Source organism: Papilio machaon, chromosome W, assembly GCF_912999745.1.
Source record: "Papilio machaon chromosome W, ilPapMach1.1, whole genome shotgun sequence".
Lineage (NCBI taxonomy): Eukaryota > Metazoa > Arthropoda > Insecta > Lepidoptera > Papilionidae > Papilio > Papilio machaon.
Window position 1 is genome coordinate 8,144,380 of NC_060015.1, and position 72,089 is coordinate 8,216,468.

At 37.2% G+C, this 72,089-nt stretch overlaps 1 protein-coding gene across 1 annotated transcript; it reads left to right on the top strand.

Moving 5' to 3' along the window:
• The first annotated feature begins 41,465 nt into the window (after positions 1 to 41,465).
• Positions 41,466 to 42,110, top strand: LOC123723066. The gene has a single exon (XM_045685609.1). The coding sequence runs from the start codon at positions 41,466 to 41,468 to the stop codon at positions 42,108 to 42,110; it is 645 nt and encodes a 214-aa protein (XP_045541565.1).
• Positions 42,111 to 72,089: the final 29,979 nt, after the last annotated feature.

Genomic DNA, 72,089 nt, shown 5'->3' on the forward strand with positions numbered 1-72,089 from the left:
CGGTGAGCATCTGGGTGAGGTGGTAGTTGGGGGCCCTGTGGCGGCATTCCACCCACTCCCGCAGGACGGGCCGGATCGCCGCCACCAACTGCCGGCTCGGTCCCGGGGCCTCATGCCCCTCCGCCCACCTCCGGAAGAGGTCGTCGCGAGCCTCCTCCTTCCACTGCTTGACTTCCAACGGATGCGGGCGGAGGTCACTCTCCTTCAGTCGCCGATTAGGTTAGCTTCATCTTCCTCGTTGTTGAGCTTTTTTATTTTATTTTTTATATTATTTACTGATTTTATAAGTTTTTTTCTTTATTTGCATATCCATCATAAATTGGAATGTACAAACGACTGATATGTGCAAAGTCTTGAACTTTAATGAATTGTTTTTATGAAATAGTGGTATTATAACTAAGGTTTAAAAATATATGAATGTGTCAAAACCTTGTCTATATCTTCCATTATTTAATTCATCAATCTTTATTAATACTAACAAAGCTTGCTTAACACTGCGCGTGTTTTCTTGACAGCTCCTCGAAATTTGTGAACTACTAGAAGGGTCAATAATTAAATAAAACCACAACTGTATTCTGATCTGAGCGTGTCTTTATTTTTAACTCGCGGTCCGTATACAATACCACGCTAACCAAACCATAGTGCGTTCTAATAAGAACATTACGCCATCTAACGACCTAAGTGATTACAATATGTGAGTTGCATCTTGAACATAGCGCCCACCAAGGACATTTAGTGGAAGAATGTCCTTGATAATATGCCAATGATTATAAACATGCCGTTGATTTAGATTCGTGACATATTATTTTGTATAAAGTTTATTGACAATATTACGCATAATAGACAATTGAACAGGTTAAATTAACCAAAACTATATATAATGATTAACAAACTAATAAGAAAAATAAGATGCAAATAAAAATAATAAAAAGAAAAACTCTTCGTGGCTCAGAGGTAGTGATGCAACGGATGTCTGTTTCCGTTTCCGCAAGTGCAACGAAACTTCACGACGGCTGAGAGATCCAAATGCGCGGCGCGAGACGGGCAGTCCGTGCGCGGCCTTTCGGCACTTGTCGCATTTGTTTGTTTATGTACTATTTTGTGAATTTAAGCGCGTAATATTTTCTGCAGCTGTTTGAAACAATCAGTTTCTCTTGCTGGAGTAAAATGTCTAGTTGTTGTCCATATAAAATTTGACAACTGGCAAAATGTGACTATTTCATACTTACGAGTTATTAAATGTACTTTTGAATAACTGATAAACATGTAATATATCATCATCATTATATAGTTAGAAATATATTTGTCGTTTGTCAACACGAGTTATTTGGCGAACTTTAATTTGTAAATAGTGTAATTTTGTTTCCTGAAAATAAATTTAAAAAAACGCGTATTTTAACTTATTGCAGCGCAGTAAAAATACATACATTGAAGGGTAAAGGACACCGATATCCAATGCCTTAATAAATTAAAAACGAATACAAACTGTTTTTACCGAAAAAAATATTTTTGTAAATATGTTTTTATTATTATTTACACTTCTGTTTCCGCATCCGTTTCCGTTTCTGCTAAAATTTATTTTTGACATCTGTTTCCGTTTCTGGTTCCGGTAAGACACTTCCGTTGCATCACTACTCAGAGGGACTGTTATTAAGAGACTCGGGAAGGTATTATATGTAATACAAGACAATACCTCTTTCTGTAAAGTTAAAAAACATAAAAATCAGTTGATGTGTTTCAACGGGTATAATTCGTACACCTGGGATTGCGACGATATAGCCATCGGTAGTCCTGTAGTACAGACTTCCTCGCAACAGCCAGGTGTGGCACAGGACATTACAGTAGGGGCTCAGCTTCAGGGGGAGGTTGAAGAGGCATGTTCGCCTCCGGCCACGCCGCCACTGAACCACCCCAATGTCACACTGACCAGAGGGGTTAGGCGCCCTGTGTTGTTGGATTAGGAAAGTTTTAGTTAATAATGTTTTGTCAAGTTATTGTTATTCCAACCATTTTTAATATTGTGATTTCTTATTTTATGTGTATGTATTGTTTTGTATATGTGTTAAATATTGTATATTACATCCATCTAGGGGGGAGGGATGTTGTATATGTAAGCGCATAATCTATGCGCATTGACGTACGGCTGCTGCGTCTGCCGTCAGTTTGACAAGTACGCGAATAAACCAGTCTGCACTAAGCTAGCGGTCGTGTCATTACTCCCTATATCTAACAGTAACATCAAAACATATTAAACAAAACATTCACCAAAACCTTATATATTGCCTAACAAAATTTCATCCCCTATTGTTATTTAGCACACTTGAGGGTAACAGTTTTTCAAACGTTGAATTTAATATTTATTTATATCAAATTAGCAGCCATAAAAATAAGTTTTAAACTTGTAACTGTAAAAATGACGATATTTCCATACAAATTTCCACCCCCACTTTTAACCCCTTATAACCCCTATTTCGCGTTAAAAAGTAGCCTTTGTCCTTCCTCAGGCTCTAGAATAAATATTGATAAGGGTAATAGCAAAACATATTAAACAAAACATTCACCAAAACCTCACATATTGCCAAACAAAATTTCATCTCCTATTGTTATTTAGCACCCTTGGGGGTAAAATATTTACAAAAAATTAATTTCATAATTATTTATATCAAATTAGCAGCCTTAAAAATAAGTTTCAAGCTTCTTACTGTTAAAATGACGATAATTCCATATAAACTTTCACCCCCACTTTCAACCCCTTACAAACCCTTTATCGCGTTAAAATGTGCCCTATGTCTTTCCTCAGGCTCTAGACTAAATATTGGTAAGGGTAACAGCAAAACAAAACATTCACCAAAACCTCATATATCGCTAAACAAAATTTCATCCCCTATTGTTATTTAGCACCCTTGGGGGTACAATTTTTACAAAAATTTAATTTCACATTTATTTTTATCAAATTAGCAGCCTTAAACATAAGTTTCAAGCTTCTAACTGTAAAAATGACGATAATTCCATACAAACTTTCAACCCCACTTTCAACCCCTTACAACCCTTTTTTCGTGTTAAAATGTAGCCTATGTCCTTACTCAGGCTCTAGACTAAATATTGGTAAGAGTTACAGCAAAGCATATCAAAACAAAACATTCACCAAAACCGAATATATTGCCAAACAAAATTTCATCCCCTATTATTATTTTGCACCCTTAGGGGTAAAATTATTACAAAAATTTTATTTCGTATTTATCTATATCAAATTCGCAGCCTTGAAAAAAAGTTTTAAGGTTCTATCTGTAAAAATAACGATAATTCCATACAAAATTTCACCCCCACTTTGAACCCCTTACAACCCCTTTTTCGCGTTAAAAAGTAGCCTTTGTCCTTTCTCAGGCTCTAGACTAAATATTGGTAAGGGTAACAGCAAAACATATTAAATGTGTTATGACATTCACCAAAACCTCACATATTGATAAACAAAATTTCATCCCCTATTGTTATTTAGTACCCTTGGGGGTTAAATTTTTAAAAAATTTAATATTTGTTATGTTTTAACATTAGATTCTTGAATAAAAGTCTCGATCTTGTAATTAATTTATTTGTAACACGTTTTTACAATGTTGTCTGTTGTAACAGAAGTCGGAAAGGGAAGAGAAAGGCACGCGACAAAAAGCATCGACAAAGAGTATAAAGTGTCAAAGATTAACGAAGCAATTCGTAACATTCTCGCCCTTTTTACAAATAGTGAGATTATATAACTCTAAAATAACACAATAAAATCTAGTAGTTACATAATTTAAGTAATAGTATTAATAATTAACAAGGTAATTATGATGTACACACAAGGTAATTATCCTTTACACTTTTGTAGCAAATCAATTATAATAATAGAAGTAGTAATCATAACACTAGTTGTTCGGTACAGACTTACTTGACTCGACTGACACCGACAGAGTGACCAGGCACCTGCAGGCGGTGAACGGGGCATCGAGTAGGTGAGTGCCACTTCATATAATTACAATATTTACGCCAGGCCTTGTGATACGTAGTTTAAGGCAGGTTGTGCCGCGGGACCCGAACCCGTCGTGTACGGCACACTAGTAACTAAGTAACAAAAAAATTAAAGTAGCTTCTAAGTAGATTTAAATTTAAGTCCTAGTAGGTAACAAAATTAACTTATGAATAGGTCTAGCATAGTCTCCTTTAGAAGTACGGATAACAACTGACCTGATAAGGCCATCCGTTTTATTCATTTTGGTAGAAATTACCCTGCCTAGAGGCCAAAATGTGGGGGGAGTAACTTCATCTTTTATTATCACTAAATCTCCAATATTTAAATTATTATGAATCTTTAACCACTTGTTTCTAGTTTGTAACTCTGATAAATAACTGAAATAGAATTGTTTCCAAAATCTCTGTTTTAATTGTATCATTCTTTTGTAAATTTTAAGTCTAGACTCATTTATTTCTAGTAAATTAGGCTCAGGTAAGTCTGTTATAGCTGTACCTATGATAAAATGAGCCGGTGTTAGACAAGTTAAATCATTTGGCAAATCAGTGATAGGATACAAAGGTCTGGAATTTAATATTCCTTCTATCTGCACTAATACAGTGTAAAGTAATTCATATGTTAACTTAGTAGTAAACAAATATCTCTTAAGTAGTGACTTAACAGATTTTATACCTGCTTCGTAAATACCACCCATATGGCTAGCTAATGGTATAGTAAATTTGAACTCTATGTTATTAGAAGCACAAAAATCGGTTATTTCACTATAACATTTGTCATTTTTAAACATTTTATAGAGATCATGAAGTTCAGATTTTGCACCCTTGAAATTCGTTGCATTATCTGTATACAAACAAGTAGGCAATCCTCGTCTAAATATAAACCTCTTTAAAGCACATATAAAAGCTTGAGATGACAGGTCTGTCATTAATTCTAAATGAATTGCCCTAGTAGCCAAACACACAAATAAACAAATATATCCTTTGAAATATCTGCAGTTTCTAGCCATAGTGTTTCTGATGGATACAGCACCACTAAAATCTATTCCTACGTGCGTGAAAACACGAGTTAACGTAACCCTAGGAGTTGGTAGGTTTGACATTTGTTGTCCACAGACTGTTTCTCTGTACCTAGTACATCTTACACATGTGTGAATACATTTCTTAACTTCACGTCTACCATGTATGGGCCAGTAAGTGAGCCTTATGTTGTATAATGTGTTTTGAACTCCCGCATGAAGTAATTTGAGATGATAATGACGCACAATTAATGTAGTTATGTGGTTTTTAGCAGCTAATATAATAGGGTGCGCCTGACTATATGGTATGTCCGAGTGCTGAATGCGCCCTCCCACTCTTAACAAATTATTTTCATCTAAAAAAGGATTTAAGTTTCTTATAGGGCTAGAAGTAAATGTGTATAATTTATGTGTGCTTATGTGATCTGACTGTGTGTTATTATTCTGAGCATTTTGTAATTCGCTAATTTCTTTTGGGAATGACTGATGTTGTGATGTTTGAATGATAAAATTATGTGCATGTTTGAGTTCAGAGACTGATAAATAAGAAATGTGTTTGTTAGTTTTGTTTTTTAAATTATATATGAATCTAAATATATATGCTACTGACCTAGTTAAGCGAGTAAAATTAGAGATCTTACAAAAGTGATCATAAAAGAATGAGTAGTTTTTAGTTAATTTTGTACAAATATTTACCACTTTAGTTGTTGACAAATCAATTACTTTTTGACTATCATTTTCAGGTATATTTGCAGTGATAGGCCACAATGTTTGGTCTTGTGTTAACCAAGAAGGTCCATTCCACCATAAAGAGCATGATGGAAGTGCATTTGGCATGACACCTCGTGTAATTAAGTCAGCTGGATTTTGTTTAGTATTAATGTAATACCAGTTGTCACTCTGTGTAGTATTAATGAATAGCATGAGTCTATGGGTAACATATGTGTCATGTTTATGGTGATTTTATCCAACTTAATATAATTGAAGAATCTGAAAATAAATATATACATGAAATATTGATTTTATTTTTAGTTGTATCTAAAAATCTGTTAGTTAACTGAGCTAAAAGTAGTGCTCCAAACAATTCTAGTCTAGGGATTGACTGTTGCTTTTTAATAGGTGCAACTTTAGACTTAGCCTTTACTAAAGTACATGTAAACTCTTTGTTAGGATAAGTTGCTCTTAAATATAAACATGCTCCATAGGCTTTCTGTGAAGTATCACTGAACCCTAAAAAATGATATCTGTAGGAATATCAGAAAAGTAATATCTAGGAATCTGTATATCTTTTAAAGAATGTAATTGTAAAATGATAAAACCAAGAAGGTTATCAAAAAAGCCAAGAGAGAACACTTAGAAAACATTATGCGTGACATGGAAAATTTTATTAAGGATAATCAGAGTAGAAAATTCTATCAGGAGATAAGAGAAACGAAGAAAGGCTATCAACCCGCTTGGCAAGTATTGGAAGACGATAGGAAAAATTTGGTAACAGACCTGGCAGAATTAAAAAATATGTGGAAAAATTACTTTGAGCAGCTTCTCAACTGTACACCTCCGCAAGATAAAGTTGAAGAAGTTACAGATGAAGCAGAAAATGATGATGAAGTGTCTCCTTTAAGTTTTGAAGAAGTTATATTTGCCGTAAAAAGGCTTAAAAACAACAAATCTCCCGGAATTGATAACTTGCCCAGTGAAGTATGGAAGTATAGCGGAGAATCTGGGCAGTTGAAATTGTTTGAGCTTCTCATTAAGATCTGGAACAACGAGAAAATACCTAAGGAGTGGAATATTGGTATCATATGCCCCATACACAAAAAAGGACCACGCAGAAAGTGTACGAACTACAGAGGGATTACTTTACTGTCTACAGCTTATAAGGTGTTATCCTACCTGTTGCTGAGACGTTTGGAACCTTACGCTGAGGCCATAATAGGTGACTACCAGTGTGGTTTTAGACGCAACCGTAGCACAGTTGACCAAATCTTCCTCCTTAAACAAATCATGGAAAAGAGATGGGAATACGCGCAAAGCGTCCATTCACTTTTCGTTGACTTTGCGAAGGCATATGATAGCGTAGACCGAGGCTCCCTTTATAATGTCTTAAAAAAATTTGCTATACCAAATAAACTTATTAGGCTTATTAAAATGATGACAGGGGAAAGCCGAGCGGTGGTAAGAGTAGGGACAGAACTAACTGAAGAATTTAAAGTGATAACGGGATTAAAACAAGGTGATGCTCTGTCACCCATGCTTTTTAACTTGGCCCTCGAGTATGTCATAAGACATGTGGTAGCACTGGATGGAGGTATACCGTTAAACGGACTGCATAAGGTGATAGGCTACGCGGATGACCTTGCTTTACTAGGAGCGGCAAAAGAAGAGGTGGCGAGAGCAGCGGAAGTGTTGGATAGGGAAGCAAAGAGAGTTGGCTTAAGTATTAATCACGAGAAGACAGAATATATACACATGCGTCGATACAGAAGCTCAAGAATACCCAGAGAAGACCTCAAAGTTGCTAACCTTACCTACAAAGGAGTCGAAAAGTTTAAGTACCTGGGCTGCACTATAACGGATCAAAACACTCGTGAAGAAGAAATAGAAATTCGAGTGCAAAATTCCCTACGTTGTAGTGCAGCTCTACACAAGGTATTAGTGTCCAGGCTTCTCAGCCGGCGCACCAAGATCCGCATTTATAAAACGGTAATTAGACCGATCCTAATGTACGGCTGTGAGGCCTGGACACTCACTGCAAAGGAAGAAGCAAAACTCCTAGTCACCGAACGGAAAATTTTAAGAAAAATTTTAGGGCCAGTGCAAAAAGAGGATGGAACGTGGCGCATCAGAAAAAACACTGAGATTGAGAAACTGGTGGCCGAGCCCAACATCATTGGCGAGATAAAAGCGCAACGACTCCGCTGGCTCGGCCACTTAGAAAGAATGGATGATGTTCGTGGTGTCAAACGCGCATATACGGGACGACCGAGTGGTCGGCGTCCAGTTGGCCGTCCCAAATATCGCTGGATAGATGAAGTAAATAGAGATCTTCGGGACCTACAGGTCCGAGATTGGGTCGGGACGGCGCGGGATCGGAAAAAGTGGAGACTTTTGTTGTCGGAGGCCAAGGCCCACTTTGGGTCACTGCGTCACCCTAGTTAGTTTTAGTTAATTGTAAAATGAACATATTCCAAGTTTCTAACAATTCTTGAGGAATTAAAGAATCCCAATCTATGTTTTGTTTCCAAATATCTTGCATTAATATTTTTGCTAATATAATTGTAGGAGATAGTAAACCAATAGGATCATATATTTGTGCAATTTGAGATAAAACATTCCTTCTGGTACATTGAGAGTTCACACTTCAATTAGGAATGGAAAGTTGAAGTACATCTTTAGTAGGTATCCACTGTAAACCAAGAGTTTTGACTGGGGTGTGAGATAAAAAGTTGTAAGGATTGCTCTCAGTTTGTGTACAATCTAACTTTAAGAGATGTGATAATATACTACACATTGCTCCATAGACTGAGCACCACATAAATAATCATCCATATAAGAACTAGACTTTATACATTCTGCAGCTAGCTTATGAGTGTTTGTTACGCCATCTACATCCGCCCGCTGAGCCTGCACGTAGCAGAGCGGAGCTACAACGCCATCTACATCCGCCTACTCGCCAGCAAAACGGAAGTCGTCGCTGATCAATCTTTAATGCCAACGATGTCGTCACATCCCGTGAATCTACCCTATATAAGCCGTTGCACTGACACCGCAAGTTCAGTTTTTATTTTGTCGTCGGAAGGTCAACATAACTTCAACTTCAATTTACTTAACTTATGAACTCGAACCAACCACGCTGCCGGTTGCCTGCTTGTTGGATAAGTACTGATTACCGAGTCATTTCTGCCTTTTTGTCATTTTGTATTCGTGATGTTAGAATTACAAATCAATTTAAACTCTAGCCGTTGATAATTATTGTAATTTGAATTTGTGTTGAATTATTGATTTTGTGATAAAATGTAAAATCGCGTTGTGATAGACATCTTTCATTATTTCATCTAGGACTTTTAATAATCGCTTTAATAATTTCAGAAGTGGGATAGGATCCGCGTGATTCTATCCAGTTTGCTCACTCTGTCGTTGTTTATATTTTCGTGAAAATAATTGCAAAGTGAAAAATGTCTGATCGTTACCGTGATCATAATAATCGTTGTAGTCGCAGCAAGTTGAATCGAGATCAGAATCGTAGCAGTGTTCGCGAAGCATGGGTAGCGTGGACCAAGCCAGGGATTCTACATGGGAATATGTGGGTAGTGAGGTACACGCGCCGTCTGTGTATTTCACAGCAGACAGGATTGTGGACGCGATCTCTTCAATTTGTACTGCGGTAAGATCGGACCAATATTTTTATATTTCAAGTTTTGATGCCAAATAAGTCAACATCAAACTTTTCAATTAATTTAAAGATGTGTTCTTTACTAAAAACTGAAATTGAATACCTCGATCAGTTTATTAGTGAGGGTCAGGTAAGGCCGAGTCGTGACAAAATTTTAGCCATTACCTAAGTCAGACGCATGTCATTATGTCATAATAGTCATTGATGCCCTTTATGAGTTCAGTTTGCTTTGCTCCATGTATTGTCGAGATGCTGACTGTGAGACGTTCTGTGTCAGGATATGCCTCTAGGGTATCTTCAGGACTGACAAACTGCGGGTTTCTATTAATATCATGTAGAAGACATTGAGTGCAGGATTGATATCGTTTGTAGAGAGGATATAAAACTATTACCGAATCAGGCGGTCCTAGTGTCAGTAGAAAACATAGGCTCGTCTGGGGGAACTATTAGTACTCGACCAAGGTATTTTAATCTTGCAGGATGTGAATACATTTTACCCGCTACGATACTGAAGGGGCCTGGTGGCGTGGTAAAGGTTTACAACTTGGGCGTGAAGGACGTGGAATTCAAGGCGGGGCAGGTGCTTGTTCGCGGATAAAGCTGTGTGGAGGTATTGGGCAGAAAAGAAAACGAAATTGTAAGCCAAATTCTTTTTTTGTTTTGGTGTAATTTTGATGTATGTAAAGATGTGACTGGCTCCGTACCGTGCTGTTCGAATATTTATGTTGGCTCCGTACCGTGCTGTTCGAATAGTTCTGTTGGCTCCGTACCGTGCTATTCGAATATTTGTGTTGGCTCCGTACCGTGCTGTTTAAATAGTTCTGTTGGCTCCGTACCGTGCTGTTCAAATATTTATGTTGGCTCCGTACCGTGCTGTTTGAATAGTTCTGTTGGCTCCGTACCGTGCTGTTCGAATATTTGTGTTGGCTCCGTACCGTGCTGTTTAAATAGTTCTGTTGGCTTCGTACCGTGCTGTTCGAATATTTGTGTTGCCTCCGTACCGAGATATGAAAGTAGTTCTTCTGTCGATGTTAACGCTGTAGATTTGAATAGAGATGTCGACCGTTCACTTTCAAACCCGGTTGAGACTGACGTTCTTACTTTATCTACTGATGACTGGTTTTTGACTGTACAGCTACAAGACGATCGATTAAAGAATATTTTTGCACAGCTTCGTAACAATGACCCGAATCCCGATGTAATTAATAATTACAAAATTATAACGAATGACTGTACCGTATGACGCTAAAAGTTGACCGACTGGTAGTGTCAGATAAGGCTCGGTGGAATCTGTTAAAAAAATATCATGATGGAATGGGCCACATTGGTCTAAAACGGTGTGATAATCTCATTAAAGATAAATATTAGTTTCCCAAAATGACAAGGTTTGTTAAAAAGTATGTGCTTGTTTAGACTACGCCTTTCGTAAAGGCCACTATGGTAAGTTTGAGGGCGAACTTCATCCTATTCCCAAGCCAGACGTCCCAATGCATATGGTCCACATGGATCAATTGAGACCTTTATCTAAGTCGAACAAAAATAACCAGTACATATTAGTCATTACTGACGCTTTCTCTAAATTTGTTATTGCTCGCTGTGTTCGAACCTTAAGTTCTGCTGAAACTGTTCTGAATCTAAGAGAAGTTTTTAGTTTATTTGGCTACCCTTCCATCATAATATCTGACAGAGGTCTTGCTTTCTGTAGTAGACACTTTAAAGATTTTCTCGTAGAACGACAAATTAAGCAGGTACTGAACTCTGTAGCAACGCCTAGAGCAAATGGACAAGTGGAGAGGTTGAATCGCACAATTTTGAACGGATTGAAAGTAGCGAGTGAGGAGAACACTTGGGACTTGAAGCTGCCAGACGTTGTTTTTGGTATTAACAATTCTTTGCATGATACCACACGCCACGCCCCCTTTAATCTTATGTTTAAACATAAAAGTAGGGTGTTGTCAGATTTAGAAATTAGTGAAAATAATTTAAATTTAGATGAGTCCAGACTAACAGCTTCCAGAAATATTGTGAATAAGCAAAATAAGATGAAATCACGGTTTGATAAATCGAGGAAACGCAGTCATTCGTATAAAAAAGGGGATTTGGTGTTGTGGAGGAATCCAAAGAGTTGTGCTCAAGCAGGTATCAATAAAAAGTTAGATCCTTCTTATGCTGGACCCTATAAGGTGTTTAAGGTTCTTGGACATGATCGGTATATAATAAAAAGTGTGAAAGGTTTCAGAGGTTATAAACACTTTAATACCGTAGTTGCTGTAGACTCGATGAGACCTTATGTTGGTGCTATAGGGTCAGATACTGAGGCTGATAATGGTAGTGTGCTTGATATAGAAGACCTTATAGATCTTCTAGAAAGTTAACTGTGTACTAATATGTTTCGTGTGGTCACTCAATTACAGGATGGCCGAGCTGTTACGCCATCTACATCCGCCCGCTGAGCCTGCACGTAGCAGAGCGGAGCTACAACGCCATCTACATCCGCCTACTCGCCAGCAAAACGGAAGTCGTCGCTGATCAATCTTTAATGCCAACGATGTCGTCACATCCCGTGAATCTACCCTATATAAGCCGTTGCACTGACACCGCAAGTTCAGTTTTTATTTTGTCGTCGGAAGGTCAACATAACTTCAACTTCAATTTACTTAACTTATGAACTCGAACCAACCACGCTGCCGGTTGCCTGCTTGTTGGATAAGTACTGATTACCGAGTCATTTCTGCCTTTTTGTCATTTTGTATTCGTGATGTTAGAATTACAAATCAATTTAAACTCTAGCCGTTGATAATTATTGTAATTTGAATTTGTGTTGAATTATTGATTTTGTGATAAAATGTAAAATCGCGTTGTGATAGACATCTTTCATTATTTCATCTAGGACTTTTAATAATCGCTTTAATATGTTTATGTATTTATCAGCTAAATGTTGCATTGTGCGGCAAGCAAGGAAAGGAGCGCTCTTAGTACCATATGTAACTGTTTTTAGTTCTAAGCATTTCAATGGTTCTGTGTTTGAATTCCGCCATAAAATTCTCTGTAGGGCTGTAAATTTAGGATTAACCCAGATATTTCTATACATTTTAACAATATCACAAATGAAAGCATATTTATAAAGTCGAAAGCAAAGTATCAAATATATCATTGTAAATGTTAGGACCCTCATATAGAATATCATTAAGAGATAAACCACTAGATGTCTTAGCACTGGCATTAAATACTGTTCGTAATTTTGTAAAAACACTCTCAGGTCTTATGATAGGAAAATGAGGCATGTAATAAGCATGTTCATCTGAAGATGAGAAGTTTTCAATATAGTGTGCATGTCCAAGCTCTAAAAACTCATTAATGAATGCTTTGTATTGTTTATGTAGGCTAGCATCTTTGTTAAATCTTGAATCAAGTTTAAGTAAGCAACGATAAGCAGTTTTGAAAGAATTACCTAGCTCTTTGAGCTTTTCAGATTGAATAGGTAAATCTACTATGTATTTGCCATTATTGTCTTGCATAGTAGTAGATGTGAATAGGTTTTCACAATATTTATCTTCAGGGGAGAGTAAATGCCTGAAGTAATTTGTCTGTAGAGTTATAAGATAGATGCATACTAATATGTGTTATGCAGTTGTTTGTAAGTTGTTGAGTATCTGGAATATACGCACCAGAAACAACCCATCCAAATATAGTCTCTATTAAGAAAGGTAAATGTGAACCAAGTTTTATTCGGCCTGTTAATAATAATGAATAGAATAGTTCTGCCCCAATGAGTAGATCAATCGTGTTGGGTATGAAAAATGTAGGATCAGCAAGAGTATTTGTCACCTTAGGTTAGGTGGAATGTGCCATGTATGTGTGAGTATATAGTTATGAGGTAATGGCACTGCAATATTGTCCATCACTATAAATGTGAGATTAGCTTTGTAATCATTGTAACGAGATGAAATATTTGTATTGATACTAACTTGTGATTGAGAATGACTGTTGCCAACACCTTGTATGACACAAGCATCATACTGGAAATTAAGTCGCAACGCAGAGGCTAGTCTGTGGGTAACAATGTTTACCTGGCTCCCAGCATCCAGAAGAGCTCGCACGTTCACCCACTTGCCCAAAGAGTCTTGTATTTGCACAATAGCTGTAGAAAGCAATATTTGTTGTTTATTAGTGTTAGATATTAATACAGTAGAAGTAGTATTAGTATTTTCATGTAGAAGAGATGTTTGATTAGCTGTCACATTTTGTGATTGTAAGTGAGATGCATGTGGTTGCATGTGATAGTTATTAATGTTAGTATTAGTGTTAGGTGTACCTATTGGAGTAGCATTTTGTAGAGAATATGTTTGTTGGTTGTCACACACATTCATTGAAGCATGACTAACCTGTTGAGTTTTCTCATAATGTATAGAGGTGTGATGTCTACCACGACACATTTGACATTTATATTTTGAACACTTATGTTTAACTTGGTAAGGCTGTAAACAGTTATAACACAAAGACTTAGATTTAATTAATTCTATAAGATCATGTACTGGTAATTCAAGATAATTTGGACATTTATACAGGTAATGTGGTTTTTTACATAATATGCAAGATCTATTAACTTCAACAGAGGCAACATAAGATAATTTTGAACCATGTTTTTCATGAAATTTATCATTTATTAATTCAAAGGCAGTTCTACGACCATTCATAAACACAAGTAGCTCACCCAAACTAGCAATAGTGTTTTCTTTCCTATTCAATTCCCATGCAGCACGCAATGAGTTATCCAATTTTTGAGATATTAAGAATACTAATAATGCATCCCAACTGTCGACAGGCAAATTTATAGCTTTTAAAGAATCTAAACTTTGCTGCAATGTGACAAGAAATTCTTTTAGATTATATCTAGTTATAGTAGTAAAGTTGGTAATAGCTTTCAAATGGAAATTAACAATTATAGTTTTGTTTTCATACCTTTGGTTGAGGATATCTAAAGCCCTGACATAGTTCTCTTCAGTAATTAGTAGTGAAGATATAAGACAGCAGCTTCTCCAGTTAATGCCGTTTTCAGATATTGTAGCTTATTCACGACTGGTATGTCAGCATTATCCACGGAGGCCATGAAAATGTTCTTGAATGCAGGCCATTATCTTATATCACCGTCGAACTTCGGCAGCTCTAACTGCGGTAGTTTTACTCTAGGTTTTCTGTAGTCTGAATTCGTATTGGAGCTAAGACGATCATAAATGTTTGATGTATTTGGTTGCACAATGGGTCCGCATAGTAATTCCTCTATTTTTGCTTTTACACTGAAGTATTTATTTTCGAAGCTGCTACGTTCTTGTTCGTTCCGAGTTGTATCTTCATAATCTAAAAGTTCTATGTTGGATTGCACCTCGTCAAACTTCTGGAAGATTCTATCAACTTCCGATTACCTTGCTTTTATTTCGTATAAATTATTTGTAAGATCGTAATTTTGTATATAATTATATATGCGAGTAAGTTTTCCTTTGATGGAACTTCTTTGTACTTTTAAATTGTCTAAGATATTCCTTTCGGCTAAAATATACATTACTAGCTGTGCCCGCGACTTCGTCCGCGTGAAATACTGTTTTCGTTAAGTATTTTTTTAAGGATTATTATTTTACTTGACCGACGTGCTATGCGTTGATGTATGGATGTAGACATAGGGATAGGTGTGCCACGACCACACCAAATGTAGGTGTTTGGTCTCTACCTATCCCTCTGGGTTATGGGCGTGAATTTAGTTGTTGTTGTTGAGGTATTTTATTTAAACTTATAAAAAATTACAACAAAACAAATGGAACTTACAAAATATTCATTTACTCTTATGCAAATTTTCATCCCCTATTCCCTTATTATATTGCAACATTAAGGGTAAAACTTTTACAAACTTTAAATGACCTATTTATTAATATCAAATTAGTAGCCTAAAAAAAGTTATAAGCTTCTAACTGTAAAAATGACGATACGTCCATACAAATTTCCACCCCTACTTTTACCCCCTTATACACCCTCTTTCACGATAAAAAATAATCTTTGTCCTTTCTCAGGCTCTAAGCTAAATATCAGTAAGTATAATAGTAAAACATATTAAACAAAACATTCATTAAAACCTCACATATTGCGAAACAAATTTTCATTCCCTATTGTTATTTAGCACCCTTACGGGTAAAATTTTTACATAAATCGAAATTCTTACTTATTTATATCAAATTAGCAGCATTAGAAAGAAGTTTCAAGCTTCTTACTGTAAAAATGACGATACTTCCATACAAATTACCACCCTCACATTCAACCCCTTACAACCCTTTTTTCGCGTTAAAAAGTAGTCTTTGTTCTTTCTCGAGCTCTAGACTAAATATCAGTAAGGGTAACAGCAAAACATATTAAATAAAACATTCACCAAAACCTCACATATTCCCAAACAAATTTTCATCCCCTATTGTTATTTAGCACCCTTCAGAGTAAAATTTTTACAGAAATTGAATTTCATATTTATTTATATCAAATTAGCAGCCTTAGACAGAAGTTTCATGCTTCTAACTGTAAAAATGACGAAACTTCCATACAAATCACCACCCCTACTTTCAACCCCTTACAACCCTTTTTTCGCGTTTAAAAACAGACTATGTTCTTTCTGAGGCCCTAGACTAAATATTGGTAAGTGTAACAGCAAAACATACTAAACAAAACATTCACCGAAGTCTAAAATATTCCCAAACAAAATTTCATCCCCTATAGTTATTTAGCACCCTTGAGGGTAACATTGATACAAAAATTTAATTTCATATTTATTTCTATCAAATTAGCAGCCTTAGAAAGAAATTTCAAGCTTCTTACTGTTAAAATGACAATACTTCCATACAAATTACCACCCCCACTTTCAACCCCTTACAACCCTGTTTTCGCGTTAAAAAGTAGCCTATGTTCTTTCTGAGGCTCTATAATATCTGTGTACCAAATTTCATTTAAATCGGTTCAGTAAACAATAGTAGGCGACACTTCCATACAAATTTTCACCCCCATTTTCAACCCCTTACATTCCCTTTTTCGCGTTAAAATATAGCCTATGTCCATCCTCAGGCTCTAGACTATCTGTATACCAAATTTCATTTAAATCGGTTCAGTAGTTTTGGCGTGAAAGCGAGACAGACAGATAGACAGACAGAGTTACTTTCGCATTTATAATATTAAGTAAGGATTAGCAGCATTAGAAAGAAATTTCAAGCTTCTTACTGTAAAAATTACGATACTTCCATACAAATTACCACCCCCACATTCAACCCCTTACAACCCTTTTTTCGCGTTAAAAAGTAGTCTTTGTTCTTTCTCGGGCCCTAAACTAAATATCAGTAAGGGTAACAGCAAAACATATTAAATAAAACATTCACCTAAGCCTCACATATTCCCAAACAAATTTTCATCCCCTATTGTTATTTAGCACCCTTCAGGGGAAAATTTTTACAGAAATTGAATTTCATATTTATTTATATCAAATTAGCAGCCTTAGACAGAAGTTTCATGCTTCTAACTGTAAAAATGACGATACTTCCATACAAATTACCACCCCCACTTTCAACCCCTTACAACCCTGTTTTCGCGTTAAAAAGTAGCCTATGTTCTTTCTGAGGCTCTAGAATATCTGTGTACCAAATTTCATTTAAATCGGTTCAGTAAACAATAGTAGGCGACACTTCCATACAAACTTTCACCTCCACTTTCAACCCCTTACAACCCCTTTTTCGCGTTAAAATAAAAAGCCTATGTCCATCCTCAGGCTCTAGACTATCTGTGTACAAAATTTCATTCAAATCGGTTCAGTAGTTTTGGCGTGAAAGCGAGACAGACAGACAGACAGAGTTACTTTCGCATTTATAATATTAGTAAGGATTACCATATTACAGTTTTCAGAAAAAATTACATCCTAGGTCTAACTACACTCTCACATTTCCAAGACTTTACTGGCCTTGTACTGGCTATAAGTTTTTTTTTTTTTTTTACCGTTGCTCCTGCTGCTATTGCTCTTGCAGCATCCTTGTTATCTAACATGATTTATCGTTAAATAGAGTTAATCAAATTTTTTTTTTTTTTTTTAATTTTTTTTTTTTTTTTTAGTTTTTTTTTATTTTTTTTTCTCCATTTCAAAATTTTATAATGAGTGGTGCCAATCAAACGCTAATCGAATATAGTTACGTGAGTGGCCAACAGCACATGGTAAGCCTTTATAACAAAGGACCAGTATTGTGTAGGTTCAATAAATATATGTGTATTGTGTATATATATATATACACTTAGCGGCACAATTAACCGCCCACCCTTTTAAAGTGGCAAATTTTGATGTTATCGCAGTTGTAAGTTATTGGGCATAAATAAGTCAAGTGTGAAAGAAATGTAGTGACGAAAAAATTACAAACTAACCACTTAACTTTGTTTTTTTTACTCATAAGTTGTGAATAGGATAAATATCGAACTTCATCTCATTATCGTTAACTTTGCCACACTGATTACATTGCTTCAGTGGCATTAAAAGTAAACAATTTGAGTTTGATTTGGTTTCGTAACTTAAAGCTAGTGTTTGGACATCACAAACATGCCATTTGATGCTAATTCAGTGGCGAGAGCCGTCGCTCTTATCGACGAAGGGTTTAGTCAGCGTTACGTGGCGCGGAAGCTTGGTGTCGCACGTACCACCTTAAGGGATGCAGTGAAACGGTTTCGGGAAACTGGCTCTTATGAGCGAAGACCAGGACAGGGCCGAAACAGATGCACCTCCGCTCGTGACGACCGATTTCTTGTGATCAATGTTCTAAGAAATCGGTTTACTACAACTGTTGCGGCACGAAACCAACTTCGTGAGGTTCGCAATATTCAAGTGAGTGAAAGAACAGTGAGAAGAAGACTAGGAGAGAATGTCCTTGGAGCTTTTCGACCATCTCGAGTGCCACAATTGCTCGTAGGCCACCGGAGAGAAAGACTTCGTTTTTCCCGAGAGCACGCCGAATGGAATATGGAACAATGGAAGAATGTTATGTTTACTGACGAGACAAGAATATGCTTGCACGGTCCTGACGGTCGCCAGCGTGTATACAGACGCAAGAATGAAAGGTTTGCACCATGTACTGTTGTGGAAACAGTAGGTTACCAAGGTGGCTCTATCATGATATGGGGCGGCATTACTTACGAAGCACGCACCGACTTGGTTATCTACGAAAGAGGTGGAATAAATGCTCAGAGGTATGTAACAGAAGTGTTGGAACCTCATGTAATGCCATTTGCTCCATTTATTGGCGAAGATTTTTTATTAATGCAGGACAACGCTCGCCCCCACGTTGCTAGAGTTGTTACCGCGTACCTGGATACCGTCGGCATTCGAAAATTAACATGGCCATCCCGGAGCCCAGATTTAAATCCTATTGAACACATATGGGACAATTTAAAAAGACGTGTTCGAAGCCGCATACCAGTTCCAACCACCATAGATGAATTAAAACAATCCGTGATTGAGGAGTGGCAGAACATTCCACAAAAACAGATCAAAGATGTCATCGACAGCATGCCAAACCGTTTGATGGAAGTCATGAAGGCTATAGGTGGAAATACGCGCTATTAGAATTCATTTATTCAGCAGATTTTTTATTTTTAAGCCATTTCATCACATTTGTTAATTTACGGTCAAAGTGTTTTTCAGACTTTTTTATAAATAAACGTAATAATTAAATCAATATTATCTTTCATTTTACTTCAATATACATACGTTATAAAATAACATTCACAAGTAAGGCCATAATTTTTTTTTTTCCACCAAAATTGTAAAAAATCAAGGTGGGCGGTTAATTGTGCCGCTGAGTGTATATTAGGTCCTTACATATGAAATTGGCGTTTTGTATGGGAAGAACAAAAAGTCGAATATTTTTTAATATAATATATTTAATTAATCAAAGTATGAACCATTATTTTCTATGCACTTTTGCCATCTCATAGGTAGTTCATTGATCCCTTTACTAAAAAAACCAGTCGGACGGGAATCAATAAAATCTTTGAAGGCGATTTGGACTGCCCCATCGGAGTTGAATTTTTTCCCTTGCAAGAAGTTATCCAAATTTCGAAAAAAATGGTAATCTGTTGGAGCAAAGTCCGGGGAGTACGGAGGATGTCTTAGACTTTCCAATTGAAGCTCTTCTAATTTAGTAGCCGTCTGTTGCGCAGTGTGTGGTCTAGCGTTGTCGTGAAGCAGCAGTGGCGTGGAGCGATTGACCAGCCTAGGTTGCTTAGCCGCTAGCTTTTCCATCATGGTTTGCAATTGCTGACAATAGACATCAGCCGTAATAGTCTGGCCAGATTTGAGAAAACTGTAATGAACAATACCGGCACTAGTCCACCAAACGCTTACAAGTAACTTTTTTGGGGTTAATTTTCGCTTGGGGCAGGATTTGGCTGGCTGGCCAGGATCCAACCATTGCGCTGAGCGCTTCCGATTATCGTAAAGAACCCATTTTTCATCACAGGTAGTGATTCGGTTTAAAATACCTTCATTATTGTGCCGGTTTAGTAATGTAACGAAACAGTCGACGCGCGTTTGCCGGTTTGCTTCAGTCAATTCGTGAGGTACCCACCTTTCAAGCTTTTTAATCTTCCCAATTTGCTTCAAGTGAAATAAAACAGTTTTATCACTAACATCGCAGCCTGCAGCTAACTCGGACGTGGTTTGCGATGGATCCGCTTCCACAATAGCCTTCAACTCTTCATTATCAACTTGAGTCTCAGGCCGTCCACGGGGCTTATTCTGCAGATCGAAATTTCCAGAACGAAAACGTTGGGACCAAAAACGAACTGTGTTTTCTTTTGCAACACGACCGCCATACACATCATTCACCCTTCGAGTCGTTTCCGCAGCACTAGTGCCACGGCGGAACTCGTACTCGTAAATAATGCGATATTTTAAGTTTTCCATTTTGTAAAATGAGTGACGCAAACAGAAAAAAACAGAAGAAAAAAAAACAAATGAATGACGGTCATCGAACCACAAATACATGAGTCTATAGCTAGCCTAATATATTAGGTCCTTACATATGAAATTGGCGTTTTTCGTACTGGCCACTTTAATCACGAATTTCTCCTCTTTGGTAAGGAATTCCAAATTCAAATTTGTACAGCTATAGAAACATTATAATAAATTAAAGAATGTATATTGACTAATCGTATTATCACCCATTAAAGTGTTCCCACCATTTAAAGAATGCCGTATTTTCGGAATTATATTTAGCAAAGTGTACGAATTAGAAATTATTATTATGTATGATATTCCAATACTTACTTTCAAATAGATACTTATTATTTATATTAGATGTATACTTAGTGAAAAAGATAGTTCTTTGGGCTTCAGGCATTTTTAAATGAATGCAAACCGCACTATGTTGTAACTATTCGCTTTTATGGTTATGGCAACATTTAAAATGTCACGCACGTCACAAATACTCCGCCTTGTGTCGGTTGAGTTCGTGTGGCGCTCGTAGCAAAGAGTACCAACATGCCGCGTGACAGCTAGTGGTACTCTTATATTTTTCGAAATCAGCCACATAACTACTCGTAACCACCTTCTGCCTGATTTATAACGATACAGTTCTGATTTAATATACAAAATAAAATCACGTACTAGATATTTACTTAAATAACAACCTTCATTGCGAATTTTCTCAAGCTGTCATTATGACGTAACCTTAAAAAACGAAAAATTAAAATCAAAATATCTATTTTTTGCGGCTTCCCCGGGCCGAAATTCTTTCAGATATTTGCTCCGCAACTAATTCTTATCGTTTTAAGATATTTTTCATGCTTAGACGCTAATATTTAGCCTCAACTATTTTGATGTATGGGCGGCTGCCATTGTTCTTTCGATCTTCAGATCAAGCCCCGTGGACGGCCTGAGACTCAAGTTGATAATGAAGAGTTGAAGGCTATTGTGGAAGCGGATCCATCTCAAACCACGTCCGAGTTAGCTGCAGGCTGCGATGTTAGTGATAAAACTGTTTTAATTCACTTGAAGCAAATTGGGAAGATTAAAAAGCTTGAAAGGTGGGTACCTCACGAATTGACTGAAGCAAACCGGCAAACGCGCGTCGACTGTTGCGTTACATTACTAAACCGGCACAATAATGAAGGTATTTTAAACCGAATCATTACCTGTGATGAAAAATGGGTTCTTTACGATAATCGGAAGCGCTCAGCGCAATGGTTGGATCCTGGCCAGCCAGCCAAATCCTGCCCCAAGCGAAAATTAACCCCAAAAAAGTTACTTGTAAGCGTTTGGTGGACTAGTGCCGGTATTGTTCATTACAGTTTTCTCAAATCTGGCCAGACTATTACGGCTGATGTCTATTGTCAGCAATTGCAAACCATGATGGAAAAGCTAGCGGCTAAACAACCTAGGCTGGTCAATCGCTCCACGCCACTGCTGCTTCACGACAACGCTAGACCACACACTGCGCAACAGACGGCTACTAAATTAGAAGAGCTTCAATTGGAAAGTCTAAGAAATCCTCCGTACTCCCCGGACCTTGCTCCAACAGATTACCATTTTTTTCGAAATTTGGATAACTTCTTGCAAGGGAAAAAATTCAACTCCGATGGGGCAGTCCAAATCGCCTTCAAAGATTTTATTGATTCCCGTCCGACTGTTTTTTTTAGTAAAGGGATCAATGAACTACCTATGAGATGGCAAAAGTGCATAGAAAATAATGGTTCATACTTTGATTAATTAAATATATTATATTAAAAAATATTCGACTTTTTGTTCCTCCCATACAAAACGCCAATTTCATATGTAAGGACCTAATATATGTGTGTGAATACGATTTTTTTTTCTCTTCCATATGCATTTTTATCATTATTAATATCATATTATAAGGAATTACTTGATTTGACATACTATAATAACAAAAGGAATTTCGTTCCAATAACATATTATAATCAATACATTCACCCGTCACATGATGGTCTTTACACAAAAGACTCAGTGCAGGGGTTGTCCTAAGTACGAGTATATAAATAATTTCATGCAATAATTATATAATCAATGTTATTCATTAATTCAATTTCAATAATTATAATCATTATAGCATAATTTTGTATGTGAATATATTCTTAGTAATATACTTGTGTCGAATTAATTTTCCTGTTTATACTAGAATTTTTCCTCAAGCAACTGTTGATCCATTAGCCTTAGCAGCCTTCCGCATTATTTTTAATCCATAGTCTAGGAATATAGCCCTCAGTTTTTCTTTTTCCATTATTGTAGCTATGTTATTTTTTGTTATAGGCTGAGCCATCTTTTTTCATAATCGTGACGTTGTCTTCCATATCTAGGACAATCAATTAGTATGTGTTCTATCGTTTCATGAGTAATATTGTCACATAAACATGAAGGGTTGACTGCTAATCTATATTTATGTAAGTACGATCTAATGCCACCATGGCCAGTAAAAAGCTGGGTACCTATGTTACAGTGCTCATAATTTTTAAATACTCGATGCGCCGCCTGTACGCTATTAAAAAACATTTTTATAGGGCTGTTGGGGTTGTAGTCCGCATAGCGCTTCTGCCATTCCCTCACAGTGGCTTCTCTAATTAAACGTTTTGCGTAGGATATAGGGAATTTATCATACGCAGGTGATTTTTTTGATGTTAATGCGGCTTTTTTAGCCAGTTCATCTGCTCGCTCATTGCCACAGAGGCCCTGATGGGCTTTGATCCAGGCGAAATCAATTTTGATACCCTTACTTTCTAATGTAGCTAGATGTTCGCGCACTTCTGCAGCAAGGGGATGCAAGGAAGTAGGGTCACATATGGTTTGTAGGGCAGATCTAGAGTCGCTCAATAAGGTGACCTCTTCATAACTTTTGTGTTTATGCAATATTAATTGCAGGGCTTGTTTTATTGCTGCTAATTCTGCTTGAAAGACACTACAAAAGTTGGATAGTTTTATTGTTGCGTAACGCTTCTCAGTCCCTTCCTTCCAGAATGAAGCAGCCGCTCCGACTCTCCCATCCAGTCTGCTTCCATCAGTGAATACTTGCCATCTCGTTTTTGGTAGCCTAGCTAGATCTTCTGCTGTGGATATTATGTCGAAAATTCTGTGCCGTCGCAAGCCTGGATGTGGAAGTCGGCGCGGATCTATATCGCTGTCAGCGGTTCGTCCAGGCAATTCGGGAAGTTCTTTTCCTCTTTTGACCTCATAGAGGATAAGTCGCTCTTTTGCTCGAAGATCAAGGGGAAGGATCCCGGCCAGGATAAGGGACGCGATAGTTGAGAGAGTGCGATGCCCCTTACAGATCCGTATGGCGAAGTTCCTTGCAATACTATCCAGTCGCTTACAATTGGCTTTGCTAAGAGACGCCGTAGCCCAGACATTAGCAGCATAGAGAACGATTGGTTCGATCACAGCACGGTACGTAATTCTTAAAACATTACTATTGAGTCCCCAATGTGCGCTAGCCGCTCTAGAGATTGATTTAAATAGTTTTATTGCCTTTTCTTGCCGTGACGCAATATGTTTGCCAAAATTTAATTTTTTTTCAATAGTTAGACCTAGTATTTTAATGGAATCAGAGAACTCTAGTTGTGTGCCTTGAAAGATTATTCTAGGTGCCAGAAATCTCGATTTTTTCCTGGTAACGAGCATAACCTGAGTTTTGTGGGCGGCAAAGCGCATTTTAAAAGAGTTTCCCCACTTTGATATTTCGTTAAAGGCGTCGGTTACAATTTTTTCAATTTGATGTGTTGTAGATGCAGTGGCGACAATAACAATATCATCGGCAAAAGCCTGGATGTGTGCCTCGAGTTTGTCAGCCGCCTGGAATAAAGGGTCAAGCTGGATATTCCAAAAGAGAGGCCCACAAGTGGACCCCCTTTACTTGTGGATCTAAAATCACGGGCCCCTGCATACCTTACCTCTACCGTGCGATCTGACAAGTAACTTCCTACTAAGCATATTGTAGCATTATCTATCTTTTTAGCTGCAAGTTCAGTTATCACCGCCGGCCACCAAGCGTTGTCAAATGCACCTTCAATATCCATAGCGGCCACAACCATCATCTTACGCTCTTGGATACCGTCTTTAATTTTGGATACTAGGTCGTACAAGGCGTCTTCGGTGCTCCTTTGTTGTGTAAACCCATATTGTCTTATACTTAGAGCACCGGTAGAACCCAGGGTCCAAGTTATCCGTTGGGAAAAAAGTTTCTCGAGAACTTTTCCTAAGATGGGAAGCAAACCGATAGGTCTATATGACTTGGGAACACTATAGTCTTCTTTGCCAGGTTTCGGAATAACTTTAATTATAGCTCTTCTCCAGATAGTGGGAAAATGCTCGATCCTGAGACAGGCATTATACAGCGCAGTAAAGGTTTCTACGTTAGATAGAAAAGCATTTTTACATATATCTGCCGTAAATCCATCATAGCCGGGCGCCTTTTTTGGGTTCATATCAGATAATATTGATATTATCTCCTCTGTGGTGTACTTTATAGTTGGAGATCCGATCACAGTGTCGTGTTTGGAAGTTAAGGTTTGCGCCATTGCCCGAGTGTGACCATGTTCGATAGCATCTGTAGTGACCAGATCCGTAGGGAAAAAGGTTTCGCCCAGCAGTGCCGCAGATTCTTCTGGACCGAGTCTTACTCCAGTAACAGGATCCTTTAACAATTCATCTTGTTCGTATCAACGACCATGGCTAGAGCAGAGCCTGCCCATAGTAACAGAAGATTCCACAGCAACGATAAAAATATGTAGAGCATACGTGATATGTAGCAGGAAGTCTAAAAGATTGGGGCGCACGTAACACACACACACACCTATGAAGATCGTGTAAATGCTCATGCTTGGTCAGGCATCTAAGACCATATATAAGGCGAAATACACATCAAATAAATCTCTTCCGTTACCAGCATTAGGTGGTTTTATTTCCCCGTGCTCTGCATTGGGGGTGCACCGTTGATTATTGCCGGTGCACCTCCCGTGCGAGTTGCTGTATATCCGCAGTCAGTCCCCTACCCGGGGCCGATTTAGGATGTACATGTTGGTCCTTCGAGTAAAACGAACGGCGTCCAAGGTACAGTCGCAGATTCCATAAGGCAAGCAAGACGACGTCAACCAGAATTGTCGAGGTAAGTACCTTACACATTACCTAACACCTCGGTCAATTAAAAATAATGTTAGACCAAGTTTAGCGTCGTAATATTAATAATACATGTGCACAGCAATAATTGCTTTATAATATTGTAATCGTGTAATAACTGCTCATGAAATATATTCGGGGGTAGTTATTATGGGCGTTTGTTAAAGACCCAACAAATGACTAATTAGTTGAAAGAATTTAGTATCGCAGAAACCTTATAAATTAGTTATTTCATTATAGCTGTAGTGGGAGTATAATGTAGAAATGAAAATAAATAAATAAGTTGCTTTATGGAGTAATTGGTTAAGATTATATAAGTACTTTGCGTGGTAATTTGCTGAGGCGCAAATAATATAGCAAATTGTGTTAAAAATTTGCTTATGTCAGATGAAACGTCGATCGACTGCAACCTCAGTGTTTTTAATCAAATAATTATATTCAAACGTAAAATACCTTTTCTGACAAAAAAAAAGACAACGAGACACTATTTAAGCAAACATGTGTTTAAACAATTATTCTGGGACTAATTGATATCATAGTCATCAATGTACTTGTTATGGTTCACCAATAAGTATGTATCGCCACATTGCCCTTGATATAAAATACTTACACTACTATATATAGGTCAAGGTTGCATTTGCAAGCCTACACATAATAAATTTACAATGAAAAAAAAAAAAAAAAAAAAAAATGAAAAAGATTTATTGACAAAAATTATTTACAGCTTAGATTTGGCGATAAGATTAACAAAGTTTACTTATTTCTAATATTTCTATTTCCTATAACCCTCACACTAGGCTAAGCCTGTGTCGTGAGGATTATATAAGGTACAGATGAGTTATCACATTATTAGTTTAGCCTATTTAAATCCAGATTATTCTCGAGTTCGCCGTAGGACAACGAAGCAAGCCAGTTTGACACGATATTTTTTACCTCGTAGATTTTCTTATTTTTAATGTTACAGTGCATCGCCACTCTGTTATATGTAAACGCCTTGGCAAAGAGACCGTGGCGTTGCGCGAAGGCACTATTCACCACTGGCATATTTACTCTGTAGACCCTTTTATCTTGTAGATATTTGTAGTCATCAGGGGCAGATAATATTTTGCGGTGCGTCAACAGCGTGCTTTTTAAAACATAAAGCTTTCTTACGCTAAGAACGTCAGCTTCTTTGTACAATTTGTCTGTAGAATATTTATATGGCTTCCTAAGCATGGTTTTGAGGACTGATCTTTGTGCTCTCTCGACTTGGATCATAAAGGTTTTGGCAGCACTCCCCCAGCATGTTATACAATATGTTATTATTGACTGGCACAATGCGTAGTAAATTGATTTGAGGGTTTCCCGATTTGCTACATCTCTAACACTTCTCATTACTGATATAATCTTTCTGACTCTTGACGAGAGAGCCTCTATATGGAATTTAAATGAAAGGTTTTCATCAATATGAACTCCTAAATATCTGAGGCACTTCGTACGCTTAAGCGACTCACATGAGCAAACTCCTCCAGGACATGAATAATGGATTTTGATAGAGGTTTCATCTGGTGCTGAGGCCGCTGACTTATGGAAACATACATATTCAGTCTTCTGCTTGTTCAGAGTCAGAAGATTCTGCTCAAGCCATTGCGAAATAAGTATCATGCCTCGTTCAGCAACATTACAGGCAGAGGTCCAGGAGGGTCCGTGGAAAACCACTGCCGTATCATCGGCGTAGCAAATAATCTTGGCATTTGTTAAGGGGAGCTCGTGAATATTGTTGATGTAGAGGAGAAACAGAGTCGGACCCAAGATACTGCCTTGAGGAACGCCGAAATTTATAGAATGTTCCGAGCTAGTAATGCTGTCTATCTTTACACGCTGTCTCCGTTGTGTTAGGTAGCTTTTAAACCAATTTAAAGCAGTTCCACGAATTCCAGCGTTCTCCAGTTTTTGTAAAAGTATGGGGACAGAGACAGTGTCGAAGGCTTTTGCCAAGTCTAGAAATACGCTGACACAACATTGCTTTTTATCAAGGTGTGATGAGACTGTTTTGGTAAGTAAGGTGACTGCATCTTCAGTACTTTTGCCTTTACGGAAACCGAATTGGTGGTCAGAAATTAAATTTTGGGACTCAAGATAGCCAACAAGACGTTTATTCATAAGTTTTTCAAGAATTTTAGAGAAGGTTCCTAACAGTGAGATCGGCCTGTAGTTTTCCACGGTATCCCTTGGTCCACTTTTATAAATTGGGCATACCGAAGCAATTTTCCAGTCATGTGGAAAGATGCCACTTGAGAGGCTTAAATTTAGAATATGAGTTAGTGGTATCATAATCTCATTTCTGATACACTTTATTAATGAGTTTCCAAAACCATCCATGCCGGGAGCTTTACCATTTTCTAAATTTATAATCAGCTTTTCAACTTCCTCGTGATCTGTTGGAACAATGAAAAATGAATTTGCTGGTGCGTTTCGCACTTTAACTTCTTTCATAAGATCCATCTCACTTTTACCCAGATTTGAGAGGATTTTATCAGCTAATTTTTTGCCAACTGTCGCGAAATGAATATTCGTCCAATCAGCGGACTGTTGCATGCTTTGGCAGTTATGTAGTGTAAGTAATTCTCTCGCAGTTTTATTTTGACTAGTAATATTGCAAATGTCTTTTATAGATTTCCAAAGTTTTCGCGGATTCTTTAGGTTTGTGGTCAGTTCCCTTTCTTGATGCTCTTGTTTTATCTTACGTAATAGGGTTGTGAGAAAATTATGGTAACGTACACAGGTAATCTTAAGTATTTTATTGTCGGGGTCTTTTTTAGAGTTTAAGTGTAGTTGGTCACGAACTCGCATACACTTCAATAGTCCTGGAGTTATCCAGGGCTTCAAGTTTTGTTTGCTTCTGCTTATTTTAATTTCCTTCGAATGTCTATTAACAATATCCGTAAATATACAATTGAAGATTTCATTTGCTTTATTAACATCGTTTATATCACAAACGACAGACCAGTCGACTTCACTTAGAGCTTTCTTAATTGCAACAAAGTCCCTTTTGATAACTAAACGATTTACACAATGGTGTCTTGGTTTTTGTATCCTCAGGCCAGCTATTACTGGATAATGGTCTGTTATATCACTTTGACATACTACACCAACTACGTTTTGATAACTAACCCCTTTAACATAAATATGATCAAGACATGAAAGCTCACGTGTGGGTTCCGTTATAGCTGGGAGAAAACCACGTTCTGCCATAAAACACTGGTATTCTAAGCTCTTTAGATTGTTTGAGGTACTCAGTATGTTTAGGTTTATGTCACCAACAATAACAAACGGTATATTGTTTCGATCAGTTTCATTAATATATGATTCTAGGGAAGTGAGAAAAGGGTCGATGATTTTAATAGATGGGGATCGGTATATGCCGAGTACGTGAATTATTTTGGGAACGGTTATCGCTAAGCAGACTGCATCATCTATTGATGGTTCTAAAGCTATTGCATTCAAAGTATCTTTTACATATATAACCACTCCACTATTTTGGTTTAAACATTTTTCTGTTTGGTACGAATTATAACCCGGCAATTGTGGAACAATAAGTGAGTCATGGAGCCAACATTCAGTCAAGACTAACATATCGAAAGGGACATTTATATTTTTTAGGGCGACTTGTAAGATATCAAAGTTTTTATGGATGCTTCTTATATTTATTGAAAAAATTTTAAAATTATGGTCCGGTACAACAAATTCTCTAATTCTAGTACAGTCAGACACAGTTTGACATTGAGGATTTATGGAGTCTAGGTCTGAACCTAGTTTGTCGGTAAAAGTATTCTTTAAATCACTGTCGGATATATTACTCAGGTTTATCTCTTTATGTTCATTATAGATAGTTGAACAAAATATATATCTAACAAGAATCAGTAGACACAGACTTATGAATAAGATTTTCCAGGTCTTTGTGGGATCGTATAAGTATCGCCGGTTTCCCTTCGCGTTGTCGGACGTATATGGCACCATGTATACACCAGCAGAAGTTATAGCCGTGTTGTTTAGCTCTAAGACGGGCGTCTCGAAATAAAGCTCTATTTTCTTTAGTCAGTCTCTCATTAAAAAATATACGTTTTGATGAGCCAGATATATCGAGGTCGGAACTACTCAAGTTCCGTCTTGATTTTATTGCCTTTAGGAAGAGATCCCGTTTTGTTCGGCGAAGAAAACGTACTACAACAGGACGTGGCATTTTAGCTCCATCCTCTGGTAAGGCTGTTGTCACCGGAGGACGACGCGGCCCAACTCGGCTAATCCAGTCTATAATGACCAATAACCATGTGTTGCCATTTCCGAGCGCGGGGATAGTCACGGTTTGTAAGGTTGACGCAGGGTTATACTAAACTCCCCTTTGCGGTAATAGAGGAGGCGCTCCGGTATCACGGAGTGCCCCTCTACCTGCGGAGAGTCGTAGGACACTACCTGCAAGGGCGGGTGGTGTCCTACATGGGGAGAACCGGGAGAGAGGAAAGGCGGATGGCCTCCGGTGTTCCACAGGGGTCCGTACTAGGGCCCCTGCTATGGAACATCGGGTATGACTGGGCCATCCGCGGAGAGGTGCTGTCCCGGATGGCGGTCATCTGCTACGCAGATGACACGCTGGTTGCCGTCCGGGACACCACCTGGAGCCGTCTAGTGAGAAGGGCTGAGGCCGGAGCCACATTATTGACCCGGAGGATCGAGGCACTAGGCCTCCGAGTGGCCCTCAGCAAGACCGAGGCCCTCTGTTTTAAAGGGCCTCGGTGGAGGGTACCTGCGGGGGCCACCCTCCGGGTCAACGGAGAGGAAGTCGGGGTCAAGGCCCGGATAAAATATCTGGGTCTTGTCCTCGACGGGGGTTGGCGCTTCGGTGACCACTTCCGAGCGCTGACCCCCCGGCTTGTGGGCGCGGCCTCAGCCCTGGCGAGGCTCCTCCCTAACCTCAGCGGTCCGGGTGTACATGCGAGGATGCTGTACACCACGGTCGTCAAGAGTATGGCCCTGTACGGTGCACCGATATGGGCTCGCGCCCTAAATGCACCGAACAGGGCCCTCCTCCGCAGGCCGCAACGCATTGTTGCGGCGCGTGCGTGCCGGGCCTACCGAACGGTAGGCCACGCGGCGGCCTGCGTTTTGGCCGGCACCCCTCCGTGGGAAATCGAGGCGGGAGTGCTGGCCGAAGCCTATTGGGCGCGGGCCACACAAAGAGCCCGGGGCGAAGCCCCGGCTCCAGAGGAGATCTCCCGCGCCCGGGAGGCGAGGAGAGTGACGACCGTGGAGCGGTGGGCGAGAGGCCTAGCGCACGCCAAATATGGCGTGCGCACTATAGAGGCCATATGCCCACTGCTCCCGGAATGGTGTGGGAGGAGCCACGGCTCCCTCACCTTCCGTCTGACACAGGTGCTGTCCGGACATGGTTGTTTCGGACGGTACCTGTGTCGGATCGGAAGGGAGGCGACGATGCGCTGCCACGGGTGCGGCGCCAGTGAGGATACGGCGCAGCACACACTCGAAGTGTGCTGCGCCGTATCCTCACTGGAATGGTGAGCGCCGCACCCTGGTGGCGGCGATAGGCGGCGACCTCTCACTTCCCGGCGTCGTACGCGCCATGTTGGGAAGTGAGAGGTCTTGGAACGCGGTCTCCTCCTTCTGCGAATTGGTCATGTCGCAGAAGGAGGAGAGGGAGCGGGAGCGCGAAGGGGATCCCCTAGCGCCCCCGCTCCGGCAGAGAAGAGTGGGGAGAAGGAGGCGGCAATTCGCTGCTGCCCTTCTCCCCACGCCTTAGTTTTCGAGGGCCGTAAAGGCTAAACGCAGGCGGGGTCACGGAAGTAAGCTAACGCGTTTCCCGTGGCCCCGCCGTAACGCGTGAGAGGGCAGTCTGGTAAAGGGTTATACTAAACTACTTTCAAGTACCATCAAAGTGCTTATTAGGAATATAAGGTAAAAAAAAAAAAAAAAAAGTAAGATAGTTTTATGACTCAAAACCAATGAGAAATGTTTATTCAGAATATACTCGGTTAATTGAGTTAAATATGCACCGAGTATGAATTAACAATTGATGCATAAAGAAACTAGTTACCAGCCGTCCTTAAAGTCGGTGATGATCATCATTTTATCATCTTATATATAAAATTCTAGAATCATAATGTTAGTTACAATATTTCTCAAAAGCGGCTTGACCGATTTATTTAGTAAATGTTATATGCATATTCAGTAGGTCTTATAATCGGCTGCTATCCATTCTTTCAGACTCCTATTAAGGTGTTCGCACGGACATTGTCGCGGGCGATAACTAGTATGGTATAAGGGATTTTATACTCACGCAGCTTACATGTTAATATGAAGTGTTACAGTACATATCAGTCTACCTTTACAAATATAATTTCCAAATTATCTTGAGTTGGCTTGTCTTGTGACATAGGCCTATTGTATCTACGAGTATTAGTTATTTAACGATATACTCGTATGTAGTTCATTAAAGAGGGCTCCTCGTTTGGTATATATTTGGTAATAATAAAAAAAAAAAAACAGAGGAAATGATAATGCAAAGGAGACCATGAAAAAGGGCTTATTGTGTTAAAAATGTTCAACAGTTGAAGTGTAGTATGAAAATAGTAATAATAATACAGAGTGGTTTTGTTTACTTAAAATCATTACGGCATCAACATTGTCTTAGCTCCTTAGCTCGGTTAACCTGTATTAAAACGTGCTTCGTAAGATGCATGTCACTGTATGTGTTATATTCATAATATTATTAATAAATATTTGTATAACTGCAGGAATGTGAACAAACGTTGGTTGCTAAGTAATTGTTTCCAGGGGTTAAAATATGCATTGTAAGTATGAGATGTAAGATTTTTGGCAGTCGGTATTCTCATTGAGGATCGCTCTGCAGGCGTTTTGGTTTATTGAATATATGTAAGCCCATCAGTAACGACGTAGGCAGAGAGAAAGCGAGAGAAGAGAGCCCACCAGAGACATAAGGACATGTTGTAGTGTTAAAATCATTTGTAATAATGATGAGTCTAATTCAATATTGTTGTAGGGTTTGTATCGTTAGTAATTGATGCTGTTTCGTGTGAATAGATTTACGGTTATAAATTGTAGCAGATGTACAACTAAACGTAATTTTTTTTCCTTTTTTCTCAAGGTATTTTAGGAAAATCACACTTATAATGTGTATGACGTTACTAGCCTGTATAAGAATTCACCTATCCTCAATTATAGACATCCATCCTCAAGTAGAAGACTGCCTGAGCACATGTAAGTTAGTGATGCAACGGAAGTGTCTTACCGGAACCAGAAACGGAAACAGATGTCAAAAATAAATTTTAGCAGAAACGGAAACGGATGCGGAAACAGAAGTGTAAATAATAATAAAAAACATATTTACAAAAATATTTTTTTCGGTAAAAACAGTTTGTATTCGTTTTTAATTTATTAAGGCATTGGATATCGGTGTTCTTCAGCCTTCTGTATGTATTTTTAGTGCGCTGCAATAAGTTAAAATACGCGTTTTTTTTTTATTTATTTTCAGGAAACAAAATTACACTATTTACAAATTAAAGTTCGCCAAACCACTCGTGTTGACAAACGACAAATATATTTCTAATTATATAATGATGATGATATATTACATGGTTATCACTTATTCAAAAGTACATTTAATAACTCGTAAGTATGAAATAGTCACATTTTGCCAGTTGTCAAATTTTATATGGACAACAACTAGACAGTTTACTCCAGCAAAAGAAACTGATTGTTTCAAACAGCAGCAGAAAATATTACGCGCTTAAATTCACAAAATAGTACGTAAACAAACAAATGCGACAAGTGCCGAAAGGCCGCGCATGGCCTGCCCGTCTCGCGCCGCGCATTTGGATCTCTCAGCCGTTGTAAAGTTCCGTTTTATCTCCGTTATAAAAGTTGCGGAAACAGAAGCAGAAACGGATGTTGAAAAGCACGCGGAACTTCCGCACTTGCGGAAACGGAAACAGACATCCGTTGCATCACTAATGTAAGTATATTTTCTCAATATAGAGATAAGTGGGCGATTTGTAACTTAAAATCACTTAGCTACTAAGTACTTTTGGTAAGTACGCTCTTAGCACGTAAGGGTATAAACACGTTTATAAAATTATGCATGCGTTGAGGACGCTATAAAATAAAATTTTATTGTAATCCTTACTGAAAAAAGTGACTGACTGACTGACTGACTGATATAACAATGCAAACGATAAAAAGTAAATAAACAATCGTTTTAATGAAGACCGGCAGCCTTTTTAACAAGTGTGCACTCCAAGTAGGAGTCAACGATAAACGTCAACGTACTACGATTGCTTACAGAGCAATACAAACATAGTTTAGGCAACGTAATAAGTTAACAGAGCACATATTACATACTAATTAGTTATAAAGCGCATTTTCGTATAAATAGTAGATTTAAATTCGATACAGTCAAAACATCGCGTAAAAATGCGTTACATGACATGGTCATATTAAACAGTACGGTCGACTAACAATATACAATATGTGGTTATAATAGTAAAAAAATGTCGTTAAGATATAGGTGTCGCGCTCGATAATAGTCATTCCGGTACGTTAAATAATCTTTTGTGTATAATTACGTAAATATGAAAAAAAAAAGGCGCAGATAACAGATCGAGGCGCAATAATACAGACGGAAACCTAATAAGACGAAGTAGGCAGGCGTAGCTACGCAGGCGTTGTGGTCTTAAAAATACAACTGATAAGTAAAAATGGTCCGGACGCGGACAAAGCCAAATTGGCGTAAAAAAAAAAAAAAAAGGCAATGGCTGAGGGCAAATAGCGGGAAATCTGAAAGTTTTAAATAAATTGATACTACGAGCTTAGTGCTCATTGCGGCAAAGCTTAGCGCTTGCACGCTCAAATTTATGAAGAAATAATATTACGAGCTTAGTGCTCATAGCCCATAGAGGCAAAAAATTAGCGCTTGCATGCACAAAGAAAAATATAAATAAAAAAAAAACGGCCTGGAGCTCAAAGCGGCGAAGTTACGGCTCGAACATTAAACAAACATTGCAAAAAATAAGAGGTCTAATGGCTGAGGGCAAATAGCGGGAAATCTGAAAGTTTTAAATAAATTGATACTACGAGCTTAGTGCTCATTGCGGCAAAGCTTAGAGCTTGCACGCTCAAATTTATGAAGAAATTGTTATTACGAGCTTAGTGCTCATAGCCCATAGAGGCAAAAAATTAGCGCTTGCATGCACAAAGAAAAATATAAATAAAAAAAAACGGCCTGGAGCTCAAAGCGCCGAAGTTACGGCTCGAACATTAAACAAACATTGCAAAAATAAGAGGTCTAATGGCTGAGGGCAAATAGCGGGAAATCTGAAAGTTTTAAATAAATTGATACAACGAGCTTAGTGCTCATTGCGGCAAAGCTTAGCGCTTGCACGCTCAAATTTATGAAGAAATTGTTATTACGAGCTTAGTGCTCATAGCCCATAGAGGCAAAAAATTAGCGCTTGCATGCACAAAGAAAAATATTAATTAAAAAAACGGCCTGGAGCTCAAAGCGGCGAATTTACGGCTCGAACATTAAACAAACATTGCAAAAATAAGAGGTCTAGTGGCTGAGGGCAAATAGCGGGAAATCTGAAAGTTTTAAATAAATTGATACTACGAGCTTAGTGCTCATAGCGGCAAAGCTTAGCGCTTGCACGCACAAATTTATGAAGTAATTGTTATTATGAGCTTAATGCTCATAGCCCATAGGGGCAAAAATTAGCGCTTGCATGCACAAAGAAAAATATATATAAAAATGTTAACGAGCTTAGTGCTCATAGCGGCAAAGCTTAGCGCTTGCACGCACCAAGAAAGTTATAAATAAATTATTATAATGAGCTTAGTACTCATAGCGACAAAGCTTAGCGCTTGTACGCACAAATAAAATCATAATGATGATCTGTGAATTCACAGCGGCGGAGCTGAGTGCCCGCACGCAAATAAACATATAATACAAATTGCTATTAGACAAAGCCAGGAGCAAACATTGAATAACGGCGATCACACTAATAGCGTTGATAACTATTAAACTTACGGCGATTCTAGATACTCGCGTAAGATCATTTGAAGATTGAACCATAGAAATTATAAAGGCTCTCACAGACATAATATTAAAGATTATACAGCGGCGATACTATGGACTTCATAATATTAAAGATTATACAGCGGCGATACTGCAGACTTCAGAATATTAAAGATTATACAGCGGCGATACTGCTGACTTCAGAAGATTGAAGATAATACAGCGGCGATACTGCAGGCTTCAGAAGATTGAAGATAATACAGCGGCGATACTGCAGACTTCAGAATATTGAAGATAATACAGCGGCGATACTGCAGACTTCAGAAGATTGAAGATAATACAGCGGCGATACTGCAGGCTTCAGAAGATTGAAGATAATACAGCGGCGATACTGCAGACTTCAGAAGATTGAAGATAATACAGCGGCGATACTGCTGACTTCAGAAGATTGAAGATAATACAGCGGCGATACTGCAGACTTCAGAAGATTGAAGATAATACAGCGACGATACTGCAGACTTCAGAAGATTGAAGATAATACAGCGGCGATACTGCAGACTTCAGAAGATTGAAGATAATACAGCGGCGATACTGCAGACTTCAGAAGATTGAAGACAATACAGCGGCGATACTACAGACTTCATAAGATTAAAGATTATACAGCGGCGATACTGCTGACTTCATAAGATTGAAGATTATACAGCTTCAATACTGCGCAAAAGGATCAAATCATAAAATCAACATTGTGGAAGAGCAAAGAACTAGCAGAGGAGTAAAAGTGAATATAGCAGTGGTACGAACTCGTAAAAAAAATGTGAAAAATAAAAGCAGCGTACTTCGGACTCGTAAAAGAACAAAAGTAGCAACAGCATTGCTACGGACTTACAGAGGAAAAATATAACAAGAGCCTAGAGTTCAAATCAGTTAAAGATAAAAAAGCTAGACGTTGGATAAAAAGTTAATAAATAAAAAGGGAGGACATTCAAGAAGATATTCAAAAAATATATGTATAAATATATGTCAGTCAAGGATGCAGGAACCAGGAATTGAAATAAACGCAAGATTCTAACGCCAAGAAGCGGGTCCCTCAAAGAAAATTACAAAGAATAGCAGTAAATTTAGGCCAGGGAAGAGATCTTCCTCACCCTGCAATTTATAGCGGCCTCCACAGTTCTTCGATGATCGCACCAATCAAAACCAAAGACAATGTGAAAACTTAAAAATAAAAAGAAAAGAAAAACAATATAGACTATGGGATGCGTGTTATAATTGTAAAAAAGATTCAAGAAAGGTAGAAATACAAATATGACATTAAATGGATATTAAGAAACACTATAATGTCCTACAGGTTAATAAGAAAATAGTCGTACAAACAAGGAACGGTCGCTGCCTAGAGAATAAGGCAGGGTCAACAAAGTACAGGAAATAACGACGTTACAAGGAAGAACTTATGGCGAGATTGCAGCAAAGGGTCAGATATGTTAACGGCGAGAAATATTACAAAATTTAAAGGTTGCATAGGTAAATGTACATAGTGTAAAAAAGGTACAAAAGGTGCGACCAAGCATAACAACATAATGTTATAGTGAAATTCGCAATCTAAGAAGAGCAAGAGATAAATCGAGTCAATAAAAAACAATTATGCAGAATCAGTTGCGTTATCCTGAACGTGGGAACGCGATACCGAGAAGCTAGAGATGAAGAATGGAAGTCTGGAAACCAGCGCGATATAAGAAAATGGGTAGAAGTTTTGTAACTCAATCGGGCGGAAAATATAGCTAAATATAAAGTCAAAATGTAACAATGTGGGAACTTTAAATTGCGAATGCCATAGTCGGATACAGAAATACTAAACCAAATAAAAAAAAAGGGATTGCTAGGTCTTGCACTGCAATGACCAAACGTTTGAGAGATGGCTAAATAAGAAACTATTCAACATTTACGTATAAGCTCATTACATAGAATAGTCCATGTGAGAAAGAAGAAAGAAGCCAGCAAAGTTTTGAAGTATTAGGTCCTTACATATGAAATTGGCGTTTTGTATGGGAGGAACAAAAAGTGGAATATTTTTTAATGTAATATATTTAATTAATCAAAGTATGAACCATTATTTTCTATGCACTTTTGCCATCTCATAGGTAGTTCATTGATCCCTTTACTAAAAAAACCAGTCGGACGGGAATCAATAAAATCTTTGAAGGCGATTTGGACTGCCCCATCGGAGTTGAATTTTTTCCCTTGCAAGAAGTTATCCAAATTTCGAAAAAATGGTAATCTGTTGGAGCAAGGTCCGGGGAGTACGGAGGATGTCTTAGACTTTCCAATTGAAGCTCTTCTAATTTAGTAGCCGTCTGTTGCGCAGTGTGTGGTCTAGCGTTGTCGTGAAGCAGCAGTGGCTTGGAGCGATTGACCAGCCTAGGTTCTTTAGCCGCTAGCTTTTCCATCATGGTTTGCAATTGCTGACAATAGTCATCAGCCGTAATAGTCTGGCCAGATTTGAGAAAACTGTAATGAACAATACCGGCACTAGTCCACCAAACGCTTACAAGTAACTTTTTTGGGGTTAATTTTCGCTTGGGGCAGGATTTGGCTGGCTGGCCAGGATCCAACCATTGCGCTGAGCGCTTCCGATTATCGTAAAGAACCCATTTTTCATCACAGGTAATGATTCGGTTTAAAATACCTTCATAATTGTGCCGGTTTAGTAATGTAACGCAACAGTCGACGCGCGTTTGCCGGTTTGCTTCAGTCAATTCGTGAGGTACCCACCTTTCAAGCTTTTTAATCTTCCCAATTTGCTTCAAGTGAATTAAAACAGTTTTATCACTAACATCGCAGCCTGCAGCTAACTCGGACGTGGTTTGCGATGGATCCGCTTCCACAATAGCCTTCAACTCTTCATTATCAACTTGAGTCTCAGGCCGTCCACGGGGCTTGTTCTGCAGATCGAAATTTCCAGAACGAAAACGTTGGAACCAAAAACGAACTGTGTTTTCTTTTGCAACATGACCGCCATACACATCATTCACCCTTCGAGTCGTTTCCGCAGCACTAGTGCCACGGCGGAACTCGTACTCGTAAATAATGCGATATTTTAAGTTTTCCATTTTGTAAAATGAGTGACGCAAACAGAAAAAAACAGAAGAAAAAAAACAAATGAATGACGGTCATCGAACCACAAATACATGAGTCTATAGCTGTACAAATTTGAATTTGGAATTCCTTACCAAAGAGGAGAAATTCGTGATTAAAGTGGCCAGTACGAAAAACGCCAATTTCATATGTAAGGACCTAATAAATATCTAAACCTAAACATACCCATAAATAGATAGGGTATAAAGAAAATAAAGAATCAAAATTACGCGGCATGACGCCGTCTGAGGAAGTTGTCAAAGCGACAAGAAAACAAACTATGGTGTGACGTGCTGTTCGGAGCGTATAACTGTGCTCTCATGTCCGCAATGTGCTAGGATTTTCGCAAACAAAATTGGCTACATAAGCCACATGCGAGCATACCAACGTCAAAACCGGAGCTGAAGACAGTCGCCGTGGCCGATATCGGCCGGGATTACATCATCATCATCATCATCACAACTGTGAAATATGCTATGATGAATACAAACAAATAGTCATACAATAGAAATGTCATGAATTAAAATATAACGGGAAAGTCTTAAATTACAAGACACGTTAAGAAAATTAACTATTATCGTGGAGTAATCTTAACAATGAACCAAAAATTCTTGTTACGAGACTATGCAATCATCAAAAATAAGAAAAGCTTAAGGTCAGCGTGGAACCATGGATAGAAGAAAAGAGAAGATATTTGTATCTGAAGAGTAGTAAAGTTTTTACAATCTATCACACAAGCAGAAACAAAGTCAATAGTAGAAAGTATTGAATACTTCAAGTTAAGATAAGAAGTAAAACAATATTGAATAACAGCGTAAATTAAGGTCCAAGCGTATAGTTAACATTAAAATGACGGGTCAGCCGCTAGGAGAACTGATGTATGTTACCCATCGGGAGTATGTAAAGACAGCCATGGGGCTTGAATGTTGAAATACTCACAGTTAAAGATTAGAAAGAAGAAGAGGACACAAGTTCTACAATGGCGATCTACATTAAGAAAAGAAATAATAGGACAACATATATTTCACTAACAATTAGAGGATTAACTTTATGGAAAAGACAGTGTCACTATATGAATAATGTTATTGAATATGTGGCCATAAATCAATGAATCACGAATAATCACAAGGAATAACGAACTAAGTTTTTGAAATATCACCGTCTTCCAGGATGAAATGACGAACCCTGTAATGCTGTGTTTTATATTACCAGATCAGCGTACTCCTGCGGTACGACTGAAGAGTATGATTGATATGATCAATAAAACGAAACCTTAAAATGGCACCTGGACAAACTAAGCTGAGATTGAAATACTTACAAAAAAAAAACTAAACGGAAGGTTATTGAAAATGAAGAAGAAGAAAAACAGTAGCATTAATAAAATTTGTAATTAAGTCATGAAAATTTATATATATAAAAAAAAACAGCTATACTTATACTACTTAAATAAATAAGAGACATATTTGTGGTGAATCCATGACAAAGGAATTATTTTGAAAAAAAAAAATGAAACTGGTAAGAAGACCACATGTGGCCGTTTTCAAAAGGTAACATGTACAAACACTATACATTGAAGAAATTATACAACAGATTTATGTACAAGAAAAGTAATACGTAAAAGGGAAACGAGGAGTATATAGATCAGATTAAGTGTCAAGTTAGAGGATATAAATTAATTCAACATGGGAAGTAATTAAAAAAAAAAAAGTAAGGTTTTCAAACAAGGTGACCACAGCAGAAACACAGTGTGTTATACAAATACATAGTTGAAGATGAGAAGATGTAGTTGGGAAAGCAATAAGGAATGTGTTAATTGTACGAAGTAACGAAAGAAGAGAGGCGGATTTGGAAATCACACGACATCTTTAGTCAGTTGAGAAATGAGTACATTATGAGACAACCAAAACAAGTCAAGATCACTTTTTGAACAAAACAACTGATGTTGTTAGCATTGCGGGCATTATGATATAAAACAATAGTATCAACGAGACTGGAAAACTTGAAATTGGGAGTAGTAAAGCTAAAACAAAGCCTTGAAACATGTCAGAATTGATGTATGAAATTAAACGGTAGAGAGCAATAAAATACATGTGTTAAAGAATGTATCGCCAGTAAAAAGTAAACCAAGAATAAAATAACAATCATACTTGATGAATGTCAGATCGATTTTATTAGTTGGAACACAAAACAGTATGTAGATACTTGTATATAGCGGGCACACGGATTTTCACAATTAACAATATGTAATATGGGTTATGAGTAAAGAAAGGATAGCATCATATAGAAGAAGGAAGCTTTACAAACACGAAGTCAACACACGACAAGAAGTCCCGTGAAAAAAGAAATTAATGCAGCGACACGCCTACTTCGGAGAATATACGAATCATATGCAGCATCGCCTTTCGCCTTGCGTCGCGCGCCTTCTCCTCGCGCTTCGCTCCGCCGGCAGGACTGTCGTAAGACAGTTTCTATATAATTGCCCGCGCCCCGCTCCGCCCACCAGGACTGTCGTGAGCCGACGTCTACCTGCAAGTTGTCTCTATCGTCGCACGTCTTGAGGCTATATCCCCGCACCCCGCACGCCGCCAGAGCTGTCCTGAGCCTCAGCCTACCTGCAAGCTGTCTGCATCGTCGCCCGCCTGCTGGCTATCCAGAATGCTCCTACCAAATATTGAATCTACCCGCGCCGCGCCCTCCCGCCAGAGCTGTCCTGAGCCTCAGCCTACCTGCAAGCTGTCTGCATCGTCGCCCGCCTGCTGGCTATCCAGAATGCTCCTACCAAATATTGAATCTAACCGCGCCGCGCCCTCCCGCCAGAGCTGTCCTGAGCCTCAGCCTACCTGCAAGCTGTCTGCATCGTCGCCCGCCTGCTGGCTATCCAGAATGCTCCTACCAAATATTGAATCTACCCGCGCCGCGCCCTCCCGCCAGAGCTGTCCTGAGCCTCAGCCTACCTGCAAGCTGTCTGCATCGTCGCCCGCCTGCTGGCTATCCAGAATGCTCCTACCAAATATTGAATCTACCCGCGCCGCGCCCACCCAGCAGAGCTGTCCTGTGCCAACGTCTACTTGTGAGAAGCCGCATCCTCGTAATCCGGAGACTTCCCAGAATGTTCGTATCAAATACCGAATCTACCAGGGCCCCGACCCACCCAGCAGAGCTGTCATGTGTCAACGTCTACTTGTGAGAAGCCGCATCCTCGCAATCCGGAGACTTCCCAGAATGTTCGTATCAAATACCGAATCTACCAGGGCCCCGACCCACCCAGCAGAGCTGTCATGTGCCAACGTCTACTTGTAAGAAGCCCGCATCCTCGCAATCCGGACACTCCCCAGAATGTTCGTATCAACGACCATGGCTCGAGCAGAGCCTGCCCATAGTAACGGAAGATTCCACAGCAACGATAAAAATATGTAGAGCATACGTGATATGTAGCAGGAAGTCTAAAAGATTGGGGCGCACGTAACACACACACACACCTATGAAGATCGTGTAAATGCTCATGCTTGGTCAGGCATCTAAGACCATATATAAGGCGAAATACACATCAAATAAATCTCTTCCGTTACCAGCATTAGGTGGTTTTATTTCCCCGTGCTCTGCATTGGGGGTGCACCGTTGATTATTGCCGGTGCACCTCCCGTGCGAGTTGCTGTATATCCGCAGTCAGTCCCCTACCCGGGGCCGATTTAGGATGTACACATCTTCTTTTCTGGATTTACAAACTTTCAACACGCGATAAATTCCTTGCCATACTGTCTCCCCATCCTGCCTAGCACAAAATTTTCTCCAGCTCTCCGTTATAGCCGTCTGCACTTCTTTCTTATAGATCTCTTTAGCTTTTAGGTATTCATCTATTATGAAAGGCCTTCTTTGATCACTAGCTTTACTAATTTTTTTACGTAATCTTTTAGTTTCCTGCTTGAGTCGTCCCAATTTCGGCGTCCACCAATAAACAGGCTTTGCCATGCGGTCTTCCTTGATTCTTGGTATCGCTGTTTCACACGATGTCTTGATGCAACTCGTTGTCTTTTCACAGATGTCATCCAAAGCCTGCTCGGTAGATGTCTCCTCAATATGATCACTGTCTATGTTTTCTTGCTTCAGTAAGTTCTCTAGTGTGTTGTTAAATCTGCCCCAGTCGGCTTTGCTGGTATTATAAATACGCGTGGTAGGTTTGGGTCTGACAGAAAATTGTTTGGTAAATGACAGCGCAAAGGTAATTGGCCTATGATCCGAAAGGTGTGAAAAATCAGGGTCAACCATCCATTCGTTGGCTGCATACAGCAAATTTTCAGATACAGCTGTGACATCGATGCAGCTAGCGAAGATTCGTCCGCCTCTTACCGTATGAAACGTTGGCTCAGAACCACAGTTAAGCACTGTTAACCCCTTTTCAGCTAGAAAATCAGACATGGTTCTGCCCCTATGGTCTTCGTTGATACTTCCCCACCATAGGCGTTTAGCATTAAAGTCTCCAGCTAACAGTATGTTCTTGGTGCCAAGCCCAATTAAGCTTTGGGATATAACATCGATATCCTCTTCGATTAATCTGTCACCTTCTAAATAGACACATATGACTCCGATGTCAATATTGCCTATATGGATTTTCAGTGCTACGATATTGTTGGTTATTAGGTCGGGATTGAGCGTAACTGATATAGTTTTGTCTAGTATGACTACGGCAGATTTCACAACGCCCTGACCATTGGTATTCTGGAAAACACCCGCAATGCCTGACATTTGACCTTTGTTCCTAACATAAGGTTCCTGGAGCAGTAGGATTGAGTATTTTCTCTGAATTGCTGTACAAATTGTGTCTTTAGTGGCTGCGTATCCGCGTCCCAAATTTGCCTGAACAATTTTAATTCTTGAGTAGGTATTGTCCATGCCCTATTCGTTAACAATAATTTACTCTAGATCTAGCAATCCTATCCCATTTCTGCCATAAGGGGCATTCCGCACTATATGCCGGATGATGTGGCGCTGACGTATTTCCATCCCTAAAGCAATTATTGCATTGTGGCGGTCCATCCCTTCTGGGGCAGTCCCGCGTGTCATGGTGGTCTGAACAATACCCGCAGGTAAGTAAACCTGTGCAAACTCTGGCCATATGCCCGTAGCCTAAACATTTGTAGCATTGTATGATCGGCGATTGGTCGCGTGCTACAAACACCTGGAACCCAACTCTCACCCTCTGATCCAACAAGGTCCTCCACATTTTAGGGTCGACTTCCATGATTACGTTGGTGAGTATATCGTTCCTTCCTTTAGTGCGCTTTAAAATCTTTATATATCGTTGTTCGACTGGTATGTTATCGATTAGAGATCTATTCTGTTTGAGTAATGCTTCGACCACTTGCGCATCATTAAGATCTTTTGCAAGCCCGATTAACTTCAATAACGGTGGCTTGTTGGGCAGTTGTTTAGCCGACAAGGTTTCATCAGCTTGCCTGAGAGCTTCACTAAAGCTTCTCTGTTCCACTTCGGATTCGCAGCTGACGATTACGCGTTGGTTTTTTGATCTTCTTATTGCTGATACTCCAATGCCTCGGTCCACGACATTAACGCTGGCTTTTAATTTCTGAACGATGTCATCGGACTGTTATAACCCTTCACAATATGGAAGTATTGATTAATCAGCAATATATTGAAGACGAAGTTTTCCATTGTTGTAATTATTGTGCAATATCTGCCATCAGCAGATATAGCTTTCTTTATAAGTAATTTATTCAAATAATTTAGTCGATTGCTAGAGCTCGAGGTGACAACCCGGATTCGGAGACCATCTAAGTTTTCAATTAAAAAGTGTGTGGAAAAGTTTTGGGTTTTCTTTTTTAAAAAGAACCCCAGCGCCGCCCGCAAAACAATTGGTGTCAGAAGTGTGGGATGTCGGTAAGTCTTAACATTTAAGGCTCTGACATCTGAATCCCGGCTCCGGCACTGCAAGATCGACAGTAAGCCTTGACTAGTTCAAGCCTGCGTCTTGATCTCTACCAACACACTACTAGGACGACGGTCAGCCTCCGCTTAAAGCGTGAGCCCGCTCCACGAAACTCCGATCCGCTGCACGACGGTCAGCCTCCACTATACAACGTGAGCTCGCTGCAGGCGAGTTAGCAACTCGACTCACCAACTGATCACTCCTCATGAAGCCACACCTTCTAATCATCATACAGTGAGTGATTCTAAATTATTTATTGTGTTCAGTGAAGTTTTCCAGAAGTTCCAAAGTTTTACAAGTTTTACAAATTTTATACTATTTTCAATGTTGTACCATTTCTGATATTATACTATTTCAAATGTTATAATATTTCTACATTCTACTATTTTCAATATTTTACCAATTTTGATTTTAATTATTTACTATTTTTATTGTTTGCTATTTTACCATTTTTGATGTGTTTATTTTTATGATTTACCATTTCTTGTGAATTTTGTGTGTATAAACATATATTTTTCTATTCTATCCGCAAATTGCATAAAAGCTAATGGCACCTACTAGATCAGAAAGTTCCAAAGCAATCATGACGGAAAAAGTTACTCTCTCAGTTCTTACTAAATCCATTAAACCTTATAATGGGGACAGAGATCTGCTCCCCGCATTTTTAACTGACTGCGACAACGCAATGTCTTTAGCAACAGCAGAACAACAAAGTATTTTATGTAAATTCATTATTTCACAATTAGACGGAAAAGCTAAAATAGCATGTAGTCTAAAATCATTTAATACATGGTCAGAAATAAAATTATTCCTTAGAAATACATTTGGAGAAAAAAAACATTCTACGCATTTATTATTAGACTTACAAAACTGCAAACAACTTAGCACAGAAGACGTTACTAAATTTTCTCTGAGGCTAGAATCAATCTTAACCCGACTACAGTCAGATATACATTATAGTTGCAAAGTTGAGGGCGAACTTGCGGGTCGAATAGCGGCCATGGAAGATCTCGCACTCAATACCTTCCTTCTGGGATTAAACTCATCAATATCAACCATTGTTAGATGTAGGAATCCGACTGACCTCAACGAGGCAATACAACATGCTATAGAGGAAGAAAAGTTATACAATTTATCAAAAACACACTTAATTAAACATCAAAAACATTGTCACATATGTAACAAAACAGGTCATAATTCTTCGGAATGTTTCAAAAAATAAAAAAAATAATATAAATAAACAGCAACCGCAAAGCTTCTTTCATGTGAATTCAAATTATAACGCCAAGTATTATAAGAAGCGTGACTCATGTTCCAATATAAACTCTAACATTAAGTCATGCAATTATTGCAAAAACTTGGGTCACACGATCGCGGAATGTCGCAAGCGCAAATTCAATGAACAGCGTCGCGAAGATGCATCGCTTACAAAACCGGAACAAGGTACATCGCGTGACTCAAACGTTAAGGCAAAAGTACACTTGTGCGATTTTAATGAAAATTTAAACTAAACGCGATTTCCGACTCGTGTCTTAAGAAATCGTATATATGCAAAGACACGATACATTCTACTAATTTTACTAATTTTACTAATTTTACTAAATCAAACACACCTCAACCACAGCAGTTGAGTTCTACTAAATCTACTATTTTTACTAAATCAAATACACCTCAACCACAGCAGTTGAGTTCTACTAAATCTACTATTTTTACTAAATCAAATACATCTCAACCAAAGCAGTTGAGTTCTACTAAATCAAATACATCTCAACCAAAGCAGTTGAGTTCTACTAAATCAAATACATCTCAATCAAAGCAATTGAGTTCTACTAAATCTACTATTTCTACTAAATCAAATACATCTCAATCAAAGCAATTGAGTTCTACTAAATCAAATACATATCAATCAAAGCAATTGAGTTCTACTATATCTACTATTTCTAATTTACCAAATCTTAACTCTGAAATTATTTGCGAAATAAATTCTAACAACAAAAAGATATCGTTACCTCATGTTTTTATTAAAACTAAACATGCCACAGAGCAGCTATGCTTCTTAATTGACACAGGAGCTAGTATCAGTATAATAAAAAAAATCTAGTTTACAACAATTTCCAAATCTCTCTTCCGAAAAAGTAAAATTAAAAGGCATTAATAACTGTCAAGAAAAACTCCAATTCATTGCACAGTGAATACTTTTATTCCATTTTCAACATTTCTAACGGTCAATTTTACTAGACGACTGTCTTTCCACTAGACGACTTATCACATCGACGGATATCCAACGACTGGCCGAGCTCCTGACTCAATAATCAAACGCTATTTCAACCCCACCACTCTCAATCCATTCGCCGGAAGTTGTCACAAAAGAGTGGCGGGGTCGAGCAGTGCTGCCATCTAAGAAAACTAAAACTACCTTTTATAAAATTATTACATTCGGCCATCCTACGAAATGTGTAGCCTCCTGGCACACTAAAACATCAGGAACTCTGCCAATTAATTACTTACTAACTTAAGTTACTTATTATAATTTTGAAGCCAATATAATAAAATCTTAATTTAATTTAACAATATAACTATAATACAATATTATAAAACGGTATAAAAGTATCTATTTTCCTCATAAAAGTATTCAACCTACGTAATAATTATTAGAGACTCAAGTAGAAGCTCTTATGAAAGATTTAAAATCGCAAGTCGATCAACCTAACCAAGAGCTTGATAAAAGTCTATACTTCCTAACGGACCAATTAAAAAACATTGAAGGTAAGTTATCTACGTTAGCTGAGGAGGCGATCTGGAAAAACGGACATCGCTACTTGAAGAGCGATTAGATACTTTGGAACGTTTTCCTCTAAAAACAGCCGTTGAAATAAGAAACGTCCCTGGTAAACAAGCAGAATCCAAATCCAATCTCCTACAAACTTTTGAGCGCCTAACTAATACTTTGGATGTTCAAATTGAGAAGAATGAGCCGACTCCACAATGTCTACAGTCGTTGTCGAATTTACCAATACTTGGACTGAAATGGATGTGCTAGCGTCTGTCAAAAGCACAGAAAAAACAGAACTGACGAACTAAACTAGAAGCAACTTCCTTTCGTCGGAGAAGTCATTCCAGTTTACATGTTATAAAGATTAAAAGAGATTAACAAAAATTAGAAGAGTACATTTTCTCGCCAGAGAATTAGCAAAGGCAGAAAAATACGCTCACAGCTGGGTTAAAAATGGTAAAATACTTTTACGAAAAACAGAAGGGGCATTGTCATTAAAAACGAAGATCAACTACATTCATTACGGACACAAAATAAAATATTCTACGTAGTACAATATTTAAACACATTTGTATAACATATACCGTCCATAATGTTATCTTGCTTGTTCATTTTATAAATGTAATATGTAGACACACTTTACTAAAACATAAAAATCAACACTCCCAAAATAATACAATTAACTGCCAACAATCAACTTACTCTTACCACACATACTACCACCGCATCATAGAAGTGTACAATGCCAGGCATACTTATAAAATTCACCTTAGTTCCCCAATTTGTTTATCATACAAGTATGCTAACCTTGAAATTAATGTCCCATATAACGGTTGCTTAATTTGTAAATACTGGTACTGTGTAAACATCAACACACTGTACGGCCTATTACTACTACCATTCGAGAACATTATATATTACTCATGTACACTAAATTTATGAAAAGTTACAATAAAAGTTGCAATATACGTGTCATATTACTAATCTACAATATCTTATATACAATGATATAAATATCAATTTCACACTATCAACTAACATTATTAAAACTCATGACAATAAAAATACAACATCATTCCTCCAATAGTGTCAACTTCATGAAAACTGTTATTGTTACTTAATAACGAAGCACGAATTTTGTTTACAAAATCAAAACATACGTTTTATCAATTTAAACCTCTATTAATATGTCGTATTATGTATACACATACTAAGGCACTCTGATGTTTTACAAAACAAACAGCCCTAAAGTAGTACTTATATCCATTCATTTTTTTGGTAGGAGTACTAATGTACCCTTAATTATATCCGACATACAAATAATGTACCACACAATCTCAATAATTAATGATAACATCGACAACATTGTACCATCTAATGCACAAACCTGCACATCTGAAGAATTCAACTCGTTAATAAAATCACCAACACATAAACTAAAGATTCTAACACAGAATATAAAGAGTATATTGTGCAATTTTAACGGTTTCCTATTACTTCTTTCCAGAATAGCAATAAGTCCTGGCACCATTATTTTATTAGAATGCTGGCTTAACAATTCTTTATGTATCCCTTAAATAAAGGGGTACAATACTAGTAGTCTAGAATTTTTAAAAAAACCAAAACGATGGCATAATGATATACACTAAAAACTATTTACACTGCGATTCCTTTGAACATAAACTTTCAGATGCTACCTGTATTATAACAAATAAAAAAATGGTATTATCCTAAAGTCCATTAACAGATCGCAATCATTTCATAATGTAATACCATTCCTTAAATCATTAGAAGAACTATTAATCTCATGTAAGAATTATAAAAAAAAACATCGTAATAACAGGTGATATGAACATAATGTTCAAAATGCTCTCACCGACCACGATACCATATTCCTTCCTAGTCATGGATACTAACCAAACAAAACCCTTTTTCACTATCACTGTTACCAAGACTAATTACAAAGAAGTTTCTGAAACAATCAAAGCATCAGACCTCTCAAAAATATTTATTACTGCTGATTGTAACTTGGCCACAGACTATCTTTTAGATGATATATCTGAACCAATTACCAGACACTAAAAAAACTCTGGATCTTGACAGGACTATTAAGGTGCATGAAAAATAGAGATCGAATGCATATGAAATTACGAAATCAACCTGTTAATGTTATTTTTATTGAGATATATAAACGTTATAGAAATCACTGTAAAACCCTTCTTAGAAAAGCAAAAGCCAATTATGAAATAGAACGTCTGAGGGAAGCTAGTAAAGCGAAAAATATGAAAATAACGTGGCGAATCATAAACGAAATTACACATTTTAAAACAATTCCCAAGGTATCACAAGATCTTCTAGAAAATAACCAACTATAAAAAAAGCAGTCAACGATGTGAATAGTTATTTTGTTAATATAGGTAAAGCTCTCGCAGAAAATATTGCTCCCGACACTGATATAAGTAATAGTCTACAGCCAACTAATACAACACTAAATTCCGTGATCCTAACAGATGCCGATATACCTGAAATTCTGAACACCATTAACGCGTTAAAAATCGATAGCTCCATGGGCTGGGACAATATTCCCTCCGCTGTACTACGCCAAAATAGTTACTTACTTGCACCAGTCATAATACACATTGTTAATCTTTCCCTACAGTCAAGAGTCTTTCCTAAATCTCTTAAACATGGCAAAAATACCTATGCACAAAAGTGATGATAAAATGATTGTTGGTAACTACAGGCCCAATTCCATATTAACATATTTATGGAAGGTTTTTGAAAAGATAATTAACAATAGATTGGTCAGTTATCTAGAACACAACAACATGTTCTCTAAAAATCCATTTGGCTTCCGAAGAAATAGGTCGACTTCAAATGCTGTACTAACATTAACAGAATATGTCGCCAAAAACTATCAGAAAGAAGAGTATTGCTCTATTTCTAAATCTTGCAAAATCTTTGACACTGTGCCAATACCGCTACTTTTAAACAAGTTAGAAGGTCTTAAAAACAAGGAATCAAAAATGTTCAACTTAACCTTTTCAAAGACTACCTCTCGGATAGGACACAGAGCATAAAGATAGGACCTCATATAAGTGACCCCTTAACTGTTAGCTGTGGTGTTCCGCAGGACAGTATTAGTAGTAGTAGGGCCTACCCTCTTTCTAGTTTATATAAACGAGCTTTGCAACCTCCCAGTCGATCGCGGTATCATTATCACTTATGCTGATGTTACAGTTTTAGTTGTTCAAGGAGACACCAGGCCCGAGACTTTTGCATCAGCCCAGGCAGCGTTTAACAACATCTCAATGTGGCTCAGAAATAATAGATTAACATTAAATATAGAAAAAACAAAGCATGTAACATTTTCCATTAAGAACCCGCATAATTTCGAGTCCCTCTTTCTACTTGCACACACCTCATCTACCTACCAAAACAGGTTCCCGAATATCATGTGTAAATGCCAGACCATACAAAAAGTTACCTCAATTAGATATCTTAGCGTAATCAATTAACACAGCGAATCAGAAAATTAACTGCAGTTTTCAAAACATCAGGGTTTGTGCATATAAAAGACATCATTAAAATGTTATATTACTCCCTATGTCAGTCTGTGCTAAGTTATTGTATTTCGTCTTGGGGAGGTTCAAATAAAATAAATCTATTTCCACTCGAGAGAGCCCAACGCGGTATACTAAAATGCAGCACAAACCGCCCATACAGATATCCAACAGCTAACCTGTACAGGGAATGTAAAGTTCTTACAGTAAGGCAACTATATATACCGGCTCTTATCCTTCATCATCACTCATCAATTACATACAATCACGAGCTAATCTTCATTCAACGCTCCGCACATAATATATGTGAAGTGCCAAGAGTTCATACTACGTTTTCCGGAAAATTTTCATACTTCTTAAGCCCAATCTTACCTCTTTCAAATGCAAAAGATATTATTTCATATTATACTCATTGATTTAATTGTATAGAACCTTTTAATCCTTGATACAAACATAGAACTTTACTTTTATAAACGTACATAAACATACACACACACGCAATCATACATCAATACACATTCATCCCAACAAGCGTCCTTACATACACACATTTACTTTTATTCTCACTTGACGACGTCGAAGTAGATGACGTCGAAGGAGCTCTTTTCCTCTTTACTTTCCTCCGTTTTGCGTACTTACGCTTCCTTGGTGGAGTTGTAGGTAGCGTACCTCCAACTTAGTCATCGTCTGACGTCATATCTAAATGTATTTAATCCCTGGAATCATGTCTCAATCTCTCTTATTTACATCAAAGTTCAGTCTCAGTCAAATTTAAAGTCATTCGTTTCCTACGGTCCAGCGAGCATCATTGCTCACTCAATCATTAAGTTCAGTCGTTTCTTACAGTCCAGCGAGCATCATTGCTCACTCAATCATTAAGTTCAGTCGTTTCTTATAGTCCAGCGAGCATCATTGCTCACTCAGTCATTAAGTTCTGTCGATTCTTACAGTCCAGCGAGCATCATTGCCCGCTCAATCAATATCCAGCGTACATCATTGTTCGCTCAATCATTATCCAGCGAACATTCATTGTTCGCTCAATCATTATCCAGCGTACATCATTGTTCGCTCAATCATTATCCAGCGAACATTCATTGTTCGCTCAATCGGTATCCAGTGAACACCTTTGTTCACTCAATCATTATCCCAAAAACATGATATTTCTCCACTGTTTAATCGTTCGAAGCGAGTAATTTCAATAGACATAAATACAAAAACAATAAAAAGTAAGTAAATGATTCACACACAAATAAAGTTTCATACATAATAAAATAGAAACCTCTATTATTTATTTCCCTGTTGGGGGTCTCGCTTGTATAACTATGAAATCATTACCCATATTCAATTTCCAAATATCCCGTAAAACGTTTAAAATTCTAAAGAATTCAAAATAGGTAGCATAAATATAAATAAAGAAAAGTGAAAATACGAGTTAAAATCACATTCGATACTTATAAATCAATAAGTCATTAAATAAATATTTTTAATAATGACGTAAATAATGATCTCAATAAAAAGTCTTTGTAACACTAGCTATTACCCGCGACTCCGTCCGCGCGGAATAAAAAATAGAAAACGGGGTAAAAATTTTCCTATGTCCGTTTCCTGGTTCTAAGCTACCTGCCCACCAATTTTCAGTCAAATCGATTCAGCCGTTCTTGAGTTATAAATAGTGTAACTAACACGACTTTCTTTTATATATATAGACTAGCTGTGCCCGCGACTTCGTCCGCGTGAAATACTGTTTTCGTTAAGCATTTTTTTTAAGGATTATTATTTTACTTGACCGACGTGCTATGCGTTGATGTATGGATGTAGACATAGAGATAGGTGTGCCACGACCACACCAAATGTAGGTGTTTGGTCTCTACCTATCCCTCTGGGTTATGGGCGTGAATTTAGTTGTTGTTGTTGAGGTATTTTATTTGAACTTATAAAAAATTACAACAAAACAAATGGAACTTACAAAATATTCATTTACTCTTATGCAAATTTTCATCCCCTATTCCCTTATTATATTGCAACATTAAGGGTAAAACTTTTACAAACTTTAAATGACCTATTTATTAATATCAAATTAGTAGCCTAAAAAAAGTTATAAGCTTCTAACTGTAAAAATGACGATACGTCCATACAAATTTCCACCCCTACTTTTACCCCCTTATACACCCTCTTTCACGATAAAAATTAATCTTTGTCCTTTCTCAGGCTCTAAGCTAAATATCAGTAAGTATAATAGTAAAACATATAAAACAAAACATTCATTAAAACCTCACATATTGCGAAACAAATTTTCATCCCCTATTGTTATTTAGCACCCTTACGGGTAAAATTTTTACATAAATCGAAATTCTTACTTATTTATATCAAATTAGCAGCATTAGAAAGAAGTTTCAAGCTTCTTACTGTAAAAATGACGATACTTCCATACAAATTACCACCCCCACATTCAACCCCTTACAACCTTTTTTTCGCGTTAAAAAGTAGTCTTTGTTCTTTCTCGAGCTCTAGACTAAATATCAGTAAGGGTAACAGCAAAACATATTAAATAAAACATTCACCTAAACCTCACATATTCCCAAACAAATTTTCATCCCCTATTGTTATTTAGCACCCTTCAGAGTAACATTTTTACAGAAATTGAATTTCATATTTATTTATATCAAATTAGCAGCCTTAGACAGAAGTTTCATGCTTCTAACTGTAAAAATGACGAAACTTCCATACAAATCACCACCCCTACTTTCAACCCCTTACAACCCTTTTTTCGCGTTTAAAAACAGACTATGTTCTTTCTGAGGCCCTAGACTAAATATTGGTAAGTGTAACAGCAAAACATACTAAACAAAACATTCACCGAAGTCTAAAATATTCCCAAACAAAATTTCATCCCCTATAGTTATTTAGCACCCTTGAGGGTAACATTGATACAAAAATTTAATTTCATATTTATTTCTATCAAATTAGCAGCCTTAGAAAGAAATTTCAAGCTTCTAACTGTTAAAATGACAATACTTCCATACAAATTACCACCCCCACTTTCAACCCCTTACAACCCTGTTTTCGCGTTAAAAAGTAGCCTATGTTCTTTCTGAGGCTCTAGAATATCTGTGTACCAAATTTCATTTAAATCGGTTCAGTAGTTTTGGCGTGAAAGCGAGACAGACAGACAGACAGACAGAGTTACTTTCGCATTTATAATATTAGTAAGGATTAGCAGCATAAGAAAGAAATTTCAAGCTTCTTACTGTAAAAATTACGATACTTCCATACAAATTACCACCCCCACATTCAACCCCTTACAACCCTTTTTTCGCGTTAAAAAGTAGTCTTTGTTCTTTCTCGGGCCCTAAACTAAATATCAGTAAGGGTAACAGCAAAACATATTAAATAAAACATTCACCTAAGCCTCACATATTCCCAAACAAATTTTCATCCCCTATTGTTATTTAGCACCCTTCAGGGGAAAATTTTTACAGAAATTGAATTTCATATTTATTTATATCAAATTAGCAGCCTTAGACAGAAGTTTCATGCTTCTAACTGTAAAAATGACGATACTTCCATACAAATTACCACCCCCACTTTCAACCCCTTACAACCCTGTTTTCGCGTTAAAAAGTAGCCTATGTTCTTTCTGAGGCTCTAGAATATCTGTGTACCAAATTTCATTTAAATCGGTTCAGTAAACAATAGTAGGCGACACTTCCATACAAACTTTCACCCCCACTTTCAACCCCTTACAACCCCTTTTTCGCGTTAAAATATAGCCTATGTCCATCCTCAGGCTCTAGACTATCTGTGTACCAAATTTCATTTAAATCGGTTCAGTAGTTTTGGCGTGAAAGCGAGACAGACAGACAGAGTTACTTTCGCATTTATAATATTAGTAAGGATAGAAGATATACATAATTTGTATTTTTGGAAAATAGCCGTGATCAAATGCAGTATGACAGTGTCATATTTGTGCAGTATCGAAAGTAAAATAAAAAAAAATAATAAAAAAAAAATTAACAAGCGTTATAGCTACTTTGTACTTTAAAGTAAATTTTTTTTTAATGTAAATTAGTATTTAAAATTCTGAGGGCGTTCATACCTGGATTTTTATATCCCGCTTCTGAAATGTCAAGAAAAACTCCAATTCATTGCACAGTGAATACTTTTATTCCATTTTCAACATTTCTAACGGTCAATTCTACTAGACGACTGTCTTTCCACTAGACGACTTATCACATCGACGGATATCCAACGACTGGCCGAGCTCCTGACTCAATAATCAAACGCTATTTCAACCCCACCACTCTCAATCCATTCGCCGGAAGTTGTCACAAAAGAGTGGCGGGGTCGAGCAGTGCTGCCATCTAAGAAAACTAAAACTACCTTTTATAAAATTATTACATAACTCAGAGCAGTTGGTCGAAACCTTAGGTACATTTCAATTAAAATTTATTTTATGTCATGAAATATTACATTACAAATTTCATGTTACTACCGATGACGTCAACTTAGATCACTACGACGGCATTATTGGTAGCGACTTTTGTAGTTACTTTAAAGCAAACATTAATTACGCCTCAAAGTCTTTATTAATAAAAAATTATTCTATACCTATTATTTATACACAACCAACTTATATAATTCCCGCACGCTCTGAAACGGTTATTGAATGCGGCATATCAAATTACATTTATGAACATTGTCCCGACAATGAAGCTCTGGTATTGCATCACGTCATACGCAAAGGTGTTTACGTTGCTAATTCCATTGTTAAAATTAAACCCAATGGTAAAATAAATATATCAGTTTTAAATACAACTGATTCTGATATTGAAGTCAAAGACTATTATGTAGAGTTGACTTTTCTAGATCGCAATAATTTTAACTCAGATCAATGTCGCGATATTAATACTATATCTACTACTAAATCAAATCGTCTCAATCAAGTACTAAATTTAATTCGCTGTTCTCATTTAAATGAAGAAGAGAAAAAGTCTCTTCTCGAATGTTGCTCTCAATACACTGATATTTTCCATATCGAAGGTGAACCATTATCCTTCACAAACGCAATCGAGCATAATATCAATACAGGGGATACGCCTCCAATTCATGTAAAATCTTATCGATTTCCTGAATGTCACAAAAACGAAGTTGACACTCAAATTCAGAAAATGTTAGAACAAAACCTTATTCGCCCTTCTAATTCGCCCTGGAGCGCCCCAGTATGGGTTGTCCCGAAAAAAATGGATGCCTCTGGCAAAAAGAAATGGAGAATTGTTATTGATTACCGTAAACTTAATGATGCCACTGTTTCCGAAAGTTATCCACTGCCTCTTATCACTGATATTCTAGACCAATTAGGTCATTCCAAATATTTCAGCACAATGGATTTAGCAAGTGGTTTTCATCAATTGAAGATGAGCGCCAAAGATGCGCCAAAGACAGGATTTACTGTTAGTACTAATTCTAGCATGTCTGGGCACTACGAATTTACTAGGATGCCCTTCGGATTAAAGAATGCTCCAGCCACTTTCCAGCGTCTCATGAATACGGTTTTATCCGGTCTTCAAGGTCTTCACGCATATGTTTATTTAGATGATTGCATCATATACTCACATGATCTCGAATCTCACATGTCTAAGCTTAAATTAGTGTTTGATAGATTCAGACAATTCAATTTAAAACTTCAACCAGATAAATGCGAATTTCTACGTCGTGAAGTTGCATATTTAGGTCATATCATCACCGACAAAGGTGTCTCTCCAAATCCTGATAAAGTAAAAGCTGTCTCTGAATTCCCAACTCCAGTCAATGTAAAACAAATTAGAGCATTTCTAGGTCTTGTCGGATATTATCGACGTTTTATTGAAAATTTTTCTAAGTTAACCAAGCCTCTTACGGCCTTATTAAAGAAGGATGTTCCTTTTAACTGGACCTCTGAGCAGGACAGTTCATTTCAAATTCTCAAAGATAAACTAACCACGGCACCACTGCTTCAATATCCAGATTTTTCTGCTCCGTTTGTATTAACTACGGATGCCTCTAACTACGCCATAGGTGCAGTTCTCTCACAAGGTGACATAGGTAAAGATAAACCTATCGCCTATGCGTCTAGAACGCTTAACAAGCCTGAAGGTAATTATTCTACTACGGAAAAAGAACTTTTAGCTATTATTTTTGCAGTTAAAACTTTCCGTCCTTATTTATATGGTCCAAAATTTAAAATAGTAACTGATCATCGCCCTTTAGTTTGGCTATTTAATGTCAAAGATCCAGGCAGTAGACTCATTCGTTGGCGCCTAAAGCTCGAAGAATACGATTACGAAATCGTTTATAAACAGGGTCGTCTTAATTCTAACGCTGACGCATTATCTCGATATCCAATAAATACAATTGATATTAATAATTTAAATAATTCAAGTTATGAAAAATATTTCAAAGATCAATTTACAAAAAATATTTCAAGTCTTAACACTGTTATCGAAGAATGTTCACAAGGTTTACACTTATCCAAGGTTAAAACAATTGCATGTCCAGTCTCTTTAGACTTTGATTATTCTTTGCCACATTGTGAAGAAATATTATCGCAACTCGATAATTCTGCTGAGTTACTAAATTCCGAACGCGAGCCGTTCACAGTAAAACGTGTTAATGATAAAGACAAAACATACTATTTCTTATTTACTAAAATCCATCATTACGAAGAAACTAAATTCAAAGATATTTATAATTTACTAATAAAATTAAGAAACCAAATATTAAGCGAAGATGCAGATATTACTGATCTCGCTCTATCAGATTTCTCAGATCCTTTTTCTAAAATATCATATGTTAAAATTTATAATATGATTGCTTATATTTTTCATAATACTAATATTACAATTCATATTTACAAAAATCAATTAATTTATCCTACCCCAGTCGAAGTTCCAAAAATATTAAAAGAAAATCATGACTCTCCTATCGCAGGTCACCCAGGATCAAATCGCATGTATAAGCGAATTAAAGCAGCCTATTATTGGAAAGGTATGCGCTCTGACATTGAACAATATGTAAAAAAATGTAAATTGTGCCAAATTAATAAACCTTTACGTAGATCAAACAAAGCTCCAATGGAGATAACTTCTACTTCCACACGACCATTTGAGCGATTAGCTCTTGACGTTGTAGGTCCTTTACCAGAATCAGGGCCCCAACAATTCAAATTCATTCTAACTCTTCAAGATGATCTTACTAAATTTTCTAGCGCTTATCCCATGGTCACATCTACAAGTGACGAGATAGCTCGTAACATTGTACATTTTATGTCTCTATTCGGTTTTCCAAAAATGATTTTAACGGATTTAGGTACTTGTTTTACCTCAGATTTATTTAAACAATTAACTGAAATTTTAAAAATTAAGGCTCTATTTACGTCTCCTTATCATCCTCAAACGAATGGAGCATTAGAAAGGTCTCATGCTACCTTAAAAGAATATCTCAAGTCGTTTACAAATGAAAATCAAAATGATTGGCACTGTTATCTATTCACTGCTATTTTAACCTACAATACTACGCCTCACTGTACCACTGATTTTACCCCATACGAATTATTATATGGTTACAAACCAAATATTCCTAATTCACTATATAACGAAAATAATAATAACAACACTTATAACGAATACATTCGTGCTTTACAATATCGTATGCGGTTTAGCCGAGAAAAGGCAATACAAAATATAATTAATAGCAAAGAAAAGTCTAAACAATATTATGATTCTAATTCTCGCGAAATTACTTATAAAACTGGCGACATGGTGTATTTGAAACATCACCACAGGCTCCGGAAGGCCTTATCTCCCGTATGGAAAGGTCCATTTAAAATAATAAAGGTTCACAATAAACATAATGTTACGTTACAAGTAGGTCGAAAACACGTGAAGTATCATACTAACGAGATTAAACCTTCTACATCCTAATTTATCTTATGAATACTATATCTCTAAAGTTAAATACGCAAATTAATAACATGAATGAAATACTATCTCAAATTACTAAAATTGATAATTCGTTACTCTATACTTCTAAGATACATACATTTTTAAATATTATTGAAGGCTCTTTATTAACTATTTCTAATTTGTTAGATACTACATTAAATGCTATTTTATTTTCTAAGGTAAATGTACTACATCCTAGCGTAATTAGTCCCTTAGGTTTATACACCGAACTATCAAAGCATAGCAACCAAATAAATAAAAGACTCGATTTCCCAGTTCAATTAAACTTAGCTAACATTCATTCTATAATTGATGTCTCTGAATTAACGTCTTATTATTATAATAATAAGGTTATTTTTGTGTTACAAATTCCACTAATTACACAAGACAAATACACTGTTTATAAAAACATTCCTCTGCCTACAGCTCATGAAGATTCACATTACAAAACATTTGCACTTATCCAACCTTCTAATTCCTATATTGCCATTAGTACCGATAGGATGCATTATGCAATGTTGGATAGTCTAGAAACTTGTAAATCTTTAAATGATGAATATTCGATATGTCAATTAACTACTATACTTTCAACATTTATAAATCCAAGTTGTGAATCAAAGTTATTAACAGAGGTAGTAATTCTAAATTATTTTATGGTGAAATTGATATTTGGCATAAGTTGAATAATAATAAATGGATTTATGTCCAGTCAAATATAAATAAACTTACAATAAAATGCGATGACGCAATTAGTGATCACTCGTTAATCGGAACGGGAATAGTCAAAATCACCGATAACTGTATTGGTTTTTCTAAGACTATTCAGTTGATGTCAGATAGCTCAATTTCTGTTAAAATATCGTCTCCTTTAGACATAAATTTTGATATAACTATTGATGATTGTTGTAAGAAAGACATATTCAATAAATCATTACCATATCTTACTCCTATATCTTTAAGCAAAATTAATCTAGATTCATTTAAATACGCAAATCACCAAATGGATGATTTAGAGAAAGAATTAAATAATGTACAAAACGAATCTCATTTTATTAAATATGTCTCATATTATTCTACATTTACTTATATCTTTATTGTTTGTTTAATTTTCTATATTTGTTTCAAATTGTATAAATGTTACAAACAAAGTCGTCACAGCAGTGTTGGCTGTTGCATACAAATATTCAATCAATGCCATAATAAAAAATCAACTAACCGAAGTAATATGTTGTCAAATGTCATAGAAATGACAGATATTTCTACATCCGACGATGAGAAATCTACTAGATCTCTGCCAGTTATAAATTACAAATCATGTAAACTTAATCCAGGTAAAAACCTGACAATGTCAAAAAGAAATATAAACTTTTAAGTAATTGAATGTTACTAATTTTGTGCACTTACTATTTCTAAGATTAATTAATAATTTCTATATCATTTGTTTAATTATGTTTAATTTCTAGTTCTACTATTTTTGAATTGTGAAAATTTTATTCAACTACTATTTTCAAGAATTATTACTATATTTACTATATCAATGTGTTTAATTTCTAGTTTTACTATTTTTGAATTGTAAACATTTTATTCAATTACTATTTTCAAGAATTTTTACTAAGTTTACTATATCAATGTGTTTAATTATAATTCTACTATTTTTGAATTGTAAACATTTTATTCAACTACTATTTTCAAGAATTATTACTATATTTACTAATTTCAATGTGTTTAATTGCTAGTTCTACTATTTTTGAATTATGGACATTTGTTCAATTACTATTTTTAAGAATTTTACTACATTTACTATATCATGTGTTTAATTATAATTCTACTATTTTTGATTATAACAACATTGTATTGTTATTTCTAAGTTATTATTACTATGTCTTATTTTTAATGATGTTCAATTTCTGTATGTTATTTCTATTTTCAATGGTCTCCTAATTCGCGATTCTAATTCTAATTCCAATTCTAATTCTACTTCGCTTCATCTTAAATGGATAAAGCTTCGTCAAAAAGGGGGAGCTGTTATAACCCTTCACAATATGGAAGTATTGATTAATCAGCAATATATTGAAGACGAAGTTTTCCATTGTTGTAATTATTGTGCAATATCTGCCATCAGCAGATATAGCTTTCTTTATAAGTAATTTATTCAAATAATTTAGTCGATTGCTAGAGCTCGAGGTGACAACCCGGATTCGGAGACCATCTAAGTTTTCAATTAAAAAGTGTGTGGAAAAGTTTTGGGTTTTCTTTTTTAAAAAGAACCCCAGCGCCGCCCGCAAAACAGGACGTATGACGTGGGTCCAGCGATTCGACCAAGACGTTGTATCTCGGGACCGGTGGCGCTCTGCGAGTCACTTGAGCGTAAGAGCGTTCGTGCTCAGGTCGAAACCCTGCATTTGGCTTACTACTATCATCCTTATCCAGTCCTGAATTCGTTGCAGGGGATACCACCTGAACAGGACGCGACGAGAGGTCTGATAGCTGTTGCCTTATTTCAGTGAGCATGATCTCCGAGTCAAGAACATTAGACCTTTCATTACTATGTAAGCGAGCTTGTAATATATCTCTAAGTTCCATTCTCTCTTTTTTAGCTTCCTCGAAATGAGTAAGAACAGGGGCGAGCGATTCCTCAATTGTTTGTTGGGTAAGCAGCTTAATGGAGTCTCGGGACTTGGTTGAGGAAATCATGGATTGGTGTGTTATGAAGTAGTGATTTATGTCGGATACTTCTTTTTGCAATTTGTTGATGGTGTCTTCTAGGTTAGGTGTTGGAGGTGCTGTCGGCTGATATTCTAGTGCAGGAAGCTGTGGCCTAACTTCTTTGGGGCCATGCCATCGCTCAATATCCACTCTAATGCTACATAGCTGCTCCAGGACAGTCTCCATTTTCGCGGCCAGTTCGCCGAGCTGAATATTGGTGGATTGGGGCCCGGCCGCCCCTGACGCATGAAAAATTCTTTCCTTAACTATGGTTTTTTTTTTTTTTTTTTTTTTTTTTTTTTTTTTTTTTTTTTTTTTTTTTTTTTTTTTATGGGCGGCGCTATGCCGCCCTCTCCTTCTCCCCCTGGCGTGTTTTAAGCCAGAGACTTTTATGGTTCTTTTTATTATAATCATTAAACTTTTTACACTAGTTGCTTATATCTATAACATGTATTCTTAGTACTAATTTAAAAACTTAATTGCTATATAAAATAAAATAAATGAATTTGCTTTCTATTTACAGTTTAAAATTCTCTTAAATTTACTAACATATAATTTAAAATTTACTTAATAATGCTGTAACTTATGTCTGTATGTTAAAATGTAAAAATATCACAGTACAACAATTTTAACAACTAGCTTAATTTTATTTCTTTTTAAGGCCGACAGCATTCCTATTTTGTTTTATTTCTTTCTATTATCTTATTTGCTATTTCCTTGCAATATTCTATAAATTTTGTTCTACTCTCCTTGTTTCTTATTAAATTGTTTATGTTTTCTAATGATATTTTCTCTTTTGTTGCAGTTTCAAATTCTACTCTCTTCCTACCAAACACCGGACACTCTACTATGGCATGCAGCACGGATTCGCCCCGTGCCGGATCGCAGATACACGAGGGGCTCGTCTTACACTTGAACCTGTGTAAGTATTCTGCGAACCCCCCGTGACCTGTTAAAACTTGTACCAGCACGGGGTCCAACTCTAACTTGCGGAGCACTGGGTAGGCGCTGATGGCGTCAGGGAAGAAGACTCTAGTTGTCGAGGCCGTGACTCCCTCTTTGTAGCGCCTGTTCCATTCGTCAAGCGAGTCCAATCGGAGTTGTCGCTTGACGAATGAAACAGGAACTTTGTCGTAATGAGGTTTGGTCTTTACTCCGACTGCCGCTTGTTTTGCGAGTTGGTCCGCCCTCTCGTTTCCCTCCACCCCCACGTGCGCTTTTATCCAATTCAACCTTACTTCCTTCCCCGCTTCCACACAACCTTTCACCATTCTCCTTATTTCCCCTACGAGGGGGTGGAGGGAGTCGATACTACGCAACGACTCTAGGGCGGACCTGGAGTCGGAGTAAATGCCAAACCTCCTTGAGGGGCTCCTAACAACAAATTTCACGGCCTCATATAGGGCATACAGTTCCGCCTGATATACGGTGCAGAAATTCCCCAGCTTTAATTTCCGGCAGGAGGTCTCCGCGGCGCCATCCCATATGGATAACGCCGCGCCGACTCTGCCGTCAATTTTGCTACCGTCGGTGTAAATTCTTACATCGACGGTAGCTCGCTGGGCAACTTCGTCACCGTCCGTCAGGCAGTCGAACTGCAGCCCTTCCAGGTGGGCGGGGTGCTCGGCCTCTTCGTACTTTGTCGGTCTCTCCAAATCTCGGTCCCGCAGCACTCGCTGGCTCCTTAACTATGGTTGCGGGAAGTGGTCGAGCAGAGATCTCCTTCATCTCGCAGTAGGTATTGGCTATTGTTTTTAAAGGTCCGGCTAGTTCAAGATTAAGCCAGTTTTTAATTTGCTCAGCTGTTTTGAGAGTGCATGCTGTGTTTTCCTCGAGGGCTTTGAGCTTGTCAGCAAGATTATTTTGTATAGCTGTGAGTTCTTTAGAATGGGCCCTCTCACACTGTACAAGCTCTCTTGCGGCTTTCCCTTTTTCTTGTTCGAGAGCAACCATCAACCTTGCTCGCGATTCGGTCAGGCAGAGGACAATCTCATACAATCCTTGGAGACAATCGTTTGCTTCAGTCTTGCACTCTTTTTTCATATTGCCCGCCTTCTCTAGGGCATTTTTGCCTAGCTGCAAGTATTCGTTACTGGCTATAAGTACAAGCCAGAAAGTAGCCAGCGGTGCAAAAAATAACCTTAATAAAATTTCATTATTTTTAATTTTATCAGTAATTATCGGGGCATAATGCGTCGCAATTCCTTAAGCGGACGACCATCATTGTCTTATCACCGAGGACATATTATTAGAAGTATAGGGCTTAGTGATTGTCTAATTGGCCACATTAAAGTGGGTTTTGACTGCCTTGACACTTGTTATTGTTGACACATTGTAACGTATGTTACAAAAATTCAATAAGCTGACATTTCTGAACGGATTGATGACTCTGTGGCGCGAGCTGTCAGTTGATTTTACGACTTGTCACTGTCACTTTTTACCTTGACCTCGATGCGAAGGGCATCGACCCTGTATAACCTATAATTTTTATGTGTTTATTTAATCTTATACCAAATTCTTACTTCTTATCGAAATAACAATTGCTCCCCGTACTGGGTAAGTTGTGCAAAATATATTTTATTATTTCACTGTTATTTTTTCACTTCATTTCACCATGCTATGCTTTCCTATTTAAATATGAATTTTGCTCTTTTCTATATAATTGTAAGACTGCAACGGCCCGGAACAGCTATACTACGTACCGTCCTTGCTTCGCTTTCGGTTAAAACTAGTAACGGCTGCCGGGCACGAATTTATAACCGTGCCTCAATTTGTGCCATGTCCATTACAGGGAGTAAGTTTGGAATTTAACAACATCGACATTCGTCGGCCGACTGGCTTGATAAAGCCTAACGATCACCGATCGCTACTCACTCCTGGCATCGCTTTGCACCCAGGCTCAGCCCACGACTGGCTTGATAAAGCCTAACAACCACCGATCGCTACTCACTCCTGGCATCGCTTCGCACCCAGGCTCAGCGCGTTACAACTAGCAAGGAGCGTGCGGTACCTCAGGAACAGGGCCAGACCTTGGCGGAACCCCCTTTTATTAGTTTTTTTTTTCTTTATAAAATTGATCTATATTTTTTCTATTATTCATTTTAATTATTAATATAACATATATTCCTTTCTAATTTTTGTCACTTTTATTTTTTTTTTCCTTTTCCCTCATAAAAAAAAAGAAATAACGTGACAAAATGGCGCCCAACTAACGTGGATTTCCCTTGAGGTCTGGTACTGTTTTTTGTTTTTTTTTTTTTTTTTTTCGTGCTTTCTGGTGCTGGTTGTATGTCATTTTTTTTACTACTTTTGTGTTTTTTTTTTTCATACTTTAATTTGTTGGTAAGTTGTAAATACATTTTTTTTTCTCTTCATAGTAACTTACAATTGCTTTGTCATACGCATATCCACATTTAGTTTTTAATGACAATTTTACATAATCATTCTCATTGTTGTTTTGATTTATGAACTGCTTTATCTTGTTGTGTTGCAATACCCATATACCATCTATATTTTATTGTTTTTATGTATTTGTTGATTTTTTTTTGTTGCAATGATTTTGTTTTATTTTATTTTGCGGCTTGTTTTGATTTTATTTATGTTATAACATTTTGTAAAATTTTATTTGCATTTTTTTTTTTGCTTTGTCATTTTAATTTCTTGCTGTGTTTTTATCATTGGCATTAACTTATATTTTGCATAACATACCCAGTTGCACATTTAATGAATTTTAAAATGTCCTTCCCGGTTAAATTTTTGTTGCTCCAAAAATCAGAGTTAATTTATGAAGTCTTAATTAGGGGTGAAAATCCAGCTGACAATGTCCAAGAGCTCCGCCGTCAAGTAAATAGGCTTACACAAAAATACCCTTCCGAAGACATATTAGAATCTTGTTTAGACTTTTTAGATGATCATAAGGGGATTACAGAAGTTTTGTTGAAAATTAAAACTAATGTAGATTTATTAAAAACTGACTTGCAAAAATCACTTTTAGACAGAACCTGTAATTTATTTAATCATCTATATCATTTGCAAAGAATTGAAACTCCTAAGAAGTCTGAAAATATTTCTTTGCTTGTAAATTCAAAAGAACAATTTGAATCCTTATATAAACAGTTCAAAAAAATAAGTGCTTCTTGTTTTACTGAAGAGCTACCTAAGGCTGAACCTGGAAAAGACCTTTCGTTAGAAAATTTCCCTAGATTGTCTATTTCATGCGATCGAAGTCTTATTACTGATATGGGAAAAATAAAATTTGACGGAAAGGGCTGCGTTCGTTCGTTTATTGAGCGTATCGAAGAATTTCGCTTATCCAGATATATCTCTGATTCTAAAATGTTTTCTTATGCTTCTGATATATTTGTAGGTGACGCTCTTCATTGGTTGCACAGTGTTAAAAATTATGTTGATAACTGGAGTGACTTATTGCATTCGCTTAAAGCAGACTTTGATTCGGTGGACTTCGACTATAGAATGCTCGCGGAAATTAGGCTCCGTACACAAGGAGAAAAAGAAAACATTATTATCTATTTAGCTATTATGGATGGCATGTTTTCACGTTTGAGCAAGCCATTAAATGAAGACGAGAAGTTAGAAATAATTATTCATAATATCCGTCCCTGCTATTCTAACGTATTATTAACTTGTCCTGAGATTAAAAGCATCGATCAATTAAAGTCACTTTGCCGAAAGTATGAGCACATTAAAATAAGATGTGAGAATTTTAAAGAACCCTCTAGTTTGAATTTGAATTCATTGGCACCTGAGTTCGCTTATCGGCAAAATACTGATGTTGGTAAATTTCCCTCAAAATCTCATTCCTTTAATTCATCAAGTGTACGTAATAAATCTTTTAATAATAACAGTAATTTACATTTTAAAACTTATACTATAAATAATTCTTCTAACTTAACTACTAACAAATTTTGCCACCGTTGCCGGGTCAATACGCATTCCTTGTCAGAATGCCAAGCACCGCGTGTTATTTTTTGTTTTAAGTGTGGGTTAAAGGGTTATCGTACGCCAGAATGTCCCAATTGTAATCCAAAGTCTACCGAAACAAAAAACTAATAATTGAAAACCGTGTCACTACTAAATCTTCTAAATTTAGTAACACAGATTGGAAGAATTGGTTAATAACTATTAGAAATTTCTTCACGACTTACCAACTGGCCACGGTTTTCAATGAAATTCCTAGTGGAGATCCTAGACCTTATGTTAAAATTAATATTAACAATGAAACAAATTTAAATTTCTATGGTTTATTAGATTCTGGTTCCGTTGTAAGTATATTAGGTAATAATTCACATATAAATTTACTAAATTATAATTTAAAAATCTATACAGACTTAAAAATTAATGTTAACACCGCGGGTGGTGAACAGTTAACGTCCCTTGGTTACATGTCATTACCTATAAAATTTAAAGACGAGATAAAGGTCATCAAGACTCATATTATTCCTGAGGTTAGAAGTTGTCTCATTTTAGGCATTGATTTTTGGAAAGAATTTAAAATACTTCCAAATCATTTAAATTCAGTGAATTTCATATCAGTCCTAGAAGTAGATAAAAATAAATGCAACGATAAGCCAAATTTTCTTAATTGCTATGGTAACTTAAACTCCAATGAAAGAGATATCGCTGATGACATCATAGCGAAGTTTAGGCAAATATCCTTCGAAAGTAAAGGACTAGGCAGAACTTCCTTGATGGTTCACAAGATTGACACTGGGGATGCAGATCCAATAAGGCAGCGTTCATATCGTTTATCTCCAGAAAAACAGCGTATAGTAGCTGAGCAAATCGATGAGATGTTAGCCCTTGACGTTATAGAGGTGTGTAAGAGTCCTTGGTCGTCTCCCTTATTAGTTGTTAGTAAGAAGGATGGGACCTCTAGAGTCTGTCTCGATAGTAGGAAACTTAATTCTGTCACCAAGAAGGATGCTTATAGTTTACCGTACGTGACTGAAATCTTGGACAATTTACGCGACGCTAAATTCCTCTCTAGTATAGATTTATCTAAAGCTTTCTGGCAAATTCCCTTGAATGAGGCTGACCGTGATAAGACTGCGTTCTACGTGCCGAATAGAGGTATGTTTAGGTTTAAAGTGACCCCTTTTGGTCTCACTAATGCCCCAGCAACCCAACAGAGATTAGTCGATAAATTATTTGGACCAGAATTTGAATTTAAAGTATTTGCATACCTTGATGATATTGTTATTGTAAGTAACTCTTTTGAAGAACATGTACTAAATTTAGAACGTGTACTCGACGCTTTAAGGGATGCTAACCTCACTATTAATTTAGAAAAATGCCAATTTTTTAGGGATCAGTTAAATTACCTTGGATATGTGGTGGATTCTGAAGGTCTTCGTACAGATCCTGCAAAGGTACAGGCCATAGTAGATTATCCCACACCATCCACAAGGAAAGAACTCAAACGATTTTTAGGTACTGCATCGTGGTACAGACGTTTTATTCCTAATTTTAGTACGATCGCTGGACCTCTTAATAAATTGACTTCTACTAAAAAGAATTCACCACCCTTTCAATGGACGAATGAGGCTGACACAGCTTTTCTTAAATTAAAATCCATGCTTGTTGAAGCACCAGTCCTAGCTTGTCCAAACTTTAATTTACCTTTTGATGTTCATACTGATGCTAGTAACTACGGGATCGGCGGTATGCTATCCCAAACTATTGATGGAATAGAACATCCAGTAGCGTACATGAGTAGGAGCCTGACGGGTCCGGAGAGGAATTATAGCGTCACGGAGCGTGAAGCGCTGGCTGTGTTATCGGCGTTAGAACATTGGCGATGTTATGTAGAAAACGGCCAGACTTGTAATGTTTACACTGATCATGCGGCTTTAAAATAGTTTCTTTCACTTTCTAACCCTACTGGACGTTTAGCTCGATGGGGTGTTCGTCTATCCTCCTTTAACTTCACTATAAAACACCGTCGTGGTAAGGATCATGTTATACCAGATGCCTTATCGCGAACGGTACAAATTGCTGATATCAATTTAAGCCATAACTCTTTAAATACTGACGATAAGTGGTTTTTAAATATCTACAATGGTTGTATCGCTACACCAAACAAGTTCCCAAACTATAATATAAAGGATGAAAAGTTGTATAGATACATGAAATCTAGAAACCCTTTACATGGCGAGTTCGAATGGAAACTTGTCGTACCAAAAGAGTCGCGTTTAGAGATACTGACTAAAAATCATTCTGAACCAATTTCTGGCCATTTTGGTATATTTAAAACTCATAAACGTTTAGCGTTAAGTTACTACTGGCCTAACATGTATAAAGACGTTGTACAGTTCGTTACGGCATGTGAGACATGTTTAGCGTATAAACAACCAACACACACAACTTTGGGTCGGATGGGACGACCAAAAGAGTGCTGCCGCCCCTTCCAAGTAATCTCTATAGACTTGGTGGGACCACTACCTAATTCTAGAAAGCAGAATTCTTACATTTTTGTAGTAACGTGTTGCTTTTCCAAGTATTGTTTGCTTTTTCCTCTACGAAGAGCTACAGCGGATGGGATAGTTAAGTCTTTGGAAGATCATGTGTTTCTCGTCCACGGCATTCCACAAACGGTTATTTTAGATAATGGTTGTCAGTTTATTGGTCGCGAGTGCAGTGCATTGTTTAAGAAATACAAAATACCAAATATACATTTTACGCCCAAATATACACCGCAAATAAATACAGTAGAGAGGTATAATAAAACTATAGTCACTTCCATATCTACCTTCGTAAATGAAGATCATCGGTCTTGGGATGTAAATTTACCCAAAATTCAATTCGCGATAAATAACTCTGTTAATGAAACAACTCGTTTCACCCCGTCCTTCTTAGTGCACGGACGAGAATTGGTAACTTGCGGTTCTCACTACATTAATAATGACGATAGCTCTGACGAATTAGTATTTTTACCGCGTGATATTTACGCGGAAAATCTGGGACACTTGGGCCCAGTGTTCGACGCAGTGCAGGCCGCTCTTTGGCAAAGCCACATTAAAAATTCTAAGCGGTACAATCTTAGGCGAATTGACGCAGACTTTAACGTTGGTGATATTGTTTGGAAGCGTTGTTACTTCCTAAGTGATAAAGATTCCCATTTCAGTAAGAAGCTCGCGCCCAAATTCCAAAAATGCAAAATTGTAAAAAAAAGGTCACCTCTAGTTTATGTGTTAGAAGACATGACCGGTCGCAATTTAGGGGCATGGCATGTTAAAGATTTAAAGTTGTTGCAAGACCGTGTTGGCGCGTCAAGTAAAACTCCTTGAAAGGATTTTCCCGAGGTAAAATCCTCCCTGAGGAGGGGGGTATGTGTAACGTATGTTACAAAAATTCAATAAGCTGACATTTCTGAACGGATTGATGACTCTGTGGCGCGAGCTGTCAGTTGATTTTACGACTTGTCACTGTCACTTTTTACCTTGACCTCGATGCGAAGGGCATCGACCCTGTATAACCTATAATTTTTATGTGTTTATTTAATCTTATACCAAATTCTTACTTCTTATCGAAATAACAATTGCTCCCCGTACTGGGTAAGTTGTGCAAAATATATTTTATTATTTCACTGTTATTTTTTCACTTCATTTCACCATGCTATGCTTTCCTATTTAAATATGAATTTTGCTCTTTTCTATATAATTGTAAGACTGCAACGGCCCGGAACAGCTATACTACGTACCGTCCTTGCTTCGCTTTCGGTTAAAACTAGTAACGGCTGCCGGGCACGAATTTATAACCGTGCCTCAATTTGTGCCATGTCCATTACAGGGAGTAAGTTTGGAATTTAACAACATCGACATTCGTCGGCCGACTGGCTTGATAAAGCCTAACGATCACCGATCGCTACTCACTCCTGGCATTGCTTTGCACCCAGGCTCAGCCCACGACTGGCTTGATAAAGCCTAACAACCACCGATCGCTACTCACTCCTGGCATCGCTTCGCACCCAGGCTCAGCGCGTTACAACTAGCAAGGAGCGTGCGGTACCTCAGGAACAGGGCCAGACCTTGGCGGAACCCCCTTTTATTAGTTTTTTTTTTCTTTATAAAATTGATCTATATTTTTTCTATTATTCATTTTAATTATTAATATAACATATATTCCTTTCTAATTTTTGTCACTTTTATTTTTTTTCCTTTTCCCTCATAAAGAAAAGAAATAACGTGACAACATATTGTTCTCTTTGCTTTTCAAAGAGAATGTGAGATATAACAATATGTTTTTGTACAGATGTTTCTGTATTAGAAATCCACTGTAATCTCAGATTAAGAATTAATGTAATAAATTAATCAATGACCAAAGACAGATATGGCCCGCTTAATAGGCTACAGTGCCTTGAACCCAGACCGTAAATTTTGAATGGCGAAGCACTTATCACTTACATATGAATAGTATTGCTATCTCCGTTATATCAAAAATAATGAAATATGATAATGATAACATTGTAATACGAGCATCTGTCTTAACACTAAGATTCATTGTAATACTCGTAATTGTTTTAGACAACAATAAAGATGCTTTGATACGAAATTAAACAATATTTCTTTAAGATAAATCACTTATTACATCCAATATATTTAAATATATAAAAATAATAAGCCAAAACACATTTTTCATCGACACCGCTACTAACGTAACGTAAAAAAATGGTCTGTTCAATTTATATGGAGAGCAGTGATCTATAATTAAAAATGTTCATGATTTACTTATTCGTTATATTTTTCAAAACAATAATTATTACATAGTAAAGTCGGATGTTCTATTTACAAGTTCAATAGACAACAGAGTTCGGTCATGATGGCAACACTGAACATAAGATGGATGACTACGAAGTAGTTACAATCAGTGTTACCAACCCTACTGTTTTAACCTCAGATTAAGAATTATATAGATATGGCATGCGCGTTCACCCGTAAGGGACAGATAGAGAGTACTATAGACTATACCTATATATAAGTAAAAGGATTGGGGTTACCAGTTATTTGTTTTGTCCCGAAAATGAATAATTACGATATAATTTAATATATACCAATTTATATATTCCCAATTAAATTGTAATTAATAAATGTTATAAATATAAAAAACAATGCGTAATTTTTGTTTATGTGACTAAGATTAGGTAAACAGATTTTTTGGTAATACTTAGTCAATATGTATGTACTTAGTATGTTTAATATAAAATAATTAAAACAAGTTTATTCATTATGTGACCATTTATATACCAAAATGAACTTAACAAAACATAGATTCTTATGACACTAAAGTTTATTCAAA

What these genes read in the sequence shown, in the direction of transcription:
- LOC123723066 (XM_045685609.1), top strand. Translation starts at nt 41,466, where the DNA reads ATGCTCCTACCAAATATTGAATCTACCCGCGCCGCGCCCTCCCGCCAG.